General features: G+C 43.9%; 2 protein-coding genes across 3 annotated transcripts in view; one reads left to right on the top strand and one right to left on the bottom strand.

The window, feature by feature from the left end:
- LOC311224981 (calsyntenin-2-like) overlaps nt 1–15,490 on the top strand; it is a gene marked incomplete at both ends in the record, with an annotated part of 513,638 nt that extends 498,148 nt beyond the window's left edge. The window contains 2 exons of the mRNA XM_084310155.1: nt 3,915–4,099; nt 15,281–15,490. Of these exons, the coding sequence (XP_084166281.1) occupies nt 3,915–4,099; nt 15,281–15,490 (395 nt within the window). The remainder of the gene's footprint in view (nt 1–3,914; nt 4,100–15,280) is intronic.
- Nucleotides 15,491–44,610: 29,120 nt separating this feature from the next.
- LOC311240668 (protein FAM98A) lies at nt 44,611–69,501 on the bottom strand. 2 transcript variants are annotated; one of them, XM_084329240.1, is made up of 8 exons: nt 69,355–69,501; nt 65,861–65,967; nt 59,848–59,994; nt 58,640–58,890; nt 57,630–57,710; nt 49,418–49,534; nt 47,125–47,271; nt 44,611–45,585 (listed from the first exon to the last, which is right to left on the bottom strand). In XM_084329240.1, exons 1-8 carry the CDS (start codon nt 69,396–69,398, stop codon nt 45,382–45,384), a joined length of 1,098 nt encoding a protein of 365 aa, XP_084185366.1. In that variant the 5' UTR covers nt 69,399–69,501; the 3' UTR covers nt 44,611–45,381. The 2 variants fall into 2 exon arrangements, with proteins under 2 accessions (XP_084185366.1, XP_084185367.1); XM_084329241.1 differs by having other exon boundaries at nt 59,848–59,967.
- Between the last annotated feature and the right edge of the window lie 2,588 nt (nt 69,502–72,089).

Here is a 72,089-nt window from a genome sequence, read left to right as displayed (position 1 = left end):
CTAGTGCAAACTGAGGAGGAACGTGCCAGTGTCTAGCACAAACTGAAGTAGAACATGCCAGTGTCTCGTGCAAACTGAGGAGGAACGTGCCAGTGTCTAGCGCAAACTGAGATGGAACGTGCCAGTGTCTCGTGCAAACTGAGGAGGAACGTGCCAGTGTCTCGTGCAAACTGAGGTGGAACGTGCCAGTGTCTCGTGCAAACTGAGGAGGAACGTGCCAGTGTCTAGCGCAAACTGAGGAGGAACGTGCCAGTGTCTAGCGCAAACTGAAGTGGAACGTGCCAGTGTCTAGCGCAAACTGAGGTGGAACATGCCAGTGTCTAGTGCAAACTGAGGTGGAACGTGCCAGTGTCTAGTGCAAACTGAGGTGGAACGTGCCAGTGTCTAGCACAAATTGAGGTGGAACGTGCCAGTGTCTAGTGCAAACTGAGATGGAACGTGCCAGTGTCTAGGGCATACTGAGGTGGAACGTGCCAGTGTCTAGCGCAAACTGAGGTGGAACATGCCAGTGTCTAGTGCAAACTGAGGAGGAATGTGCCAGTGTCTCGTGCAAACTGAGGTGGAATGTGCCAGTGTCTCGTGCAAACTGAGGTGGAACATGCCAGTGTCTCGTGCAAACTGAGGTGGAACGTGCCAGTGTCTAGTGCAAACTGAGGAGGAATGTGCCAGTGTCTAGTGCAAACTGAGGTGGAACGTGCCAGTGTCTAGCGCAAACTGAGGTGGAACGTGCCAGTGTCTAGTGCAAACTGAGGTGGAACGTGCCAGTGTCTAGCACAAACTGAGGTGGAACGTGCCAGTGTCTAGTGCAAACTGAGATGGAACGTGCCAGTGTCTAGGGCATACTGAGGTGGAACGTGCCAGTGTCTAGTGCAAACTGAGGAGGAATGTGCCAGTGTCTCGTGCAAACTGAGGTGGAACATGCCAGTGTCTCGTGCAAACTGAGGTGGAACGTGCCAGTGTCTAGTGCAAACTGAGGAGGAATGTGCCAGTGTCTAGTGCAAACTGAGGTGGAACGTGCCAGTGTCTAGCGCAAACTGAGGTGGAACGTGCCAGTGTCTAGTGCAAACTGAGATGGAACGTGCCAGTGTCTAGGGCATACTGAGGTGGAACATGCCAGTGTCTCGTGCAAACTGAGGAGGAATGTGCCAGTGTCTAGCACAAACTGAGGAGGAATGTGCCAGTGTCTAGGGCATACTGAGGTGGAACATGCCAGTGTCTCGTGCAAACTGAGGAGGAATGTGCCAGTGTCTCGTGCAAACTGAGGTGGAACATGCCAGTGTCTCATGCAAACTGAGGTGGAACGTGCCAGTGTCTAGTGCAAACTGAGGAGGAATGTGCCAGTGTCTAGTGCAAACTGAGGTGGAACGTGCCAGTGTCTCGTGCAAACTGAGGTGGAACGTGCCAGTGTCTAGTGCAAACTGAGGTGGAACATGCCAGTGTCTAGCACAAACTGAGGAGGAATGTGCCAGTGTCTAGCGCAAACTGAGGAGGAATGTGCCAGTGTCTAGTGCATACTGAGGTGGAACGTGCCATTGTCTAGCACAAACTGAGGAGGAATGTGCCAGTGTCTAGCGCAAACTGAGGAGGAATGTGCCAGTGTCTAGTGCATACTGAGGTGGAACGTGCCAGTGTCTAGCACAAACTGAGGAGGAATGTGCCAGTGTCTAGTGCAAACTGAGGTGGAATGTGCCAGTGTCTAGTGCAAACTGAGGTGGAACGTGCCAATGTTTGGGCTTCTGTCCATTCTTCTGTGAGGTTTACTCTCTGGAAGTGGTGCAATCTACTGTAAATATGAACTTATGTCACAAAGATTGGAAGATGCCTCCTTTAATCAAAGGATTTTACAAGAACATGGGACTCTATTCACTTCCAGTTCAATCAATTTGACATTTTTTGCAGAAATTGTACCCGCTGATGATAGAACATTCCCGTTCTCATTCTCTTGCAAATAGATTGGAGAGTGCAGCCCTTTCAGGCCAGCAGTTTTTCAACATTTGGATTTGAAAGAAAATCCATTTCCCTAATTCACTGAATCCGGGATCCCCGATGCATATGTTTCCTCCGCCTCTCTGAAAGGGGAAAGAAACGCAGTGTACTGTGTATATGTAGACACATGGGGAAGGAGGGAAGGGGAGTGTGTGTGTGTGTGTGTGTTTCTACGAAATGCTCACCCAACTCACTCAGTAGGGCCTCAGGTAGCTTTGCCTCTGAAGTACATCAAAGGATCATGGATCTGATGTAAAAATCTGGGGAAACTAGAGTAAATCAAACGATCAATTAAAGAGTCCTCTCCAAGTACCACACTTGTTAAACACACATGCACACACACACACAGGTACGCCACTGGAGTAGAGAGAAGACGGGCACTGGTGCGCTGGCCTTATTTTAGAAAGGCTGAAGATCAGAGCTGCGAAAGATAAACATTGCACTCAACGTGTGTGCTCACAGTACTAAATAGAGATGCTGGTTGTTAGCCATGCCCTGACAAGCGCCTGCACATTTAGAGATTGAGATAATTGTGTGTACTATGTGAAATAGTGCACAAATTACAAACGTGGCGCGTGTAGCGAAGCAATCAAGCCTTGTCCGATCTAATCCGCTGGGTCTCAAATGTAATGAAAAAGAAACTCCTTTGAAACGCTTTGACCTCAGCGGGCGACTTGGGTTTCATCTGGAAACTGCAGGGGGGGGGGGGGGGGGGTATATAAACACTTGTTCGTGTGAGCCATCCAGCAGGGTTTCCTGGTGGTTCAGTTGGCTAGGGTCGCACGCCAGACACTCATTATGGGGTCAAATCCAAATTAATTCATTCATTTGTTGTATGGTAAAATGGTAAATGGACGGCATTTACAACTTTTGCCTCACATTCACCAGTTTACTCACACATTCATGGCAGAGGCAGCCATGCAAGGTGCCAACCTGCTCATCGGGAGCAGTTAGGGGTTAAGTGTCTTGCTCAAGGGCACTTCGACACGCTGCCGGGAGGAGCTCTAGTCGAACCGGGAACCTTTCAGATTACCAGACGACCGCTCTACCTCCTGAGCCACTGTCGTGCGTAAACCTCTCGTCTTCTCCATCTCTCTCCACTGTGTATAATGAGCTCATCAAGCAGAAAGGCCATAAAGGACCATCTACTCATCGGTACTCTCGATGATGTCGGAGGCCGGCTTACTTTAGTGCAGGTATATTTGTAGTTTCAAATCACTTCAAAGAATGTTTCCTACGAAATTCAAATCGCACATAGTCACCTAGATTGAGACTCAGTGCTACATGCAAACACACACACAATTGGCTCACTTTGTTGTCAATCAGGAATGAGTCCGAAGAGGTATTTGAAGGTTTGCCACAGAAATCTTGCGTCAACTGATGCATTAAAATCATAATTTAGGGACATTCTTTTTTATTATTACTCCAGGCTCCAGAGTTCCACATAGTGGTAAAACATGACACTAATTTCCATAATAATAATAATTTAAATAATAATTTCCAAACATTCAGTGGGGAGCGACAGGGAAGTAAAGGACACACAATTTACTTTTATTTTCAGTACAATTTGATTTGGGGACAAAATGTTGTAATGACTGGAATGCTGTGTTAAATTTGTCCGATAAACATTAAAGGTGTATAGATAACATTCAGCCACTAGATGTCACACTAGAGCACCAGCATGTCATTTATCCGATCAGGTGCATTCCACGTGGGGAAATGGGAGGTAGGGAGTGGATACATGCATGCAACATGTAAACAACATTAATTATGGACCCGCCAAAATGTTTTTAAATGTGGATGTATTATAAAAAATAAAAAAGGGATAACTCTACATAAACATGTTATCAATCACCTTTAAGTTAAAAAAAAAAAAAAAAGGATAATCATTTCCATCCAGCTCCTCTCTTCTTCTCTTTTACTCTCAGGCGTGCCCAGTGCGGCCACGGTGGTGATTGTGATGTGCATCGCAGCCCTGGTGATGGTGGTGGTCCTGGGGATCTACCGCATCCACCTGACCCACCAGCAGGAGGTCAAGCTGGCCGACGCGGGCAAGGAGGTGGACGTGGCCTGGGACAACTCAGCGCTCACCATCACTGTCAACCCCATGGAGGTCTGTGTAGGTTTAATAAACAACCGTTTATCATCCCAGAGGTAGATTCAGCCGTCACAGCAGCTATGTAGGAACCAGGGCTGATTTAGAGGCTGTGATTATCACTGTGATTATCAATTATCAATGACTATATTATATATTGTATATTATATATTATATATCTGCACAGATATCCAGAACATCACACTTTATTCTTCTTCCCAAAAATAGATGAATAGAGTTTTGGAATGAAAAGCTCTTGACTTGATAACCCTCATATCATGTTTGGGTCAAACACAAGCCATTTCAGAGTTTAACATAATTAAAAAAGAAAATGTCAGCTAAATACCTGATGGCATCCTCAACAGTGGAGACATTATGAACATGTGCAACTGAAGATGACCAATTTGATTTGACGCGAGATGACGCACAAATTAATGTTGAATGTTCCATCAGAGCGGGGGAGCTTGTGGTGGTAGTGTGAGTGGCTGCACTTAAATATAAACATTAGTCTACCTGGAGACTCAATGAGGTAATTGTAGATGTTGCCATAAGACGCGTCTGGCCATTTAGTGGGATAATTTTCATTCAAAATTCATTATCCTGTTCGGCTGAAAGGACACTGGCCACCGAAGCTCCCCCCTCTGATGGAACAGTCCACATTCATTCGTGCGTCATCTCGCGTCGTCCAGACTCCGTTGACAATCTGCGCATGTGTATGGGGAGTAGGTGCTGGAAAAGGGACTTGATCTCGGACGATTTAGTTCTGATCGATTAGGAATGGGTTGCGCCGTGTTCAGGAAACTCAGGCGCATAAAAGTCTATTCGATCATGTCTCTAGCACCCCCACAGCCGTAGCTGCAACCACTTACATTACGGCTCTCATCCACATTCATTCATTTGCTCCCCCCGCTATCTCCTCCCCGATTTCAATGTAACGCGGAAGTGCAGTGGTCTATTGAAAGAGTATAGGCAATGGAACAGAGTTCAGTGAGATGACAGCTTGACCTGGAAGGGAGATTCCTATAGCGCCTCCCAGAGGGAAGGAGGGCAAACAGTGTGTGGTTGGGGTGAGAGGTGTCATTGCCTTCCTCAGACACCTTTAGTCTCGATTGCAGGGAGTGATGTACCAGTGATGCATTGGGCGGTTTTCACCACCCTCTGCAGTGCTTTCCGGTCTGAAGCAGTGCAGTTGGTGATTATGCTTTCTATGGTGCACCGGTAGAGGTTCACCAGAATCTGAGGAAACACGTGGGCAGTCTCCTCAGGAAAATCAGATGCTTCTTGACCAGTATCAAGGTGTTGAGGGTCCAAGAGAGGTCCTCAGCACACAGCCCTGTGGGATGCCGGTGTTCAGGGTGAGGGTGGAGGAGGTGAGATTGTCTAATCTAACATACTGGTTCTGTTGGTTAAAAAGCCAAGTATCCAGTTGCAAATAGAGGGGCAGGGTTCCCACGGACCTGGAAAACATGGAAAACATGGGATTCATGGGATTCATTTTCCAGGTATGGAAAGGCATGGAAACTGAGCAAAAGTGACCAATTACATGGAAATAGAAACAGTTGTCCTGGAAAATTTTATTGGATGATGTGTAATAAAATGTAACTAGACAATTCCGCGCGGGGGAAATTGTGAAAGTGTGGGTGACGTCTGTGCACCGCCGGCCAACGGGGGAGAGGGTCTCTCGCGAGTCTCTATGACAAACGGTTCAAAGGATACAAAAAGGGGGCGCGGCCTAATGATCGGGGGAGTGGTCAACATAGACCAATCAAAGAGGATATCCCTACTGAGTGCAATGACACAACCCGCAACACTATTACACTATTACACTATTACACAATATTACACTATTACACACTATTACACACTATTACACACTATTACACACTATTACACTATTACACACTATTACACACTATTACACTATTACACACTATTACACACTATTACACTATTACACACTATTACACACTATTACACACTATTACACACTATTACACTATTACACACTATTACACACTATTACACACTATTACACTATTACACACTATTACACTATTACACACTATTACACTATTACACACTATTACACATTATTACACTATTACACTATTACACACTATTACACACTATTACACTATTACACACTATTACACTATTACACACTATTACACTATTACACACTATTACACACTATTACACTATTACACACTATTACACTATTACACACTATTACACTATTACACTATTACACACTATTACACACTATTACACTATTACACACTATTACACTATTACACTATTACACACTATTACACTATTACACTATTACACACTATTACACACTATTACACTATTACACACTATTACACTATTACACACTATTACACTATTACACTATTACACACTATTACACACTATTACACTATTACACTATTACACACTATTACACACTATTACACTATTACACTATTACACACTATTACACTATTACACTATTACACACTATTACACTATTACACACTATTACACTATTACACTATTACACACTATTACACTATTACACTATTACACACTATTACACTATTACACACTATTACACTATTACACACTATTACACTATTACACACTATTACACTATTACACTATTACACACTATTACACTATTACACACTATTACACTATTACACTATTACACACTATTACACTATTACACTATTACACACTATTACACTATTACACTATTACACACTATTACACTATTAGACACTATTACACTATTACACACTATTACACTATTACACTATTACACACTATTACACACTATTACACTATTACACACTATTACACTATTACACTATTACACACTATTACACTATTACACACTATTACACTATTACACTATTACACAATATTACACTATTACACACTATTACACTATTACACTATTACACACTATTACACTATTACACTATTACACACTATTACACTATTACACACTATTACACTATTACACACTATTACACTATTACACACTATTACACTATTACACTATTACACACTATTACACTATTAGACACTATTACACTATTACACACTATTACACTATTACACTATTACACACTATTACACACTATTACACTATTACACACTATTACACTATTACACTATTACACACTATTACACTATTACACACTATTACACTATTACACTATTACACAATATTACACTATTACACACTATTACACTATTACACTATTACACACTATTACACACTATTACACTATTACACACTATTACACTATTACACACTATTACACTATTACACTATTACACACTATTACACTATTACACACTATTACACTATTACACCGAGTACAATGGCACAATCCGCAAGTCTCTACGACAAACGGTTCAAGAGATACACTGAGGGGGTGTGGCCTAAGGGGGCGTGGTCTAAGGATCGGGGGAGTGGTCAACATCGACCAATGAAAGGTGGTCAACATCGACCAATGGCACAATCCCCAAGTCTCTACGACAAACGGTTCAAGAGTTACACTGAGGGGGTGTGGCCTAATGGGGCGTGGTCTAAGGATCGGGGGAGTGGTCAACATCGACCAATGAAAGGTGGTCAACAGGGGGAGTGGTCAACATCGACCAATGAAAGGTGGTCAACACTATTACACACTATTACACTATTACACTATTACACACTATTACACTATTACACTATTACACACTATTACACTATTAGACACTATTACACTATTACACACTATTACACTATTACACTATTACACACTATTACACACTATTACACTATTACACACTATTACACTATTACACTATTACACACTATTACACTATTACACACTATTACACTATTACACAATATTACACTATTACACACTATTACACTATTACACTATTACACACTATTACACACTATTACACTATTACACTATTACACACTATTACACTATTACACACTATTACACTATTACACTATTACACACTATTACACTATTACACACTATTACACTATTACACCGAGTACAATGGCACAATCCGCAAGTCTCTACGACAAACGGTTCAAGAGATACACTGAGGGGGTGTGGCCTAAGGGGGCGTGGTCTAAGGATCGGGGGAGTGGTCAACATCGACCAATGAAAGGTGGTCAACATCGACCAATGGCACAATCCCCAAGTCTCTACGACAAACGGTTCAAGAGTTACACTGAGGGGGTGTGGCCTAAGGGGGCGTGGTCTAAGGATCGGGGGAGTGGTCAACATCGACCAATGAAAGGTGGTCAACAGGGGGAGTGGTCAACATCGACCAATGAAAGGTGGTCAACATCGACCAATGGCACAATCCGCAAGTCTCTACGACAAACGGTTCAAGAGATACACTGAGGGGGTGTGGCCTAAGGGGGCGTGGTCTAAGGATCGGGGGAGTGGTCAACATCGACCAATGAAAGGTGGTCAACATGGACCAATGAAAAATGAAAGAGGATATCCCTACTGAGTACAATGACACAACCCACAAGACAGAGGGCGCTGTCCAGCAATTCAGTAGTGCAACACAGTGATGGCCAATGATGGGTTAAGTGGATGATGTCATTGGCAGGTCAGCTCGCGTGTAACTGTTCCGCAACAGTAAGTGACTTCCGGGGTAGGCCTGATTGGCCCCGACAGGCACGTGACGCGCAACTTTCTCTGCCGCGCGGCACGCTCCGCGGAGCCGAGCGGCAGAGCTTACGGAATTACGTAACCGTCCAAATACGCCATGACTCTCATTCAGCGCTATAGCTCACCTGGCAGAGCAGCGGTCCTGCGATCCTGCGGTCCGTTGTTGGTGAGTTCGAATCCCATCAAATCTTTTTTTTTTAACGTGATTTTTTTTTTAGCGTGTATTCTTTCGCCGGTTAAGGTTAGGCATGGTTAAGGTTAAGGTTAAGGTTAGGCATTGTTTCGGAGTTGGTTAAGGTTAGAACGGTTAAGTTTAGGCGCTGTTAAGGAGCTGGTTAAGGTTAGAGTTTGTCTTAGAGAATGGCAATATTCTTTCTATGGTTAAGGTTAGGCATGGTTAAGGTTAAGGTTAAGGTTAGGCATTGTTTCGGAGTTGGTTAAGGTTAGAACGGTTAAGTTTAGGCGCTGTTAAGGAGCTGGTTAAGGTTAGAGTTTGTGTTAGAGAATGGCAATAGACAGCCTATTTCCGCGCGACAGCTCTCAGCAGCCTCGTTGCGCGTCCTGAGTTTGCCGCGTCACGTGCCTGTCGGGGCCAATCAGGCCTACCCCGGAAGCGTGTAGCTTTATGCCAAGCAAGCAGTGCAAAAATTTACCGTAGTGGCGTGCAGTAATGCGCCTTTCATTTTCCGCCGCCCAGCGCCCAGGTCGCGCGGAAATAGGCTGTCTATTGCCATTCTCTTTGACAAACTCTAACCTTAACCAGCTCCTTAACAACGCCTAAACTTAACCGTTCTAACCTTAACCAACTCCGAAACAATGCCTAACCTTAACCTTAACCATGCCTAACCTTAACCATAGAAATTATATTGCCATTCTCTTTGACAAACTCTAACCTTAACCAGCTCCTTAACAGCGCCTAAACTTAACCGTTCTAACCTTAACCAACTCCGAAACAATGCCTAACCTTAACCTTAACCTTAACCATGCCTAACCTTAACCGGCGAAAGAATACACGTTAAAAAAAAATCACGTTAAAAAATATTTTCGATGGGATTCGAACTCGCCAGCAAACGAGCCATAGGATCCACAGCCATGTGGCCTTGCCAATTGAGCTATTGCTAGATACTGAATAAGGGGCGGTGACTTATATATATTGAGCTCCGCTCGTGTCGAACCAAGGCGGGATCTCATTCGCATGCGCGGGCACCTCGCGCGAGCACGCCGGCGCACGCACGCACCTGAGCGAGCACGCCGCCGCCGGTGCACGCACGGTAGCATTTGTCTGAAAAGAAGGGCGCTTTACCGCACTAGCGTGCGGTGACGAATGCGGAAGCATTTTTGCACTGCTTGCTTGGCATTAAGGAAAACGCACCCCGGAAGTCACTTACTGTTGCGGAACAGGTACACGCGGTCAGCTCAGCCATGAGCCCTGAGCCTCACAGCTGTTAAGCCTGAACCAATCAGCCATGAGCACAATGACTTGCATATTCTGAAATTTCTTTACATGACTGCATTGTCACGTTGATTAAAAGAAAACTATAAGAGATGAAGCGTTGTGACTCGCACAAGAGCACTACAACGAGTAGGCGAAGGGTTGTGCGCGAGATTGTGGCATTCGTGCGATATTGTGGCACTCCTTCGGCGATCGGAACAGAAGGCTAAAAGAAAATGGATTTCTAGAGTGCGATTGCATGGCGGTCAATGGGGAGGAGAACCTTCAAACAAATGGTCGTCAGTTGAGATAGAAATGTCCAATTCCATTTATTTTTCTTTTGTGAGCGGGTTGACAGCCGTGTCATCGTTTTGATGTGTTTGTTTTATTTCTACGTCCAAAATTGAGATCACACTCGCAATTCACCCAAGGTAGGGGGAAAAAGATTATTTCAGCTGCTACACTCTAAAATGCAATGCATTCCCAATGGGACCGAAATTAGTTCGGAGACCGCAGTTGCCATAGGCAAGCCGCTCGTTTTGATACCTTTCACGTGTATGGTGCGCGAACGCTTACGTGTTGCAAAGTGTTTGAAACTCTAAATTGCACTGTATTTCCGAAATTTTACCGTTTAAAGTCGATTCGTAGCCAGACGGTGCGGTGAAACTTTACGAGTTCGAATAGCACATCGAGTTGGAGCAAGCCGGTCGTTTTGATACCTTTCACGTGTATGGGGCGCGAACGCTCTGGCACGAGTGTGTTGGCAAAATCGGTGGAATAAAGAATAATAATAAAAAGAGTATGGATATGTATAGTGTGGGTTGCAACCTGGCTTCGCCAGGTCACCCACACTAACTATTGAGCACAGAATTAACATGAGTTTATAAAAACCCTTTACACGTGAACAGCTTTTACTGTAGATAGAAATGGATGATCCCATGTTGTAGAGCATGCTCTTGGCATCCTATATGGCAGGGGTAGGCAACCCTAGGCACGCGTGCCTGCATAGGCACGCGGGGACATTTGCATAGGCACAGGGGGCAGCATAAAAAAAAAAATGAAAATTATAATTTTTTTTTTTTTTGCTTTGAAATATTATAGTGAAATATTTTGCACTGTTGTTGCATTTATCTTATTGAAATCCTCCCACAGGTTCTTTTTACTACCACATATTTAATTGAGACCCTTTATTTGTTTATTATTTCAATTTAGCTGGAAATACATTGCTACATCATTCAGTAACATTTGCAGAGCCTTATAACAAAAACATTATTATGGTCACCATTGTGACCAGTGGGATTAATCAACAAATTTTATTATTTATTTTTCTATTTCATTGAACATTGCACATGTTAAAAGCCATTTTTTTTTACTCAAAATGTGAGTATTACCAAGTCAACTTGTGTTCTTAAAACAATGACAATAAACATAGTTTTATTAGGTTGAAATAATGTGGTTGTGTACTTATTTTTCTGTTAACTTATTATGGATTGAAAACTGAAAACCGTAATGCACAGTAACTGAACAAAATATTTTTAAGTTCTCGTAACTTATTATTATATTCTTTTTTACAGTGTAGTCTTGCAATCAATCAAAACTTATTTACACGATATACCTCACATTCACCCTCCATTCACATCCTGGTGTTCTCCATTAGGCCTGTAGGTGGAGCTATGACAGCACACGTACAGTACACTCACCGATGGTGTGTGATGTGTCCAAAAATGAATGGGCAAATGTGAGTGAAATGGTCGCACTGTATGCAGCTGTTTGTCTGCATTGCATCCCCCCCCCCCCCCCCCAACTCAGATTTAGGGTTGATACAACCATCATAATAATATTGTTAATAATAACAATAACAATAATGATGTAATAATGTAAAAATTATCATTAAAAAGACCTGATTATGAGAAAAAAAAATTACGATGCATGGAATATTGTTGAGGCACACTAGTTACAACTATATTTCAAACAGGCACTCCATGTCAAAAAGGTTGCTGACCCCTGCTATATGGTATATTGGATGTTGGAATTTGATGCAGGCAGCTTGGTGAGCCAATGGAGCCTTGGCATCTACAGTGAAACTTGAGTGAAACTTCTTATGCAAGTTTATCCTCAAATGTAAGTAGCTGTGTTTTAACTGTGTGGTAAACCTGGGTTTATCAACGTTAGTTAGTAAGCAGTGCAATCTTGCTAACTAGCTAGCCAACGTTAGCTCTCATAACGAGCCAGTTAGCCAGCGCCAGGTACAGTAGCTAGCCAACGTTAGCTCTCATAACGAGCCAGTTAGCCAGCGCCAGGTACAGTAGCTAGCCAACGTTAGCTCTCATAACGAGCCAGATAGCCAGCGCCAGGTACAGTAGCTAGCCAACGTTAGCTCTCATAACGAGCCAGTTAGCCAGCGCCAGGTACAGTAGCTACCAACGTTAGCTCTCATAACGAGGCAGTTAGCCAGCTCCAGGTACAGTAGCTAGCCAACGTTAGCTCTCATAACGAGCCAGTTAGCCAGCGCCAGGTACAGTAGCTAGCCAACGTTAGCTCTCATAACGAGCCAGTTAGCCAGCACCAGGTACAGTAGCTAGCCAACGTTAGCTCCAGGGGCGGGGCTAGGGGGTGGCTACTTGGGCTCAAGCCCCGAATGTTTTCTGAAAAGCCCTGAATCTATTTTAAAAAAAATAATTTTTTTTCTTTTTTCTGACAATTCATCATTGTTACATGAAAATATGTTTGCACCAGATTTAGCAGAAGCTAATTTCCATTTGTGGTCTATCCAGCTGCTAACTGTATTTGAGTGAGTTAAGTCTTGGTGTCATGGTAGACTCAGACCTAAGCTTTAAATCACAATCAACAAGTTGACAAAAACTTAATTCTTCCACCTTAGAAACATAGCTAAAGTACGGCCATTTATAAATCAAAAGGACGCTGAAAACCAGATCCATGCCTTTATTTCAAGCCAACTCGACTACTGTAATGCACTCCTTACCGGCCTCCCGAAAAAATACGATGATAACTATTTTATTGCAATGCACTATTGCATTATTTTATTCTATTTTACTAACTATTTTATTGCACTGCACTATTTTACTTTGTATCAGTGAATCATAGACGCCTGGCCATAAGAGCATTCGGAGCATCTCTGCTCTCCCACTATTGAACTTGGGGGAGCAAAGGTATGCTCTTGCTCCACCACTTTTTGATCATATGAAAAATATGATATACCCCCCCCCCAATATATAAATCTAACCATAACTACGTTATGGTTAACTGAGTTTTATAGTGAAAAGAGCAGCTTTATTGGTCAAGATTGAAGGCTCTATATTGCAGGAAATTGCACGTACAGGTTAATTAAATTCAAAAAAAATCTGCCGCTTGCCTGCAAAAAAAAAGAAAAAATTAGAAAATAAAAATAAAAGAAAATAAAAAGACGGGCACCTATCTGGGCTAAGCCCCGGATCTCCTATAATCCTAAATCCGCCCCTGGTTAGCTCTCATAACGATAACCAGTTTGATTTACAAAAGCTTTTACAAACGCTTTTACAGAGTAAGAGTAGTAGGGGTGAAACGATGCAACCTCACAACGATTAATTTCGATTATGATTACGAGGAGTTGAGAAGAGTAGGCAAAGAAGACAGGAGCGGACACGAGGGGAGGTGTGGAGAGGAGGACAGGATGAGATAGGAGAGGAGTGGAAGAGAGAACATATATCAATCCCAGTGCTCATGTGTTCCAGTTCAATAAATTGTTGTTCATCTACAGCTTGTTGCATTATTTCATGCATTGATATTATCAATAAGACATAATCTCTAAGCATTTACAAGGTAGACTTGACTGGTACATCTTTTAAATCAAGTAAGTAGTCAGGTGTCCTAGGGGGTTGTGTGTGTGAGGGGAGGGGGGGCGCGGATGGGGGCGGAAAACTTCAGGGGCCTATAGATCATCACTTAATATGGTACCTGGAAAATCAGGAGGTAGTATGGAAAAAAAATTCAAGGCAAGCGTGGGAACCCTGAGGGGTTGATGTCGAAGTCCTTGATTTCCACAAGGTCATCAAGTTTGGAGATGAGTTTGGAGGAGATAATGGTGTTGAAAGCTGAGCTGAAGTGGATGAACAACCTTCTCACATGGGTGTTGCTCTCATCCAGGTGGGAGAGGGCGGAGTGAAGCACTGAGGAGATGGCGTCCTCCATGCTCCTGTTATAACGGTAGGAAAATTGGTATTTATCCAGTGAGGGTGAAAGGCCAGATTTGCCATGAGCCAGAACCAGCCTCTCGAAGCACTTCATGATGATGGGGGTGAGTGAAACAGGCTGGAAGTCATTAAGGCTTGCTGCAGAGGAGTGTTTCGACACTGGCATGATGGAGGTTGTTTTGAAGCATGTGTGAACAACTGCCTGGGCTAGCGAAGATGTCAGTAAGGACCTCGGTCAGCTGCTCAGCGCAGTTCCTGAGCACACGACTGGGGATGCCATCAGGGTCAGCAGCCTTACTTAGAATAGTGTTGACCCGGTGGTTCAGAACGGTGCAGAGGCAGCAGAAAGCTGGACCAGTGTGCAGATCAAGTCTGTCTATCTGCAAGCCAGAAAACATCTTGTATCTGTTCGCAGTACAAACATCTATCATGGGGGAAATAATCAAGACGCTGCAATGTGTGTTTTTGTAATGATTGGTGTATCATTACAACAAGAGAGGTCTGTATGGACTATTAAGTACAAAACAAAACACTAGTTATTATCATTGTTGAAGTTGAGTGACTAGTTGGTAAGTAAGGTCAACTACAAGTTGGGGGTAAAATGTGTATTATGACAGCTGGGAGGTGGTTTAAAGTTTAAACACATAGGGTCAAAACTGACCTGGGAACTGTTTGATTTGCAAACATAACAGGATGGTTAATCATAGCCCTATCAGAGTGTGTTGTCTTTGATGGTTTGCTTTATGCTATTTCTACCATCATACAAATATAGGTTTAAACATAAAATCATGAAATCGTTTTTAAAACTACAAATTCCACAGTATTTTTGTGTGGTAATAATCACCAGAAGGTCCACGCAAAGTCAACGCCCTTCTCTCTCTATGCTACTCAGAACATTGAAGAGCCCCATGCCGCCGAGGAAGAAGAGGCCAGCGAGGAAGAGGAGGAGGACGAGGAGGAGGACGACGAAGATGAGGACGAGGATGACATTACAAGCGCCGAATCAGATGACAGCGAGGACGAAGTGGACGTCCAGTTACCCAGGATGCAACACACCAGCAAGAAGGGCCAGAATTGGGACAAAACAACGATATCCTACTAGACACACACACACGCACACACACATGTGAATACACACAAAAAAGGCAGACGCACGTCTATACAAACCCCTAAAATCAGATGGCTGAAACAAACGAAGACTCTCGAAAATGTTGTGGCTCTAAAATGAGGTTGTATCTCCCCCTGGTGGTGATAACTAGGAAGTGAAGACGGTAACATTAACCATCGCCCAATCCAAGATTTCATAAATACACACGTCAACACAAATATACATCTACATGCACATGAACATGCACACAGACATCAAACAGTTTTCCAGCCTGCAATCCCAATCGTAAGACTCCTTCCCTTTATTTGAAAGTGTTTTAGTCTTGAAAATAACAAACCCTACTGATCTCATCAGAAAAGGCCCCTCTCTACCTTGCGTTTCACATCCACTTGACGGTTACTTACTTTTTACAGTGCAATGATTTAAACCCTTGCCTTGTCAGAGCCTACTATTTTATATTGAGCCTGCAATAAATGAATAGAAATTTACCACTTTTGAGAGAAAATGTTACCCTAAGCTTATAGTACATATCGGTCCTTCATTCTTATATCAGTCTTAAAGGGGATAGTTCACCAAAATAAGCGGTCCCTTTTAGAAAGGTCTTTCCTCATGATTCCTTGAGAGTGGTCTCTCGCCCGTACAGTCTATGTCACAACCGGAGACTCTGGTAGGGGAAAGATGTGTGCAGAGCCCCCTTTATCAAATCAAATGTGTAACATACATTCTGCATCAAATACACAGATATCCACTTCAGTTTTCTTTATTTATTTATTTTTATAAAAAGAAATCTTACATGACACTGTTTTAACTGTGTCATTTAACAGTTTTCCTGCAATGGGAGTTTTATTTTATTATTTATGCTGTTTTTATTATCACTTCATTTGAGCCTCAGTAGCATATTAAGGTGATTTTACAGATTATAATTCTTCTGTTTATTTTATTATTTATTATAAAATGTTTTCACTCAAAAAAGAAGTAAAATCGAAAGAAGTACTTCACGTCATGACATGTCAAGGTGTTTTAGTTGTTTTATTTATTTTTCACACACTATGGGAAAATAGGAGGAGAATCCGTGTACATTTTTCTACGCTCCTCTTGTGTAATATAGAGTATAATAGGTGACCCCGCCCTCAAAACCCAGCAAGCCCCTTCCTTCTCTCCATCTGTACACATAGACCCTGACCCCCGCCCCCCCCCCCCCCACACAGGTTTAGATTGTGAGATTATAGACATTAAAGTAATAATCTCTGACATTTTCATATAAATAAATGTCTACCTATACCCAGTTCATGAATGCTCTTACAGCTGTCTGTTCTTAACACTAGCGTCTGGTGGGACATTCCTGCAGTGTAGAACATCATCCGGCACACAGGAAGTGACCTGTAGCAACAGTTTGTTTAGAATCAATCAATAGAAGACTGCATGAATTCTCAAGATCGAAAACAAGTCAATACAGCGAATAAAACAGCAATGACCGCTCATCACCAAAACTAACAAAAAGGAGGATCTTGCATAATGATTTTCTACAACCCTGGATGACAGTGGTTGTAGATGATGATGATGATAACATGATTCAAACTGCCGTCTGTAAATTGGAATGAACTATTCGTTTTAACTGCATGATTTATTGATTTTTAGACGCAAAGCGACCTGGTGGCAACCAAAAGGAATCACTTTGATTATTGTAGTAGATCACTGGGTTACATTTGTTTTTAAACGGTAATGTGTAACAGATCCCATATGGAAAGTAACCTCCCCCAACCCTGCTCACCTCAAGCAACCCCCCCCCCCCCAAAGGACCTCTGTGTATGTTTTCTGTTCCAGCCATTCCTGTTGAGTGTCGGTGCGGACGCACCACGGCCCCATCCTAGCGGCCAGGTCGACAAAGTGAATCAACGCACAGATTAAAAGTGAATACAGTCGGTACTGTTTTACAGTCGACATTATCACCAGAAGTCAATCAAAACAGTCAACGCCATACGTCAGAGAATCTAATTCATATTCAGTATTTTGACAGATGATGTGTCCACAGACAATGGAACTGTTGGTAATACTATAGTTAAAGGGGGAACGCCACTAAAATTTAAGAATTTCAATATGTTATGTCAGAGTTGTTGAATCAATATTTGTGAACATTTATCTACGCCCAAAGCCAGAAACCAGATAAGTAACTTGTGATGTCAGGTATAAAGTCTGAAGCTTCTTCATTGACAATGAATGGGAAAACTGCATTTCACAGAAATATTTTATGTTTTGTTAATGTTCCAAATTGCTATCCCTAAATGACTGGATGTTGCACTATTGCACTGACGCTGGTGATGTCACGTGACCTGATCTGCAATGCTAAGCTCATTTTGGCTAGTGATTTATCCTTGCCGCTTCCAATTCAAAATCCCCTGCCTTATCAGAGAGAGACATGTATATTTGAAGGCTTTGTTCACGGGACCACAGCTGCATGAAGCACAGATGAAGCTAGGAGGATCTAGTAATAGTCTGTTCATTTTCCTAGAGCTGCAGCAAAGACTGGAGACTTGGGAGCAGCCAGAAAATACCTGTGAGAGGTCTATGGAGCAGCTCCAGACAGCACTCTGGTTTATGGATTTGGGAGAGTTGTTCATGTTGACTAATATTTGTCTTAGATCAGAGAATAACACATTTATTCTAACACGTAGTTCCCCTTTAAGGCATACAGCTGGAATTAACTATATGTGTTTTAATAGTGTGTACGAGCCGTTAGAAGCTCTTAGAACAGGTTTGTAACTTAAAATGTCTCCTTTATGAAGGTAGTTTCCAGAATTGTAGCAGTAATTCACTTTGGCTATTGAAATGGGGCAATATGAGTAAAACATCACTGACTAAATGCAGCGAACGTACAGGACTCTTGGTCTTGGTAGAAATTGGTGCAAAAAACACATCAACAAGCTCCACAGTATGACAGACACATGACACGATAACAACAGGGTGAGATAATGTGTCCGTATCACTCAAGAGACTTATGCCTTTAGCAAAAGTTTTTACCAAACTTTTCTTAAACACAGGAACATTTTAAGGTTGACGCCGATTATGTAAAATGACCGGTAGCAAAGTCTGCTGCTGATCAGGCAAAGGGGTTCAGTGAAGTATAAATAGACCCCCCCCCCCCCCCCCCAAGCCTGTTTGTAGCCTATTGTAACCTTTGGGGAGCTTGTCCTAGTATGAGCCTAGCTGGGAGGAACCTATATGTGTAAAGCTCTATGTTCGTGTAAAGATCTCATATGTTGTTTAGGAGTTTTTCCCCTTCTGTGACATTGTTCTTGTGACATCGCCCCGCCCCCACCACCACCTCTTTGCCGCTTGGAACCTGTGGTGGACTTTGCATCGACCCCGATCCCCGATGTTGTTGCGACGTTTGTTTTTAAAAAGGAGGATGAAGGTGAATACAAAAAAAAAAAAAAAACATGAAACCTGTAAAATGTGTAAAAGCTGTTTTTTGTTTTCTTCCTCTGGACTCTTTGATCTGTTTTTTTCCTTTGGAATGGTCACTACAGCACTTTCTGTAAATTGGCCAATAAAGACTTGTTTTAGATTCTAACGTGTGGGTCTCATCCTGTGTGTGTGTGTGTGGCCCTGACTGGAGCCCTCAGAATGCTAATATCTCTCTTGGCCAGTTCCACTTTGGCCTACCAGTAGATAGCTAGTAGCTTCCCAGGGTGGGTTTACAGTGCTGCCATGACCTGCGTGGGGCTACGATCTGGCCTAAAAGAGGGAGTGGCTGGTGATGCGGTGCCTGTTGTTCACTGAATAAACCTCAAGACAACTTCCAGGTTCTGGCAATGGAACCCAGCGTGGGAATGTGTTCACCGGTTTGTCGCACACTTGACTTTCAGTTTCTGGGACCTGGAAGCTGCAAGGCTGAAGTTACCAAATGATGAATGAATGAATGAATGAAAACTTTATTTAACAGATTGCAGAATGGGTACAATACAGTACGGCTCAATACATACAATTGTTAAGGGGATGCAGACCTGAGAAAGACGTTTGTCTTGTTTCCATCAGGGTCCCCCATTTTCAATTCATATAGACATTTATGACATACACAACATACATGACATTTATGGCATAGGGACATATAGGTATTTAGTACTGATACATTTGTGACAAACGGTATTCAAATATACAGTACTGTTACCCCTAGATCCTGACAGAGTATATATGATGGGGAGGGGACTGTACATTAGGAGGGGGTGGGTGGGTCCTATATGCCATGGTATATTGGATGTTGGAATTTGATGCAGGCAGCTTGGTGAGCCAATGGAGCCTTGGCATCTACAGTGAAACTTGAGTGAAACTTCTTATGCAAGTTTATCCTCAAATGTAAGTAGCTGTGTTTTAACTGTGTGGTAAACCTGGGTTTATCAACGTTAGTTAGTAAGCAGTGCAATCTTGCTAACTAGCTAGCCAACGTTAGCTCTCATAACGAGCCAGTTAGCCAGCGCCAGGTACAGAAGCTAGCCAACGTTAGCTCTCATAACGAGCCAGTTAGCCAGCGCCAGGTACAGTAGCTAGCCAACGTTAGCTCTCATAACGAGCCAGTTAGCCAGCGCCAGGTACAGTAGCTAGCCAACGTTAGCTCTCATAACGAGCCAGTTAGCCAGCGCCAGGTACAGTAGCTACCAACGTTAGCTCTCATAACGAGGCAGTTAGCCAGCTCCAGGTACAGTAGCTAGCCAACGTTAGCTCTCATAACGAGCCAGTTAGCCAGCGCCAGGTACAGTAGCTAGCCAACGTTAGCTCTCATAACGAGCCAGTTAGCCAGCACCAGGTACAGTAGCTAGCCAACGTTAGCTCCAGGGGCGGGGCTAGGGGGTGGCTACTTGGGCTCAAGCCCCGAATCTATTTTAAAAAAAATAATTTTTTTTCTTTTTTCTGACAATTCATCATTGTTACATGAAAATATGTTTGCACCAGATTTAGCAGAAGCTAATTTCCATTTGTGGTCTATCCAGCTGCTAACTGTATTTGAGTGAGTTAAGTCTTGGTGTCATGGTAGACTCAGACCTAAGCTTTAAATCACAATCAACAAGTTGACAAAAACTTAATTCTTCCACCTTAGAAACATAGCTAAAGTACGGCCATTTATAAATCAAAAGGACGCTGAAAACCAGATCCATGCCTTTATTTCAAGCCAACTCGACTACTGTAATGCACTCCTTACCGGCCTCCCGAAAAAATACGATGATAACTATTTTATTGCAATGCACTATTGCATTATTTTATTCTATTTTACTAACTATTTTATTGCACTGCACTATTTTACTTTGTATCAGTGAATCATAGACGCCTGGCCATAAGAGCATTCGGAGCATCTCTGCTCTCCCACTATTGAACTTGGGGGAGCAAAGGTATGCTCTTGCTCCACCACTTTTTGATCATATGAAAAATATGATATACCCCCCCCCCAATATATAAATCTAACTGAGTTTTATAGTGAAAAGAGCAGCTTTATTGGTCAAGATTGAAGGCTCTATATTGCAGGAAATTGCACGTACAGGTTAATTAAATTCAAAAAAAATCTGCCGCTTGCCTGCAAAAAAAAAGAAAAAATTAGAAAATAAAAATAAAAAAAAATAAAAAGACGGGCACCTATCTGGGCTAAGCCCCGGATCTCCTATAATCCTAAATCCGCCCCTGGTTAGCTCTCATAACGATAACCAGTTTGATTTACAAAAGCTTTTACAAACGCTTTTACAGAGTAAGAGTAGTAGGGGTGAAACGATGCAACCTCACAACGATTAATTTCGATTATGATTACGAGGAGTTGAGAAGAGTAGGCAAAGAAGACAGGAGCGGACACGAGGGGAGGTGTGGAGAGGAGGACAGGATGAGATAGGAGAGGAGTGGAAGAGAGAACATATATCAATCCCAGTGCTCATGTGTTCCAGTTCAATAAATTGTTGTTCATCTACAGCTTGTTGCATTATTTCATGCATTGATATTATCAATAAGACATAATCTCTAAGCATTTACAAGGTAGACTTGACTGGTACATCTTTTAAATCAAGTAAGTAGTCAGGTGTCCTAGGGGGTTGTGTGTGTGAGGGGAGGGGGGGCGCGGATGGGGGCGGAAAACTTCAGGGGCCTATAGATCATCACTTAATATGGTACCTGGAAAATCAGGAGGTAGTATGGAAAAAAAATTCAAGGCAAGCGTGGGAACCCTGAGGGGTTGATGTCGAAGTCCTTGATTTCCACAAGGTCATCAAGTTTGGAGATGAGTTTGGAGGAGATAATGGTGTTGAAAGCTGAGCTGAAGTGGATGAACAACCTTCTCACATGGGTGTTGCTCTCATCCAGGTGGGAGAGGGCGGAGTGAAGCACTGAGGAGATGGCGTCCTCCATGCTCCTGTTATAACGGTAGGAAAATTGGTATTTATCCAGTGAGGGTGAAAGGCCAGATTTGCCATGAGCCAGAACCAGCCTCTCGAAGCACTTCATGATGATGGGGGTGAGTGAAACAGGCTGGAAGTCATTAAGGCTTGCTGCAGAGGAGTGTTTCGACACTGGCATGATGGAGGTTGTTTTGAAGCATGTGTGAACAACTGCCTGGGCTAGCGAAGATGTCAGTAAGGACCTCGGTCAGCTGCTCAGCGCAGTTCCTGAGCACACGACTGGGGATGCCATCAGGGTCAGCAGCCTTACTTAGAATAGTGTTGACCCGGTGGTTCAGAACGGTGCAGAGGCAGCAGAAAGCTGGACCAGTGTGCAGATCAAGTCTGTCTATCTGCAAGCCAGAAAACATCTTGTATCTGTTCGCAGTACAAACATCTATCATGGGGGAAATAATCAAGACGCTGCAATGTGTGTTTTTGTAATGATTGGTGTATCATTACAACAAGAGAGGTCTGTATGGACTATTAAGTACAAAACAAAACACTAGTTATTATCATTGTTGAAGTTGAGTGACTAGTTGGTAAGTAAGGTCAACTACAAGTTGGGGGTAAAATGTGTATTATGACAGCTGGGAGGTGGTTTAAAGTTTAAACACATAGGTAAGTAAGTAAGTAAGTAAGTAAGTATTTATAAAGCACCTTTCATACATGTCATGTAGCTCAAAGTGCTGTACACAATTATAGGCATATATAACGATAAAAGCAATAAAGTCATAGTGATCAGTTAAGATCAATGTTAAAAAAATAATAATAATAATAATAATAATAATAGTAACGTAAAAATGAAAATAACGTAAAAACAGTCATTTGCTTACCAGTTTGGGAGAACAGGTCCGCACAAACATTTCCGCTCAGTGGCAACCAGAAGTGCACTAAACCAATGCACTTGTATGGTAGGTAGCAATGTTTAGGTCTTATAATGCTAGTGTAGTTACGTTTTTATCAGTGGTCATAGTTGGGTCCATAGTGCTTTACCAAGTCCCATGGATCCATCAGTGGCCGTGTATTGTGTGCGTATGTACCCGTTCGCTCATGTGGTCAGTGGCCAGAGTTGGGTCCACAGGACTTATCCAAGTCCCATGGACCCATCAGTGGCCGCGTCTTGTGGTAGAAAGAAAGAAAAAGAAAAACGTATAAAGAAAACAGTCTAAAGTTTGAAAGTTTGGGAGGTCCGCAAAAACACGCCTTCAGCTCAGAAGCTGAGGCGTGTCAAAAACTTTTGAAAAACTGGAGGCGTGTCTCCTATTGTACCCATTCCTTCATCTAAGAAGTTTGAAAGTTTGGGAGGTCCGCAAAAACACGCCTTCAGCTCAGAAGCTGAGGCGTGTCAAAAACTTTTGAAAAACTGGAGGCGTGTCTCCTATTGTACCCATTCCTTCATCTAAAAAGTTTGAAAGTTTGGGAGGTCCGCAAAAACACGCCTTCAGCTCAGAAGCTGAGGCGTGTCAAAAACGTTTGAAAAACTGGAGGCGTGTCTCCTATTGTATCCATTCCTTCATCTAAAAAGTTTGAAAGTTTGGGAGGTCCGCAAAAACACGCCTTCAGCTCAGAAGCTGAGGCGTGTCAAAAACGTTTGAAAAACTGGAGGCGTGTCTCCTATGTACCCGTTCCTTCATCTAAAAAGTTGGGTCCACAAGGCTTATCCTAGCCTCATGGATCCATCAGGTTTTTCCAAGCCATAACTATTTGTAAGCTAGACTGTATAGGTACGTTTTTAATTTTCCTTTAAAAATGTGTATAGAGCTGGCGTTTCTGATGTGTGTTGGTAGTGTGTTCCATAGTTTTGGGGCATAGTTGGCAAATGCCATACTTCCTATCCTTTTTTGGTTTCTGGGCGTGTCTAGTAAACCTGTAGTGGATGACCGTAGCGTTCTTGAGGGCAGATAACTAACTAGGGAATTTGCTATGTATTTTGGGCCTTGCTCATTAAGAGCTTTATATGTTAGGAAAAGGACCTTAAAATCAATTCTATGAGTTATTGGAAGCCAGTGCAGAGTGGCCAGGACTGGAGTGATATGTTCTCTTCTCCTTGTATGAGTTAGTAATCGAGCTGCAGAGTTTTGGATAAGCTGAAGCTTCCCAATGGTTGCTTTGGGAAGACCAGTGAACAGTGCATTACAATAGTCAAGCCGACTTGATACAAAAGCATGAATAAGTTTCTCTGCATCCTTTTTATTTACGAAAGGTCTTACTTTCGCTATGTTTCTTAGGTGGAAGAATGACGTTTTCATGGCCTTATTTATATGAGACTTAAAGGTCAGGTCTGAGTCCAAGATGACACCTAGGCTTGTAACCTCAGTCTTTACATAGGATGACAGACTCCCCAGGTTTTTACAAAGCACTTCCCTTTTCGCTTTTGGGCCGATCAATAGGATTTCGGTCTTGCTTTCGTTTAATTTTAGGAAGTTATTGTTCATCCACTTGTTTATTGCTAACAGACAATTTGTAATGGACTGTATGGCTGTAGTGTTATTTGGTTCTGCGGAGATATATAGTTGTGTATCATCAGCATAACTATGGAAGCATACATTGTGGTCTCGAATGATGTCCCCGAGGGGCAGCATATATAGTGAGAAGAGTAATGGACCAAGGCAGCTTCCTTGTGCGACTCCAAAATTGCTGTTATGTTCCTCGGATACATTGTCTCCAAGCTTAACATAGAACCTTCTCCCCTTAATGTATGTTATGAGTGTAACCCGATGGTTTAGCTTGCGTTGTGTTCTGGTGTACTGTCAAGAATCAGGCCGGACTGGATCTCAGGTTGTTTATTCACCCTCTGTGAAAACCCAAATACACACAGGCATCAATGTCTGGTCTTATCCTTTTTGGCCACAAGATGGCGCCTTGGTTCTCTTAACAACCAGAGAGAAACTCTCATTTTAATTCACATTGAAATAGCAAATGGAGTTTATAATACACTAACTCAATACCAAAAATAATACAATATGGGTCACTCATTCATCTGTTAAAACAGATACAAAATAATACAATATGGGTCACTCATTCATCTGTTAAACCAGATACAAAATAATACAATATGCCAATAATAAGATTGACTCATTACCTATTAAACAAATACATTAAAATAATAAACAAAACCATTAGTAAGATGGACCCATTACCTGTTAACCAGATACATTATAATAATAAACAAAACCACTGATAAGATTCAATCTTTACCTGTGAAAACCCAAATACACACAGGCATCAATGTCTGGTCTTATCCTTTTTGGCCACAAGATGGCGCCTTGGTTCTTAGATTGTAATGGGAAGACATAATAACGTCAGGGTTTGAAGCCTACTCAATGTGTTACACAGAAAAGATCGTCACTTCTAAATAACTCGACAGAAAGTGCACAAAAGTTACTCTTCACCATAGATAGTTAATGTATATAATCTGGTTCATTGACCAGCAACTTATCCATACATTTACACCACAATAATGCTCTTTTAACCCAAAGATATGTCTAGCACCACAGAGCAGTCCTTACCTCTTAACAACCAGAGAGAAACTGGCGCCAGAGGGAAGCACGCTCAGAAATGAAAGACGCAAGGCGAAATACGTCACTTCGGCAGGAAGTGACGATGTTTCAAAACAAAAGACTTTTGATAATAAATTAATAATAATAAACAAAACAATGAAAAAAGGGTGTTTTGGCGAAATTCACAAGAGGGACATATTAACCTGTTACATTCACCCCCCCCGAATTTCCCCAAAATCACCTAGCACCAAAGCTGCACTTCAACACTAAGGACGCGCATAAGACACCGCTCAATTCTACCCCCTGGATCAGTCAACACAAAGATCTAATCTCTGAGTTCAGTTGAAAAAAACTATCCGTAAAACAGATTAAAAGGCGTTACAGGTTGATCAAACCCCCAACCCTTCAAGAACATAGAGGTGCAGTCTACACCCCATTACACCCGATCCCCAGGCACTCATATGCGACAGCGTCCTATCGGTCCCATTTATAGATATGTGTATGAAGTGACTCTAAAGCTTTATGCCACACCATGCCTTGCGAGGCGGCAACAGACCCCAATTAACAGGTTTCTGAACCATGGTCTCTATGAGCCTATTGACTGGCTTGACCATCCTCCCCGCCCTTGTGACTACCCCACCCGCAATCGGAACTCGGACAGAATCATGCTCGGGCAACCCTGAGAGTGGTCTGTCATGTCGGCTGCTAAAGGTTTGAGATAGGTCGGGCTGAGGGCTGTCATGTCTGTGTTCAGAGGTCTGTGGCATGTCCGAGTCGACAACAGGAACAGTCCGTGTCTCTTCAGAGTCAAGTGGACAACTGGCCAGAGTGGAGGCTGTGTCAGTCAGTGCGTCATCCACATGATCAGAGGGAGGCGAGTCAATGACATCTGCCACTGTGCTTCCATCCTCATTTCGGTCTGAGTCAGACAGGACCCACGATGATGTCCGCTCCCTAGAAGACTCGTCGTCCAAGCCACCGAAACCACCAGCATCGGATGAGATGTCTGAATACTGATCCTCCAGTCGATCACGAACAGGGAGGAAACTGACATCCAACAGCAGGTTCCTGTGGACGACCTTCTGCCGGCCTGAAACATCACAGATTTCGTAGATATGGAGCTTGGGGTTTTTCTCGACAACAGTGTACACCACAGGCTCCCACTTATCAGCTAGCTTCCTCTTGCCCCGTTCTCCCTTGTTGGCCAGCAGCACACGATCCCCAACTTGTAGACTGACGCCCTTGACCTTCTTATTGTACTGACCAGCCTGGTGCGCTTGCTCTTTGGCGGTGTGCTGTTGAGCGATTCTGGCAGCCTCAGACAGGTAAGTCTGGAGGGTCTTAGAGTAGCTGCTAAAATCCACCACAACGGGATCATGCAGGGCAGACCTGAATACAACGTCCACCGGAAGCCTCGGCACACGCCCAAACATCAGGTGGAACGGCGCATAGCCAGTGGTCTCATGGACGGTCGCGTTGTAGGCAAAGGTCAGCGTCTGGATCTGTTGAGGCCATTCTTGCTTGGCTCTGAGAGGGAGTGCTCGCAACATATTTCCCAGGGTGCGATTGAACCGCTCTGTGCCCCCGTTGCCCATGGGGTGATAGGCGGTGGTATGAGACTTGGCCACACCAGACAACTGCAGCAGCTCGGACACCAGTTCACTCTCAAAGTTGGCACCCTGATCTGAGTGAATGCGCTCAGGGAACCCGTAGGTACAGAAAACACCGTCCCACAGCTTCCTGGCAATCTGTTTGGCCGTCTGGTTTCTGCATGGGAAGGCATGTGCCATTTTCGTGAAGTGATCAGTTATCACAAGCACGTCAACAGAGTTCTTGTTCTTGTCTTCCGCTGACCAGAAGTCGATGCAGACGAGTTCCATGGGAGCTGAGGTCTTTATGCTCTCCAACGGGGCTCGCGCTGCAGGTTCTGGAGTCTTAGCAAGCACACACCTCTCACAGCACCGAACGTACTCCTTCACATCCCTCTCCATGTTAGGCCAGAAGAAACGTTGCCTTGCCAGATGGAGGGTTCTGGCCCGACCTTGGTGTCCTGCCAAATCATGCACTCCCTCCAACGCCTTGTCCATCAGACTTGCCGGCAGCACCAACTGAAGCCTCTTTATCTTGCTTACTGGGTCTCTTGTCTCCCTGTACAAGACACTGTCTCGGACCTTGAGCTTCTCCCAATGTTTCAGCACAGCCAGTGACCTTGCATCTATACCACTTCTCTCCCGCCTGGAAGGACGTCGCTTGCGGACAACGAATGGCAGCACACCGGCGATGGCAGAATCTTGAAGCTGGTGATCCTCCAGCTCACGTAAGGTGAATGAAGGCAAGGTGTCTTGACCAGCAGGTTGCAGCTGCTGTACCTGGTGAACGAGGCAAGTAGCCCTGTTCTCTGCAGTAGCCGTCCAGTCACTGTGATGCAGCAGGGCAGCCCTTACTTCAGAGGAGCCGCAGGAACCAGCCATGTCCGGTGCGGACTCAGATCCCTGGACCACCTGAACATGCTGGATGCTAAGCCTGAAAGCATCCTGCACTCTGCCAGCTTCTTCACCCTCTGCTTCATGCACCAAGCTACTGTAGGGTTCCTGAATGAGACGCCTGCTGATGGGAGAAGTGAAGGGGTCACGGCTGAGTGCGTCTGCAACAACATTCTTTGGACCTGGGATGTATTTCAAGTCGAAGTTGTAGGCCGACAACTTGTCCACCCATCGCTGTTCATAGGCGTCAAGCTTGGGCTTCGTCAGTATGTGGGTGAGTGGGTTGTTGTCAGTCCACACCGTGAAGCCGTGCCCTTTCAGCCAGTGACTGAACTTCTCCGTAACGCTCCACTTCAAAGCCAAGAATTCAAGACGATAGGCGGGATATCTCTGTTGCGACTTGCTGAGGCTTTTGCTGGCAAAGGCGATGGGGCGTGCCTTATCCTCTCCAGCGGGTAGCTGTGACAAGACTGCCCCTAGTCCGTCCAGAGATGCATCGACAGACAAGATGAAGGGCCTCGAAAAGTCTGGATGAGCCAGCACAGCACAGCTGAGGAGCTCCCTCTTGAGCCTATGAAAGGCTTCCTCACATGCAGGACTCCAGTCTGCTGCGGTCAACTTCCTGAACATGCCGGCACTCCTTCCACCACGGCCCTTCCTCTTCTGGCCCCCTGTCAGGGCAAACAGAGGCTTGGCGATGGCGGAGCATCCAGGGATGAAGCTCTGGTAGAAAAATACCATGCCCAAGAAGGACCTAAGCCTCTTCACGGAGGGAGTGCAGCCATCCTCCTCCATTACGGCCTCCCTTGGCATGTTAGAAATCACATCCACCTTTGTTGGGTCCACAGCAACACCACTCCGGTCGATTACGTGACCAAGGAACTTGACTGACTCCTGCAGAAGATGACATTTCTTCGGACTCAGCTTGAGATTACTGCCCCTCAGCTTCTGGAAGACCACTCGCAGCCTGCTAAGGGCTTCCTCTTCGGTGGGGCCAAATACAAGGAGGTCATCCAGGTAGCAGAGCAAACTGGTGAAGTTGAGACTGCCAAAGATATCCAACATCATCCGCATAAAGGAAGCTGGACTGTTGCAGAGTCCCTGTGGCATTCTGTTGTATTCGTACAGGCCAATCGGTGTCGTGAAGGCAGTGTACTTTTTGTCTTCCTCGCACATGGGGACGTTGTAAAACCCGGAGGTTAGGTCCATTGTGCTGAAGAAGGCATTGCCTCCGAGAGCTGCCAGACAGTCGGCTTGGTGAGGAAGCGGATGGGCATCCTTCAGAGTCCGAGCATTCAGCCATCTGAAGTCTGTACAAATCCTCAGCCCACCATCCTTCTTCCAGACCATGACGAGGGGAGATGCATATTCGCTGATGGATTTGCGGATGATGTCCATCTCCTCCATCCCTGTGAGCACCTGCCGGAGATGTTCATAGTGGGCAGGGGGCACTCTCCTGTATGGCATGCGGAACGGCCGGTCATCTGTCAGGCGGATGCGATGCACAAACCCCTCTGCTTTGCCGCAGTCAAGTGAGTGCCTGGAGAATATATCCTGGTACTCTTCGACAAGCTCAACAAGCTCCTTCTTAGAATGGAAGCTGGCGTGGCACGAGTCGATGTCGAGGGCACTCAATCCGAGGGTGGAGAGCCTGTCCCTGAGGTCGGTATCTGTGGCAGACGGTCTGATACCCTGTCCTGGCCTTCCTGCCTCCGTCGTGCAGGAGCCCTGCTGGATGTCTAGGTCTTCCACCGCAAGGCAAGGTGAGACATCTGCGACCTTGGAGTTGCGTTTCAGGGTGATTGGTCTGGGTGAGAGGTTGGTCATCTTCACAGGCACCCACCGATCTCCCCACATTGGCGTGATAACCCGCCCAACAAGCACGTCTCTCGGTCTGGCCTTAGAGGTGCAAGGCTCCACGATGACCGTGCTTCCTGGAGACACTGGCACATTGCTGGGCAGCCTGCCCCACACCAGGTATTCGCGTTGAGGGAGCAGCGTGATGGCATGGGGTAACTTCACAGTGCCGATCCTGTCGGGGGCCTCGTCTCCCCTCCATCTGGTGGTACATGACATCATATCCAAGAACTGCTCATGATCAGGCGGCGAATGCTTGCCTGCCGCAGATATGAGTTTCCAGTAGGTGTCACTACCTTTCATGACACTCATCAGGTGCTTGAGAACGTTTGATCCGATGATGAGGTCATCGCGCTGACCTGGGACCACTAGAACAGGGACGAAGCATTTCACTCCGTAGATGGTCAGTGTTAAGTCATATATGTATTTGGGGTGAGTCTGTTTTCCTCCACAGCCAACCAGCATAATCCTTCCTGCTGACTGAGGTTCTCCCACTAGGGCCCCAGCTTCTCTGAGCTTACATTCTGCCTCCTCATTCAGGGTGCAAGCCATGGATCCTGAATCAATCATGCCCTTCAGTCCAACTCTGTCATTCACTGTGACCTGAGTGTAGAACAATTCACTGAAAGCTGGCACCTCTGCTGATCTTTGAACCACGACTTCGCATTCTGGCATGGCTGAACAGGTGTTAACATAGAGAAGCTCGAGACTTGACTCATCTTCACTGAGGGTCTGCTGTCCACCCCCCACACTGCCCCTCTCTGAGTGTGGGTGTTCTAGTTTCCCGAAGGCTGATCCCGACTGGGGTCGCCCTGACCCGACTGCCTCTGTCCACGCCTGTTGCAGTCTCTCTTCCAATGACCTGGAGTGAAGCATGAGAGGCACAGATTCTCTCTCCTGCAGTGCATGAGCGTGGAGTGGCCGGTATCACCGCAGACCCGGCAGTTCCTCGTCTGAAAAGGACCCGGAGCAAACTGTCTTGGCGGGGGCGGTGCCGGTGCATGGGCTGCCACCTGCACATTCTGCTGTGTCATCATGCGACCCAAGAGGCTGAATAGAGCACGCATGCCATCCACGTCGGCCTCTGCAGTGAGGCCCGGAGCCGGCTGGCGATGACCTGGCTCAAAACCAGGTTGAGCAGTGGCCACTGGTACCGGGTGAGGGGCGATTAGCACCTGGGGAAGTTGTGGAGTGAGAGCGGCTGTTGGAGCCGGAATGAACTGGGCTGCTGTGGGCGAAAGCTGTGGGGTTAGTGCTGAGACCGATGGCACATTGTATGCTGCCGCAGTTGAGACAGCTGAGAGATGTGAAGCTGTGCTGACATGCACTGGCGGTGGTCTCTCCATGTGCTGTGGTATGGCCGTCTGGGTGTGGCTCAGTACATGTATCTGCGGGGCTTGAGAACGGCCTTGCGATGACCTGAGCTCACGCTGGTGGCTGTCGATGCGCTCCTGAACCTCGCTGGTCGACCATTCTTCAGCCGCTCTGATGCTGAGCCTGTTAAAAAGGACCGGGTCTGGACAGTACTTGATGAACATCATCGACACTTCACGTCCTGGATCCTCCACACTACGCCCCTGCCTCTTTAGACACTCGTCTGCAATATCAATGGCATTGTTCAGTCTCACCCAGTACTCCATCACTCCCTCCCGCTGCAGTGGCTTGATATTATAAAAGTCAGCCATGGGCATGGATGAGTAGGATAGCTCACCGAAGTGCTGCTTCAGAATGTCAAAGATCAGGTCGGGAGTCTTAATGGGGTCGAGTGTGGGGTTGTGTCGTAGCGTAATTCTCACTACATCTTTCGCCCCCCCCATTAGCTTAGACAGTATCTCTTGTGACTGTTGGTGTTTCGGTGTGTTTTTCTTTATAAGATATACCCCCATTACTTCCACCCACTCACGAACGGAGTATTTATCACTGCCATCGCCCCTGAAAATTGGTGGCTCCTTAACATCGGACTGCATGACAAGCTTTACACCTGACAAATTCAACTCAGGGGCTCTCTGCTCCGATTTAGGGCTCTCTGCTGACATGGACCTATTAACACCCCTGTCACCCTGTAACTGGGTCGCAATCGACTGACCAATCTGACTGGCCAACTCTGAGATGAGAGCACTCAACTCTACGTGAGAAGCTGTTTGTGGGCTTGGTAATTCATACCGGGGGACCTGGCCACCAGTGGAACAAAACCGTGGGGTTTGCAACCCACCCGCCCTAGGCGTTTGGCCTTCATCTACATGAGAAGCTGTTTGTGGGCTTGGCAATTCATACCGGGGGACCTGGTCACCAGTGGAACAAAACTGTGGGGTTTGCAACCCACCCACCCTAGGCGTTTGGCCTTCATCACCCAAAAACCAACCTCTCCCAAAGCCCACCCCAGATAAACTCTCTCCTTCAGAGACCCCAGCCCCTTCTGAGTCAGCTGCTGGTTCCATGCCAATTGAGAAATTCAAAGAACTATACAAAAATAAAAATCATACGTACATAAGTACATATATATATAGTCACACAATATCCAATAATCCAATGTTCCTATTTGACACTTTAAAGTAATTATTCTCCTTTTTTTTTTCCAGCCTTTTCTCCTTTTTTTTGTATAAAACCTTATCTAACAAAGTATTTGCTTTATTCTATTCGACACTTTGAAGTAATTATTCCCCTTTCTTCAGTTGTCAATCTTTTCTCCTTTTCTCCTTTTTTTTTTCTTTTAAACCTTATTCAAAATGCCCCACACGGCCAAGAGTGACCAACTTGAAACGAAGGCGATCTTCAGCTTCCCTCGGCGATCGAGACGACATCGATGGCAGAGAATCCGAAGGTCGACGGCACCAATGTAACCCGATGGTTTAGCTTGCGTTGTGTTCTGGTGTACTGTCAAGAATCAGGCCGGACTGGATCTCAGGTTGTTTATTCACCCTCTGTGAAAACCCAAATACACACAGGCATCAATGTCTGGTCTTATCCTTTTTGGCCACAAGATGGCGCCTTGGTTCTCTTAACAACCAGAGAGAAACTCTCATTTTAATTCACATTGAAATAGCAAATGGAGTTTATAATACACTAACTCAATACCAAAAATAATACAATATGGGTCACTCATTCATCTGTTAAAACAGATACAAAATAATACAATATGGGTCACTCATTCATCTGTTAAACCAGATACAAAATAATACAATATGCCAATAATAAGATTGACTCATTACCTATTAAACAAATACATTAAAATAATAAACAAAACCATTAGTAAGATGGACCCATTACCTGTTAACCAGATACATTATAATAATAAACAAAACCACTGATAAGATTCAATCTTTACCTGTGAAAACCCAAATACACACAGGCATCAATGTCTGGTCTTATCCTTTTTGGCCACAAGATGGCGCCTTGGTTCTTAGATTGTAATGGGAAGACATAATAACGTCAGGGTTTGAAGCCTACTCAATGTGTTACACAGAAAAGATCGTCACTTCTAAATAACTCGACAGAAAGTGCACAAAAGTTACTCTTCACCATAGATAGTTAATGTATATAATCTGGTTCATTGACCAGCAACTTATCCATACATTTACACCACAATAATGCTCTTTTAACCCAAAGATATGTCTAGCACCACAGAGCAGTCCTTACCTCTTAACAACCAGAGAGAAACTGGCGCCAGAGGGAAGCACGCTCAGAAATGAAAGACGCAAGGGGAAATACGTCACTTCGGCAGGAAGTGACGATGTTTCAAAACAAAAGACTTTTGATAATAAATTAATAATAATAAACAAAACAATGAAAAAAGGGTGTTTTGGCGAAATTCACAAGAGGGACATATTAACCTGTTACATGAGCCAATTTAGTACATGATCGGAAAAGCCAACCAGTCTTTCTAGACGACTGATCAAGATATTATGGTCAATCGTATCGAACGCTGCACTAAGGTCCAATAGGACAAGAATTGAGACTTTGCCAGCATCGGAGTTTAGCCTGAGGTCGCTAACTATTTTGGTAAGGGCAGTTTCAGTGCTGTGATTTGTTCTGAAACCTGATTGTAGTTCATCCATGATGTTATTATCTTTGAGAAAGGAGTTTATTTGTACTGAGACTATCTTTTCTAATATCTTGCTGATAAATGGAAGGTTCGATATTGGCCTATAGCTTTTTAGTTCGTAGGGTCAAAACTGACCTGGGAACTGTTTGATTTGCAAACATAACAGGATGGTTAATCATAGCCCTATCAGAGTGTGTTGTCTTTGATGGTTTGCTTTATGCTATTTCTACCATCATACAAATATAGGTTTAAACATAAAATCATGAAATCGTTTTTAAAACTACAAATTCCACAGTATTTTTGTGTGGTAATAATCACCAGAAGGTCCACGCAAAGTCAACGCCCTTCTCTCTCTATGCTACTCAGAACATTGAAGAGCCCCATGCCGCCGAGGAAGAAGAGGCCAGCGAGGAAGAGGAGGAGGACGAGGAGGAGGACGACGAAGATGAGGACGAGGATGACATTACAAGCGCCGAATCAGATGACAGCGAGGACGAAGTGGACGTCCAGTTACCCAGGATGCAACACACCAGCAAGAAGGGCCAGAATTGGGACAAAACAACGATATCCTACTAGACACACACACGCACACACACATGTGAATACACAAAAACGTCTATACAAACCCCTAAAATCAGATGGCTGAAACAAACGAAGACTCTCGAAAATGTTGTGGCTCTAAAATGAGGTTGTATCTCCCCCTGGTGGTGATAACTAGGAAGTGAAGACGGTAACATTAACCATCGCCCAATCCAAGATTTCATAAATACACACGTCAACACAAATATACATCTACATGCACATGAACATGCACACAGACATCAAACAGTTTTCCAGCCTGCAATCCCAATCGTAAGACTCCTTCCCTTTATTTGAAAGTGTTTTAGTCTTGAAAATAACAAACCCTACTGATCTCATCAGAAAAGGCCCCTCTCTACCTTGCGTTTCACATCCACTTGACGGTTACTTACTTTTTACAGTGCAATGATTTAAACCCTTGCCTTGTCAGAGCCTACTATTTTATATTGAGCCTGCAATAAATGAATAGAAATTTACCACTTTTGAGAGAAAATGTTACCCTAAGCTTATAGTACATATCGGTCCTTCATTCTTATATCAGTCTTAAAGGGGATAGTTCACCAAAATAAGCGGTCCCTTTTAGAAAGGTCTTTCCTCATGATTCCTTGAGAGTGGTCTCTCGCCCGTACAGTCTATGTCACAACCGGAGACTCTGGTAGGGGAAAGATGTGTGCAGAGCCCCCTTTATCAAATCAAATGTGTAACATACATTCTGCATCAAATACACAGATATCCACTTCAGTTTTCTTTATTTATTTATTTTTATAAAAATAAATCTTACATGACACTGTTTTAACTGTGTCATTTAACAGTTTTCCTGCAATGGGAGTTTTATTTTATTATTTATGCTGTTTTTATTATCACTTCATTTGAGCCTCAGTAGCATATTAAGGTGATTTTACAGATTATAATTCTTCTGTTTATTTTATTATTTATTATAAAATGTTTTCACTCAAAAAAGAAGTAAAATCGAAAGAAGTACTTCACGTCATGACATGTCAAGGTGTTTTAGTTGTTTTATTTATTTTTCACACACTATGGGAAAATAGGAGGAGAATCCGTGTACATTTTTCTACGCTCCTCTTGTGTAATATAGAGTATAATAGGTGACCCCGCCCTCAAAACCCAGCAAGCCCCTTCCTTCTCTCCATCTGTACACATAGACCCTGACCCCCCCCCGCCCCCCCCCCCCACACAGGTTTAGATTGTGAGATTATAGACATTAAAGTAATAATCTCTGACATTTTCATATAAATAAATGTCTACCTATACCCAGTTCATGAATGCTCTTACAGCTGTCTGTTCTTAACACTAGCGTCTGGTGGGACATTCCTGCAGTGTAGAACATCATCCGGCACACAGGAAGTGACCTGTAGCAACAGTTTGTTTAGAATCAATCAATAGAAGACTGCATGAATTCTCAAGATCGAAAACAAGTCAATACAGCGAATAAAACAGCAATGACCGCTCATCACCAAAACTAACAAAAAGGAGGATCTTGCATAATGATTTTCTACAACCCTGGATGACAGTGGTTGTAGATGATGATGATGATAACATGATTCAAACTGCCGTCTGTAAATTGGAATGAACTATTCGTTTTAACTGCATGATTTATTGATTTTTAGACGCAAAGCGACCTGGTGGCAACCAAAAGGAATCACTTTGATTATTGTAGTAGATCACTGGGTTACATTTGTTTTTAAACGGTAATGTGTAACAGATCCCATATGGAAAGTAACCTCCCCCAACCCTGCTCACCTCAAGCAACCCCCCCCCCCCCCCCCAAAGGACCTCTGTGTATGTTTTCTGTTCCAGCCATTCCTGTTGAGTGTCGGTGCGGACGCACCACGGCCCCATCCTAGCGGCCAGGTCGACAAAGTGAATCAACGCACAGATTAAAAGTGAATACAGTCGGTACTGTTTTACAGTCGACATTATCACCAGAAGTCAATCAAAACAGTCAACGCCATACGTCAGAGAATCCAATTCATATTCAGTATTTTGACAGATGATGTGTCCACAGACAATGGAACTGTTGGTAATACTATAGTTAAAGGGGGAACGCCACTAAAATTTAAGAATTTCAATATGTTATGTCAGAGTTGTTGAATCAATATTTGTGAACATTTATCTACGCCCAAAGCCAGAAACCAGATAAGTAACTTGTGATGTCAGGTATAAAGTCTGAAGCTTCTTCATTGACAATGAATGGGAAAACTGCATTTCACAGAAATATTTTATGTTTTGTTAATGTTCCAAATTGCTATCCCTAAATGACTGGATGTTGCACTATTGCACTGACGCTGGTGATGTCACGTGACCTGATCTGCAATGCTAAGCTCATTTTGGCTAGTGATTTATCCTTGCCGCTTCCAATTCAAAATCCCCTGCCTTATCAGAGAGAGACATGTATATTTGAAGGCTTTGTTCACGGGACCACAGCTGCATGAAGCACAGATGAAGCTAGGAGGATCTAGTAATAGTCTGTTCATTTTCCTAGAGCTGCAGCAAAGACTGGAGACTTGGGAGCAGCCAGAAAATACCTGTGAGAGGTCTATGGAGCAGCTCCAGACAGCACTCTGGTTTATGGATTTGGGAGAGTTGTTCATGTTGACTAATATTTGTCTTAGATCAGAGAATAACACATTTATTCTAACACGTAGTTCCCCTTTAAGGCATACAGCTGGAATTAACTATATGTGTTTTAATAGTGTGTACGAGCCGTTAGAAGCTCTTAGAACAGGTTTGTAACTTAAAATGTCTCCTTTATGAAGGTAGTTTCCAGAATTGTAGCAGTAATTCACTTTGGCTATTGAAATGGGGCAATATGAGTAAAACATCACTGACTAAATGCAGCGAACGTACAGGACTCTTGGTCTTGGTAGAAATTGGTGCAAAAAACACATCAACAAGCTCCACAGTATGACAGACACATGACACGATAACAACAGGGTGAGATAATGTGTCCGTATCACTCAAGAGACTTATGCCTTTAGCAAAAGTTTTTAACCAAACTTTTCTTAAACACAGGAACATTTTAAGGTTGACGCCGATTATGTAAAATGACCGGTAGCAAAGTCTGCTGCTGATCAGGCAAAGGGGTTCAGTGAAGTATAAATAGACCCCCCCCCCCCCCCCCCCAAGCCTGTTTGTAGCCTATTGTAACCTTTGGGGAGCTTGTCCTAGTATGAGCCTAGCTGGGAGGAACCTATATGTGTAAAGCTCTATGTTCGTGTAAAGATCTCATATGTTGTTTAGGAGTTTTTCCCCTTCTGTGACATTGTTCTTGTGACATCGCCCCGCCCCCACCACCACCTCTTTGCCGCTTGGAACCTGTGGTGGACTTTGCATCGACCCCGATCCCCGATGTTGTTGCGACGTTTGTTTTTAAAAAGGAGGATGAAGGTGAATACAAAAAAAAAAAAAAACATGAAACCTGTAAAATGTGTAAAAGCTGTTTTTTGTTTTCTTCCTCTGGACTCTTTGATCTGTTTTTTTCCTTTGGAATGGTCACTACAGCACTTTCTGTAAATTGGCCAATAAAGACTTGTTTTAGATTCTAACGTGTGGGTCTCATCCTGTGTGTGTGTGTGTGGCCCTGACTGGAGCCCTCAGAATGCTAATATCTCTCTTGGCCAGTTCCACTTTGGCCTACCAGTAGATAGCTAGTAGCTTCCCAGGGTGGGTTTACAGTGCTGCCATGACCTGCGTGGGGCTACGATCTGGCCTAAAAGAGGGAGTGGCTGGTGATGCGGTGCCTGTTGTTCACTGAATAAACCTCAAGACAACTTCCAGGTTCTGGCAATGGAACCCAGCGTGGGAATGTGTTCACCGGTTTGTCGCACACTTGACTTTCAGTTTCTGGGACCTGGAAGCTGCAAGGCTGAAGTTACCAAATGATGAATGAATGAATGAAAACTTTATTTAACAGATTGCAGAATGGGTACAATACAGTACGGCTCAATACATACAATTGTTAAGGGGATGCAGACCTGAGAAAGACGTTTGTCTTGTTTCCATCAGGGTCCCCCATTTTCAATTCATATAGACATTTATGACATACACAACATACATGACATTTATGGCATAGGGACATATAGGTATTTAGTACTGATACATTTGTGACAAACGGTATTCAAATATACAGTACTGTTACCCCTAGATCCTGACAGAGTATATATGATGGGGAGGGGACTGTACATTAGGAGGGGGTGGGTGGGAGAGAAATATACATACGGCGGGGAGGGAATATATACATGCGGTGGGGAGGAGACTGTCTATTAGGAGGTGGTGGGGGTTTTGGGCATTTACGGTGGCCAGTTTCGAATTGCAGCCTCCCGTAGGTGCTCTTTAAGAGCGGTTTTGAATGTGGGTAGTGATTCACATTCCTTTACAGCTTTGGGTAGGGCGTTCCACATTGTTGTGGCATAATTGCAAAACGTGTTTAGTCCCTTGTTTGAGCCGAATCTGGGTTTTACATGATTTGTTGAGCTTCCTCTGGTGTAGTGGTTGTGGTATTCACTGACCTTTGGGAAGTATTTTGACATGTACATGGGTACCCCGGTCGTATAGTGTATCTTGTAGACCAGGCCCATTGCAAGTTGCTGATTGATTGATTGATTGAAAACTTTATTAACAGATTGCAGAATGGGTACAGTACAGCTCAATACATACAATTGTTAAGGGGATGCAGACCAGAGAAAGACTTTCGTCTTGTTTACATCAGGGTCCCCCATTTTCAATTCATCGTAACATATATGACATACAGATAGACAGTACTGCTACATCTATACATTTATGACATACCAGATTTGCAATTACAGTACTGTTTGTGATACAAAAAGAGCCCAGAAAAAAAAAAAGAGTATATACATTTGACGTAGAAACTGTACATTGGATTGGGTAGGTGGGGGTGGGGGGGGGACTGTACATTGGAGGTGGTTGGGTGGGTGGGGGGGGGGGGTTGGGTAGGAGTGCGGGGGGTGGGGGACACTGTACAACTGTACAAACAAAACTGTACATTGGATTATTGACAAGACCATACTTGGTAATTTACTGTACATTGGAGGGGGTTGTGTTCGGACATTTACAGGGGCCAGTTTCGAGTTGCAGTCTCCCTTAGGTGTTTTTTGAGAGTGTTTTTGAAAGTGGGTAGTGATTCACATTCCTTTACAGCTTTGGGTAGGGCGTTCCACATCGATGTGGCATAATTGCGAAACGTGTTTAGTCCCTTGTTTGAGCCGAATCTGGGTTTAACATGATTTGTGGAGCTCCCTCTGGTGTTGTGATCGTGGTATTCACTGACCTTTGGGAAGTATTTTGTCATGTACATGGGTACCTTGGTCGTGTAGTGTATCTTGTAGACCAGGCCCATTGCAAGTTGCTGTACTCTGTCGTCTACTCTAAGCCATCCTAGGTTGTCAAAGTGGGCAGGGGTGAGGTGGGTTCTAGGAGTAAGGTCAAGCAGTAGTCTGACCAGTTTGTTTTGAGATGTTTGTAATTTTGTTTTTAGCGCCTTTGAGGTGCTTTGGTACCATGAGGTGCAAGCATAGTCGTAGTACCCTTGAATGAGTGCTCCTGCTAGAGTCTTCAGGGTATTCTTGTTTACCAGTGAGGAGATCCGGTACAAGAATCGAGTTCGTTGGTTGACTTTTTTTATTACATTGGATGCCATTTTGTCACAGGAAAGATTTGCCTCTAGGATGGAACCCAGGTAGGTAATATCTTCTTTCCTTGTGACAATATTGTCACCCACTGTAACTGAGAAGCCGTCGGTCTTGCTGAGTTTGTTATTTGAACCGAAGAGAATGGACTCTGTTTTGCCCATGTGTAATGATAGTTTGTTATCAGCGAGCCATATGCAGATTTTGCCTAGTTCTGAGCTGAGGGTTTTTTCAACCTGTAACTTGTTCTTGTCAGAGACCAGCAGGGCTGAGTCGTCCGCAAACAGGAACAAGTTGCAGTCACAGGCTGACGACATGTCATTTGCATAATTTAGGAAGCGTAGCGGTCCTAGTATGCTTCCTTGTGGAACACCACAGCTCACTGTGAGGGGGGGGGGATAGAGTACCGTTTACCTCTACCATCTGTTCTCTCCCCTCCAGGTAGGATTGCATCCAGCTCACTGATAAGCTATCAAAACCAATTGCTTTTAGCTTGTCCATCAGAATGGAGTGATTGACAGTGTCGAAGGCCTTTTGTAGGTCCAGCATGACCATGCCGCAGTATGATCACTGGCCCAAGGGCCCTAAAGAGGCCCCTAAAATCAGACCAAGCAAGACTCCACTGCTCCAAGGTTGCTAGGTGACCAAGGAAGGCTTCCAGCAAAGGGGGTAAAGGGGCTCATGGGCTACGTTGGTCCAACCTGGAGATTACTGGGGTCTAGTGACTAATTTGATCCCTTTAATGGGCTATGTTGGTCCAACCTGGAGATTACTGGGGTCTAGTGACTAATCTGATCCCTTTAATTGGCTACGTTGGTCCAACCTGGAGATTACTGGGGTCTAGTGACTAATCTGATCACGTTCAGTCCTTACAGCCTTGCACCAAATTGTACCATAAAGGTCTACTGTGTTGTGTAGTGTTGCCAGTGATTTATGTAGGACAGAGGGGCCCTAGAGGTGCTTGTGTCTAGGGGCCCTGAGCAGATCCGTCCCTGGGAAGCAGGCTTCAAAGTGATGTTCAGTTCAACTCAATGTGCACGGGATGCAGCAAAACAGCACTGCATAGTTTATGGATCTTTACGCCCTAGAACCTATAGCAGCTTTAGCACCTATAGCTCACAGAGCGCCCGATACATAGGCCTCCTATAAGAAACGATGCTAGTAATCTTATTGTGCGACTTGAACTGAGGCGGGTTCTCCTTTGGCTGACCAGTGGGTGATTGGCTTCCTATGGGAGGCTCCGATAAATTACACCATGAAGACTTCAGGTACAAATAGAAAGCTTAGGATACTATACTATAATAGGGGCGGCTGGGTGGCGTAGCGGAGATTGCGCTCGTCACCAATGCAAGAGGGTGCGGTCTCGACTCCCGGAGTCAGCATTGCCTGCGGCTTGGGCCAGTCATCATGCTATCTCAATTGGCAGGTAGCGGGTGGAAAGCCGATGGGTGGGGATTGGACGTTGTGGACAGCGACTCCTACAGGTCGGTTGGGTGACGCCTGTACAGCAGAGTCAGGAAGTATCGGGGGCAGTGTGAACCTCCCACGCATTACCCCTCGCCACTGAGAGACCGCGCTGTCTGGTGAAAAGATGCGACAGGCTTGTGTACCAGAGGGGACACATGATGCAAGGCTTCTATCCTCACTACAGCCGACCAGTGGAAGGCATAGTCTAGCAACGTTCAAGACAGGGGAGGGGAGAATTGAAGGGGAGAATTGGCAATACGAAATTGGGATGGGAGAAAAAGTGGATAAAAAAAAGGATACTATACTATAATATGTTCATACATGTATGCAGGGCTTGACATTAACTTTTTGGCTCACCAGCCACTGTGGCTAGTGGTTTTCCAAAGTCACTAGGGCTGACCCATATTAGTAGATTAGTCGACTAATCGGTCGAAAGGAGCCGTAGTCGACTGCCAACCTCTTAGTCGAATACAAAAAATATATATATATATTATATATATATATTCTTTTTTTAGATTTATTTTTTGGCGTTTTATCGCTTTATTTCTACTGGGCAGTCCAGTAGGGAGAGACAGATGAGGAATGGGAGACAGAGTGGGGGGAAGACATTCGGCAAATAACGACTTGGAAATGGAATGATACAAAAAATATATATATACTTTTTTTCTTTTTTTAAGTCGACTAATAGTCGACTAACGGCAAATGTTGGCCAATCATAGTCGACTATCCAAATCCATAGTCGGGGACAGCCCTACTAGCCACTCAGCATTTTCACCAGCCAAAAATCACACATACACACTATCCAAATATCCAGCTTGTTTTTAGTGTAAGATTTGGCTACTTGAGACGGAGAGAGACTCTCATTACACGCGCCGCAAGTAAGCGCACACTGCATTCCGAGAAAGACTCATTATGCGCACTGCGTTCTGAGAGAGAGAGAGAGAGAGAGAGAGAAAGAAACTCTTCACTACGACTCTAAACCGGTGACGCTGCACGGTCTACCCGCCAAAGTGGCGGGTAGGAGTGACACGCCACTGCCAAATTCTACCCACATTTGGAGGGTGTTAATGTCAAGCCCTGCATGTATGTAGTACTAAGCATGTATAAACTAAGAGGTTTTGACCTTGACGTTTCATCTCTGAAATCGACCTCCTTCATCAGAATCACCACAGGTGTGATTGTGATGCGTGCCGACAGCTTGGTCATAATAGCAACAGTTAATAGTATGTTAAAGTGTGGATTTCTGGAAGGGGACAATATTGACTCCGACCTCCCTAATGAAAGTAAGAATACTTTTATTGGAGCATAGCCACAGACAGCTATGCCACTGAGTACTTTCTTCAAACAGGCCTGTATCTGCATTAGCTGAGCACTTTAAAGTAAATAACCAATGCATTTGGATTGATTTGTGTGCAGGACAATCCTCACAAGTCTATCACAGTCTCCCAAATACAGTCCAGATTATAAGGGACGCTGCACATAATGTCACACACATCCAAAGACTAACAGTTTTGCACACATTCATTTAGTTTGACAATTATTGAGAGTAAATTAGTTTGAATATGACCACCAGTCATGTCATTGGAGACACTGAATCCTTGTGTTGTGTTAATTACAGCTCAATGAAACAATAAGGTAGCAGCAGTCCCTATAAGACAAGGTATTGCTATTTTTTTATCTAAATCATTTCATGGTGCTGTAATTAAGACAATGCAAGGACTCAGTGACCCGGATGACATCACTGGTGGCCATATTCAAACTAATTTACTCTCTCCATCTGTCAAACTAAAGGAATGTGTGCAGAGTTTTTGGATGTGTGTGAGATTATGCAAAAAATAAATCAGCATTGGCCTATTTGACTCAAATAAGGGTCACACTTGAGTAACAGACCCGACGGTCAACAGGTTTGATGCAGGGTTTTTTTGTACAGTGTGCTCATGAATACATAGTAATGTGGAGGGCTCCATCTAGTGGACATTTAGCTGCACAGATGGCTGTAACATAGAAGTCACATAACTTTATAGAAGTCAGTTCACTCCACCGCATACTGATAACTGGGACTAACAAAACAAACATGACCCGAGACCCCCATCTCTTTGAATTAGGAGTTATCCGTGTCGTACATATCACTGTTTTTTTTTTTTTTTTTTTACTTTCTTTTTTAGCGTTCATCGCTTTTCTGGTCAAGCATGACCGACAGAAACAGGTTGAAATGGGATGTAGAGCAGGGGAAGACATTCTGAGAAATGACGGCGCGTCCGGGAATCGAACTCGTGTCCCCCAGATCCGTGACGAGCACGGTTTTCCCCGACGCAGAAATAGCGCCGAGATATGCGGTGAGCTACGGGAGCTCCCCCACTGTTTTTCTTTCATATATGAAGTCACTTATAATTGGCTGACAACACAGAATTGAGGTAATTTGGTCAAAAAGGACAATTGTGCGACAGTCAGAAAGATGTTTTTCCCCCTTCTATGTCCAGCTTCTAGACCAGCTTCTATGCATGTGCCCATCCAGCCAGTGGTTTCCACCATAAAGTCCTTAGTTCCCAAGGCAACCACTCGCTGTACAATTCCCAGCCTTGTGGCAGGAGGTTGTAATTCATTTAAATCATCTTTGAAACTCACATTTCACCTCAAAATGCCGTAAATTATAATGTTACTCAATATAAAGGTGGTAATTACCCAGCAATGGCCTTAAAGATAAACAGATACCAATGTTTATTTTACCTCTCTACCAGAGAAGACCAACCCACTGTATCATACAGGGTGCAGTGATGAGTCACATCCATCACCAGTAATAAATCTGAGCGCAGAATGATAGATTAACCGAGGTGCTTGTAGACTCACTTCAATCACTCTAGCCCGCCTCATATTTGATACATTGCATGCATTCCATATAATACAGTACCAGCAATAGATTATAGAATAAAGGTGTTAGGGCAACGTTTCCAAAGTATATGACAAGAACTGACTGACTGATGTGAATTCCTCCAAGGAATGCTATCAATATATTGGCCATTCTAATGCTAGAATCATTTGAGACTACATAGCATTTCACATATACCTACCCACAGTCATAATATTAGATTATAAAAGATTTCTTCCAAAAATAAAAGAAAAAATTCTTTATTTTTCCCAAGGTTTATCTCATGTTCTCATGTCAACAGATGTCAAATGTGCCACTGATTGCCCAATCCACTTATACAATGTGTACACTCAAATCATAAACATATGTATCCATTGTGTTTGTATTCATTTTCTCAAACACTGAGCAAAATAAGGAATCAAAGAGGAATACTACTTAATTTAAGCATTTACATGTTATTTCTAGGTCTAGGACAATCCAAAGAAATATGTGTTATATTTGTTGAGTCTACATGGTTATCATGCAATCTGGCCCTCAAGAAGGTTCATGTAGACTGGACCACTAGATTATGTATATGCTTAATGAAGGCCATGTAGACTGGACTACTAAATGAGTTACGTGCTTAATCCATGTACTTGTGTGTGGTTGAGTCTACACACAGACCTCATTTCAAATTATCAAAAATCTTACCAGGTGCATCTTTAAAATAATTCTTCCCCAAAGCCAGAATCCATACAACTAAGACTCAAACCCATAATGTCATGAAGGATTTTTTCAAATCTGAATTAGCTCCATAGACCATGAATGGGAGAATTATTTTGTGAATTTGTATTTTCCAGTTCAGCTTTATACTGCTTATAAAGTCAGGCATGAACAAAAAAACGCTCTCACTGTCCCCTTGATTGACTGGACTCCCCTGGAACACAGAAATAAAGAACATTTTGAATTTCTTCTTTAACAGAACTATCAGTTAATTTCCAGTCATGTAATGAAGTCGGGCAGAGAAGACACAATATTACTCATCCTTCTCTCTCTTGTTTTTGTCGGAAAATTTCTGTCGTTGCTGATTATGCCGTCCGCCACCTCCTCGACCTCCTCGACCTCCTCGACCTCCTCGGCCTCCGCGGCCTCCTTTCTCACTGCGGGCCTCCCAGCAGGGCATGGGGGCCTCGATCTCCCCCGGACGCCCCCCTCTGTCTGGTACGCTGCCCATCAGCACCTAAAGAGAAACAAGAAGTGAGTTATCATACCGGCTTTAATTGTACAACTGGTAGCTAATATATCCCGGTTAAAGCACCACTCGGCTGTTTAGGAAAAAACGCCAACTCAATGCCATTTGAGAAGAGCTGCACAGTGGACAGCCAGGAATACCAATAACAGCAGTCGGGCTAATGGCAAAAAAACGCAATAACTGCAGCAAGAGTATTTCATGCAAACAAGGAAGCACCTCCAATGTGACAAAGCATCGTTTTCAACGTGTCTCCCGCAGTTTGCAACGTCACAACAATGTTAATGTTACACTTGGGTTATAATATCTCTTGTGCTGCACAAGCACTAACTAGCGTGGACGTAGAGATGTATTTTATTAATATTTATTATTATATTGTAAAAGATGTATGCATTGAAATGTCTAAGTCTCGACGACATTGAAAATGAGGGTGACCTCAATTGTCCTTTCGGGAATAAATAAAGGTTTGAATTTAATTTAATTGAATATAGTACTTTTCAGTCCAGAGTGCCCCACAGCAATTAGTATAAAATTAACATAGGTATAAAATCAGCATACAGTAGGGCGGCTGGGTGGCGCAGCGGAGATTGCGCTCGTCACCAATGCGAGAGACTCCGGGTGTCAGCATGGCCTCCGGCTTGGGCCAGCCGTCATACTAACTCGTTTGGCTGAGTTAGCGGGAGGGAAGTCGATGGGGTGGTAATCTGGCGTTGTGGACAGCGATTCCTACAGGTCAGGTCAGGGCGCCTGCACAGCAAAAGACAGGAAGTGGTGAAGGCAGTGTGACCTCCCACGCGTTACACTTCACCAATGAGAGTCTGCGCTGTCAGGTGAAAAGAGAGCCGCTGGTTGTCTCCGCATGTGTCGGAGGAAGCATGTGGTAGACCTCAGGGCTCCCTTGACCGACCAGTAGGGGGCACATGCGCACACGACCAGGTAGGGGAGGGGGAATTGGCATAACGACTAAATTGAGATGGGAGGAAAAGCACAGAAAATCAGGCGGAGAAAAAGAGGATTAATAAAATAAAATCAGCATACAGTTGACAGAATAAAAACAATGCATGAATTGCAGACATAAGAATAGGTGTAAAAGACAATCAAAGTAGTGCAACGTAAACATACAGACTTAAGAACAGGCATAAAATAAGTACAATAAATACAATGTTGCTCGAAGGCATGTGAACCCCCCGGAACAGCCAGTCCCCCAAACATCCCACACATCAAGTCCCCCCCCCCCCCCCCCCGATAAAGCATGCCATGACCGAGGGAAAACAAAAACAGCCTGCGTGCCACTCACACTGCCATGCACAGCGACAGGAATGCCACACCATATCCCCCGGTCCCGGTGAACTCGCCACCACGAGGAAACCAGCGAAACCCACGCCCCAACCCCCAAACTCTGAATGTATATAACTGTGAATGTGTGCAACTGTGAATGTGTATAACTGTGAATGTGTGCAATTAATATTTGTCAATAAACGGTTGTTCATGAATTCATGAACATAGTTTGACATTATGTATTGCCTATACCTTGTAGACTGCAGTGCTTGGTCCAGCCTTAACTGGCAGAATGCAAGACTGGTCCTCTCTTGCAGCCAGCAGGAGCGACAAGGAGACTCGGGAGGAGAGGGACAAGGAGGCGAGAGGAGGCACAGAGGCAAGCAAGTCACTGTGCGCCTGTGAAGGACATGACATTGAAAACACCTAGATTATTTATATAATACTACATTATATTCATATACAGATCTATATATTATATAGGGCAGTGGTTCTCAAACTGTGGTACTTAAAAAATATATATATATATTATAATATATATATATATATATATATTATAATAATGTGTGCAGTCAGGCCACTGAACTTAGAAGCAGGCCAGTGTTTCTAGTTGCGGCGGCGCGATAGTTAGATAACCTAAGTGGGGAGATCACTGTGACAGAGAGTAATGCAGTCTAAACAGTCATAAATCTTTTATTCAACTTCAGCCCTGATCATAACCATTTTTATTTTTAGATTTTTTTGTAATGTCAGATAAAAGAAATTAAATAGTCCCACTTTCTGAAGAGTTGTTGTTAAATCTGACATTACAAAAAACAAAAAATCCATCAAAATCTGTGTTGTTGCTAATCATTGACACACGCCTAGCCTGTAATAATCCCCCCAGAAAAATATACTTTGCATTTGATATATTGAAAATATTTTACTTTTTGTGTGTTTTTTTAACAATAATTTGTGATGCCATCACACAAACTGGCATTTAAAGGGTACAATTTCAAAGATTCCTGCACCAGAATGCAGGAAATTAAGTAACAAAATAATTCCTGGTGGGGGACCCCCACTTAGAAAGTGGCCTGACTGGGGCTATATTTCACACTATATTTCCCAGCCTGAATTATTTCCCCAGTCCGGCCCTGCTTATAAGAGTTGTCAATGGACAACAACATGCTGTGAGTGTGTGTGTGTGTGTCACATTTTAGAGGGCCGCACCAGATCAGTTTGGCAATATATATATAATCACATTTTCTCCATTAGAGAGATCTAATATGTGTTAAGAATTTAGCAAATACAATTAGATTTCTAGCATGCACGTTTCTTGGTATCAAACTTTAGTATTGGGGAAATTCTCAGATACCCTATTTTAGTCTGGTATTGGTATCGGACCAATATCCAATACCAGTATTGGCCTCATTGTAACCTTAATATCATACAGACCTGATGGTGTCTAGCGTCAAAACCTCTTATGACCACCTGCTATAGAAAGTCTCGTTGAGACTAGTGATGCACCGATGTGAAAATTGTGGCCGATACCGATAACCGATATTAATATTGCTGTTCTGGCCGATACCGATATTTACCGATGTCGATATCTCTGTATAGAAAACACTTTTTTATGATAATCAAATAAAGAGCTATTTTCCAAAACGCATATTTTTTTTACTTTTGTAACTTATTTTCAGAAATGACTGATATTTTGAAACTATTTAAGGCCAAAACATGTAAAAAGAAAAAAAAAGATTAAAAAAAAAAAAAAAAAAAAAAAAAAAAAAAAAGTTTTTTTTTTTTTTTTTTTTTTTATATCGGATATCGGCCCCATCTTGATATCGGACCGATACCGATGTGTAAAAAAACGGCCATATCGGCCGATATTATATCGGCGGCCGATATATCGTGCATCACTAGTTGAGACCTTAATATCATATAGACCCGACAGTGGCCTCAAGCCTTATAACCACCTGCTACGGAAGCAAGGTCTCATTGAGACCTCCAACAATCCATGCTGCCAGCAGCCATTATTTTCCTGCCTTGTTTAACAACCAGGAAAACGCCCAAGAGAAAGTTGTATTTATTGTAGTTGAAATCTTGTAATCCATGCACAAAAACAATGATTCTTTTCAGCAAATATCTTATGACAGGATCAGACACAATATCTTTGTCCTTCACAATGGTCACAATGTCAGATTAAGTTATCACAGCATCATAAATCTTGGCCAGGATTGGTCAAGGTTTGGTTTGGACTTCTCATTTTTGTCTAAAGTCAAAGAACATGTTTCAGGAATTGTCACACAGAAGAAGAAAAAGCAAGGAATTCTAACATGCTAGACTTTTCGCCAGGGTGTCACAGGGCATCCCATACACCACATACACTACAAGGGGTTAAGACATGCATTCGCAAGATCTGTCTGCATTTGTGTCCTCTGATCCTGGCATTAGTTACAACAAAATGGTGAACATGAAGAGGCTTTCGGAACATGTTTATAGTTGCGAGTCGCGACTTGCAGCCCATTAGTGGTCAGGAAATTGCTAAAAATAAATAAATACCTACCTTTTCTTTCTCTCCCCATGCGAAGGACTGAAGTGTGACTTGAAAGCGTTTGATCATCATTTGTCGTCGACAGTCATAGTCCTTTAATAAAGCTTGGTTTATCTTCTCAATTTGCCTCTGAGGAACAGATGAGAAACAGATGAAAGATAAACATGTTGGGGTGTACGGGACATGGAACTACAGGAAGTAGCCTACCCCTTCCTAGTCTGGGAAAGTTATCCAGGAACATATTACTACTTGCAAAACTAGTTTAAAATTGTAATGAACACAATCCTTTGAAATACATAATCTGAAAAAAGTCGAAGGAACAATTTATTGTAATTTACAGATCGAAGTGTGAATAGTGTTATCAGTATCGGCTACTATTTCAAGGTGTTAGTCTATAACCTTGCAAACTAAATGACCTTTTCCTGACACCTTCTATTAGTCCAACACATACTATAGTGTATAATAATAATAATAATAATAATAATAATAATAATAATTGTTACAAAGGGTCAGATTAAACCGAATATATGTATTTATTGATTGATATATATTGCATAATATTTGTATATCGTTTGATATCCCTTGTGTATTCTTTGTACATATACACGGAATATCCCTTTAACCTACTACAGACCATAATATTTCGTTCTCTTATTGGATGGCGTGCCACCAGCGCCAGTGTCTTACCCCCAGAGTCGAGTTCAAAGCTACCGTCAAGGCTTGTCTCAACATGCCCGGTTCTGCCCAGGACTACGAGACAGGAATAAGGCTGGTACTAGTTTGTTCCCCCAACATATAAATATGGCGCAGGTGAATACAGAAGTAGTTCAGTCCGCAGTCCGTTCAGTTCAGTCTTAGTAACAAGTGAAGCCTCACCCACTATGCAACGTGCGGTGAAGTAGGGCTCGTATTGCCCCAAGATAGAGTCTTGTTTATCCTAATACGTTTGTTCAACGTATCGTTCGCTCCTTACTAGTAAAAGCCTTCATCACGAGTCAAAGACCAAGTGAAGTGAGCAATTGTGTGTCTAAATAGAGCACTTATAGCCGCGTGCGAATAGGATAGTGGAGTATCAGAGCTTGGTTGAGTAACGTCAAGTTCAACTTGGTTGGTGTGGAGTACCGCGCACCGGAGGATCTGCACCGGTGAATGCGGAGCCCCTTTCCGACTGGAGTATTATTATTATTGCTTTGTACCAGGCTGGTGGAGAGGATAAGGGTCGTCTACACCCACTGCTGTGGGACCTGCCCGTGAGGACATCATTCGAGCCCGTCTCTATTGGAGAGGCTGACCGGCTTCCACCTGTGCTGCACGCATACTGGGATTACAGTCGCTGCCTTTCGTCTGCCGAGCAGGGAGTAATATACCGCCTGCAGGAGCCTATTGAGTCCCCGTGGCACCAGACTTTGCATTAGAGCATTGCCTCCCCCTGCTGGCTTACAACCGGTGGAACCCCTCTACCAGTATCCCCTGCTACCTTACCAGAGTACAATAGATATAATTCCTAATATTCAGGTTGTATTCTTATTTCATGCGTAACCAGAGAATGGACATTCATTATTGATTTGCCTACGCACATTCCTTTGCCTTACAAGTGTATTCGATCAAAGTATATTATGTATTCTTGCTGCTAATAAATACTTAAAGACAACTTTGTGTAGAACCGATTCATTGTGGGGAAGTGTTCTCATCATATACTAGTGTACGGTATGGCCAGTATAATGTACATAAGACGGTAGTGGTTTAATGATACCATACTTGATTAATACAGTCAGGGAATTGTACCCCTCAGTTACAATTGGTCCTTCGAGCCGGAGAAGAATTAGCGTAATATTAATATAATATTAATATTGACATGGCCGATGATGAACACTCCACAAACGGTTCTCCTAAGCTAGATCGCCCAGAGCGCAGACGGCAGCCACCTCTTCACCTAGAGGACTACGTTGTCAGTCCAATACCTAGCTTTAAAAGGAAGTTAAATACGGATAGTAAAATTATGTCCAACCCTACCGACCAGGCTACCCCGCCAGTAGAGACCCTAGTGGGTTCTAACGTAACTGACCAAGCTCACGGGGGGGACCAGGAGGGACATGACATGACTTTACCCCCAGACAACGCCAACGGGACAGTCCCCGGAGAGCTCCAGGATAAAGAAAGCCCTCCCGGGACGGAACCCAACCCACCACAAGAAGAGACGCGCACCCAGGAGATGGATCTCCTCGGTACGCGACAGGAGAACGGATCTCCAACGAGTACTGCCGGGAGCCGATCGCCTCGACCGGCGTCTTCCCCCAGCGAGGCGGACAAGATGCTGGCACAGGCACTCATCGCCACCCTGGCAGCCTCTACCGAACGCGATCGACTTCAGGGTGAACGCGATCGACTCCAAGCGCAACAGACGAGCGAGCGCGAACAAGCTGCAGACGAACGAGAGCGCCTTCACGCGCAACTCCAAGCGCAAGCCCTCCGTGAACGCGAACATTCTGCAACCGAGCGAGAGCGCTTCCAGGCGCAACAAAGGAGTGAAGACGACCGCATAAGACTGGAGACCAGACGCCTTCAGACGGAAGAGAACATTGAGAGAAGCCGCGCCGATGCACAGTGCGCCGCCGCCAATGCACAGCGCGACGCCGCCCATGCCAGCGCCAATGCGCAGCGCGACGCCGCCAATGCCCAGCGCGAAGCAGTGCGCGAAGCCGCCCATGCCCAGCGCGAGGCAGAGCGCGACCGGCTGCAGGCGCAGCTGATGGACAAATTGATCACCATGGCGACACCCCCTCTCTCCGCACGGAGCTCCCGGAGATCGTCACGACAAGGGTCTAGGACACATTCCCCTACCCGACCAAGCGACCCGGGACCCCGCCAACAGGAGGATCCTGTCCACGTCTCCGAACCCCCTCCCCGGCCGGTCCATACGAGACCCAGCAACCGGGAAGAACCGGACCACGCCGAGAGACTGAACAGAAGACTCCAGGTCCTAGCAGAGGAAGAGGAGGAGGAAGAGGAGGAATGTCAAGCCGACCAGCAGCAACGTACTCTGGACCAGGAGGCCCAGTACAGCCCCGACCAGCAGCAACGTACTCTGGACCAGAAAGCCCAGTACAGCCCAGAAGTCAGCCCCGAGGCCCTGCGCTACAAACCCCCGACTCAACTCACGGGTGAGTTTGACGCACCGCCAGCCCCGAGGAACAGCACCTGGGTACCCGGCCCTTGGTACCCACCAAGTACCAGCCCAAGACAACACGTAAGAGGAGACTCGCCTAGGAGGCCTCTCCCCCAACGCTCACCGATGTGCCAGTCATCCATGGCATCGTACCTTGGCACACCGACGTTCCCGGACTTCACACACGAGAACAGAGCACAGTACACAGAGCTACGAATGTGCCTAGAGACTATGCTGTCCGACGTACCAGATGAACCGTACAAGTATGCTATCCTACTCAAGCACCTGAAGGTGCCCAGAGCGCACAATATAGCGCTGGCATATTCCAGCTCTACTACCCCATACATCGCGGCTCTAGTAGCCCTCGACCAACGTTATGGACGCATATGGGACTATGTGATACAGGAGATAAGAGACATTGACCGTCTCCCCCCAGCCAGAGACAACAGAGCATTAGATGACCTCGCTATCAAGGTACAGTCCCTGGTAGGGATGCTGGGGTCCCAAAAGGAAAAAGGGATCTATGAACTGTACGCTAACTCTAATGTAGAGAGGATACTAGAGAAGCTCCCTCCCGCCCGACAAGAGCGCTTTCGGCGGCAGAGAGACCACCGCGACCCCAACGGTCCAGAGGCATCCCTCCTAGACCTATCTGAATTCCTCGCCAGGGAGGTCAGTAGCCTACGACTCGACACGTTCGTATGGAGTGGACCAAGCCCAAGACTCGGACCTCGGGGATCAACAGATAACCGCCGGTTGGTGACCGTTATGCACCAAGCCGAATCAGTACCGCAGCACAAGAACCACCACACCCCCTCGACGAAAGAGGACCAGTGGAAGATTGAGTGCCAGTACTGTGAGGGAGAACATCGGCTGTACCAATGCGACACCTTCGGGAAGCTGACCACGGACGAGGTGAGTCAGTGGATCAAGGACCACCGCCGCTGCTTCCGCTGCGCGCGCAGCCACCTAGCAGCTGAGTGCCGCTTGAAGAAGAAGTGCAGCAGGTGCGGTGGCACCCACTTGGAGGTCCTGCATGACATCAACAGGCGTCACGGTAATGTACCATGCCGAGGCGGTGGCACCAGCACCAAAGTTCCACCAGACCGCTCCCTGGTGTCCCGACTGCTACAGCAGACACTGGGAGTCACGGTGCGACTCGCACCATATAGATTCTGTGTCACCACAGACAGGTGACAACCCCCCCGAGACAGGAGTGCTCCACATAGACCCCAAGCAGAGCGGGACCCCCCGAGTGCTCCTCAAAGTGGTCAGAGTGCTCCTGAGCTACGAGGACAAGGTCCTGGACACTTACGCCGTCCTGGACGATGGGTCTGAAAAGACTCTCCTCCTCGCTTCCGCAGCAGCCCAGTTGGGCCTGCGGGGTGTCAAAGATACCATGACCATACGCACCATCAGAAGGGACCAGAAGACCATAAAAGGTGAAAGGGTCTCCTTCAAGATAGCAGCGGTGGACCAGCCCGAGAAGCAGTATAGTATAACCAACGTCTTCACCAGCCACGACATAGGCCTGTCACAGTACACCTACCCCATCCCACAGTTGATGGCTAAATATGTGCACCTACGTCAACTACCTATACCGCTTATCGACGGCGCCACACCGACCCTGCTCATCGGCTCCGACCACGCGGACCTCATTCTCCCAATTGAGGTGGCCCACATCGGACCCAAAGGATGCCCAGTCGCGGTTCGGACCCGACTGGGATGGACGCTCCAGGGCCCCCTCTACGGACTTGACAGTCAACCCACGTCTACACGCTGCCTACACACAAAGGCGAGCGACACCGGCCACTCCCTCGTACAGCAGAGGCTATTGACATTAAGCGAGAGGCCCGTGAGAGAACCGTGGGCACCAGAGGGAGTTCGGAACTACACCCCCCTCAGCTGCGCTTCAGACGTAGCTGACCTCGAACCCAGCACCCCAAGCTAGGGCTGGGCGATATGGCCTAAATATGATATCACGATATTTTCTGACCTTTCGGCGATACACGATACGCATCACGATGTTTTTCTTTTTTTCCCCCAAACAATTCATTATGAGGCTTACCAAGACAGTATTTGAGTTTGCAAGCTAATATTAAAGACAAAATAAAATACCCATGCATTTAGCATTTTTATATTATATATTAGATTTAGATTATTGGATTATTAGATTATATATTGCATATATTTAGCAATGAGATATTATATGATTTAGATACGAAATATGATGAATTGAAAATGGGGGACCCTGATGTAAACAAGACGAAAGTCTTTCTCTGGTCTGCATCCTCCAGTCCACTGTTGACTGTTGTTGTATTGAGCTGTACTGTATTGTACCTATGCTGCAATCTGTTAATAACGTTTATATTCATTCAGTCGGCAAACAGAATCAGTTTGATTGACAGTCGCGTCTGCCAATTACGTCACATCGCTTGCACCCGCCCTGCTGTTCTTAGCACCAATCGGCAAGCGCGTATTAATTTTTTACTTCCGCTATTGGAGAGCTCAATGAAAACAACAATGGCAGCGGTAGCTCGCCGCGCCAACTTTTACCTTTTAGCTCTGCAGAATGACTAAACGACTGGAGGCATAATGATTTTACTGTAACGGATGTTATAATAAAAGCATTTCCATACACCTGTCTGATTGAAAACGTTATTAACAGACCGCAGAATGGGCACAACGGAGTCAGCACGGGCTGAGATATGAACGGCTAATGCTTGCTATATCTAGGTCGACCTCGGTCGTTGCTATGTAAATACGCTGATGTTATTGAAAGTGTAACTATATAACGTCAATGCCACAAAACGAATGCCTTTGTTATCATAAGTAGTAACTTTTGATGCAGTAGTGTGTGTGGGGCGGCGCTGTTCAAAAGTGTCAACGTGTGGACCAGATTGACGCAACACAAGCCTCTTGGGCAAAACATCACGATATCCACGATACGTTTAAAAAGTGTATCGTTAATGAACTGTACCCGATATTTATATAATATCGTCATATCGCCCAGCCCTACCCCAAGCGACTCCTTGACGGGGCGGCCGGGACCGGCCCCTCCTCAGACGGGGTACAGAGCAAACAAGAGAAACAGAAGGAGGAGGAGGAGGCACAGCCAAGCACAGATCAAAGCAGTCTCAGGCCCGCTTCCTCCTAAGCCCCCCTTCATCCCGTCCAGTCGTCATGACCATAGACCAGTCACTACCCCGAGCTGGCCGGCCGCGTAAGCAAAGTGACCACTGGTGCCGACGGAAAGGTCAGAGTGGTAGAATTGCTCGTCCAAGGGCGGACATACAACCGACCCGTGGCGAGGCTGATAGTCGCCAAGGCTCCCCGACTCGCTAAATGACGACCATGACCACTGACTTTGTGAACTGCCTACCCTCACAACGGACATTGAGTAGTGGACAGTGCGGTTAATCTGTCTCTGCTTAGCTAATTAGGTGGGACTAATTAGGAGGCGGCTGTTACAAAGGGTCAGATTAAACCGAATATATGTATTTATTGATTGATATATATTGCATAATATTTGTATATCGTTTGATATCCCTTGTGTATTCTTTGTACATATACACGGAATATCCCTTTAACCTACTACAGACCATAATATTTCGTTCTCTTATTGGATGGCGTGCCACCAGCGCCAGTGTCTTACCCCCAGAGTCGAGTTCAAAGCTACCGTCAAGGCTTGTCTCAACATGCCCGGTTCTGCCCAGGACTACGAGACAGGAATAAGGCTGGTACTAGTTTGTTCCCCCAACATATAAATATGGCGCAGGTGAATACAGAAGTAGTTCAGTCCGCAGTCCGTTCAGTTCAGTCTTAGTAACAAGTGAAGCCTCACCCACTATGCAACGTGCGGTGAAGTAGGGCTCGTATTGCCCCAAGATAGAGTCTTGTTTATCCTAATACGTTTGTTCAACGTATCGTTCGCTCCTTACTAGTAAAAGCCTTCATCACGAGTCAAAGACCAAGTGAAGTGAGCAATTGTGTGTCTAAATAGAGCACTTATAGCCGCGTGCGAATAGGATAGTGGAGTATCAGAGCTTGGTTGAGTAACGTCAAGTTCAACTTGGTTGGTGTGGAGTACCGCGCACCGGAGGATCTGCACCGGTGAATGCGGAGCCCCTTTCCGGCTGGAGTATTATTATTATTGCTTTGTACCAGGCTGGTGGAGAGGATAAGGGTCGTCTACACCCACTGCTGTGGGACCTGCCCGTGAGGACATCATTCGAGCCCGTCTCTATTGGAGAGGCTGACCGGCTTCCACCTGTGCTGCACGCATACTGGGATTACAGTCGCTGCCTTTCGTCTGCCGAGCAGGGAGTAATATACCGCCTGCAGGAGCCTATTGAGTCCCCGTGGCACCAGACTTTGCATTAGAGCATTGCCTCCCCCTGCTGGCTTACAACCGGTGGAACCCCTCTACCAGTATCCCCTGCTACCTTACCAGAGTACAATAGATATAATTCCTAATATTCAGGTTGTATTCTTATTTCATGCGTAACCAGAGAATGGACATTCATTATTGATTTGCCTACGCACATTCCTTTGCCTTACAAGTGTATTCGATCAAAGTATATTATGTATTCTTGCTGCTAATAAATACTTAAAGACAACTTTGTGTAGAACCGATTCATTGTGGGGAAGTGTTCTCATCATATACTAGTGTACGGTATGGCCAGTATAATGTACATAAGACGGTAGTGGTTTAATGATACCATACTTGATTAATACAGTCAGGGAATTGTACCCCTCAGTTACAATAATACACTTAATTTGTATGGCACCTTTTGTATGGTACCATTCATACAAATGGACATGGGCAAATCATTTGCATAGCATTTGCATAATTATGTAAAAATAAGCTGAGAATTGACATTGAAACCTCCCAGAAAATGTCATTAAAATCTATGAAAAAGATATATTTATGTGTTAAAATGTCCAACCCCTAGAGGGGTTCCTGCACAGGTCCCACCCACACCGTCACCTCCAGGGTCTGAGGCCCCACTTGTATCCAATGTAATGCAATACTCCCCAGCACTGCTGCCCACGTACCCACTGCTGTGAGTTGAGAGTGGTGTTGAGAAGAGGTTCCACCATGTCCCCACATGGCAAGAGAGCGAGTCTCAACTCCACCTGAATAAAAAGGATATGCAGTCATAAGAGTTTCTCAATTTCTCAAGGCTGCACAGATTCTTAGCTGACTAACAATTGTAGGGTTTTCATCAACTAATGGAATAATCCACTGAATCGACATATCTGTACTATGTGACGTCTAGTCTGTCCGAAAAGCAAAGGAGACACTCCCTAGTCTAAGTTAGTAACGTTGACCTACTGTAGTTATGTAGCAGTTAAGTAGTATATACTATATACTGTAGTGGCCAAGCTGAACTGAGAGCAATCAAGTTTAATGTTGGGTTTTTAATCCTCATTTTGAGGTATGCCGTTTGAAGAGAGAAAAGTGTTGGTTTGTTGTTTTTTTTGCCTTGCACTAACGTGGATTATGCTCCTTCAAAGTGCTGGGATGGCTAATGGGTTCTGCAAAACCTACAGAAACGATTTCCCAGCCTTGTGTCTGCAAATACTGAGCGAGTTAAACAATTATTCCCCCATCTGTAAGCTTTGTGATAGGACTTACTCGGGTTGTGTGTATTTTCTGGTTTGGTGTAAGCTGCTCTATGCTGTGTGTGTGCGTGTGTGTGTGTGTGTGTGTGTGTGTGTGTGTGTGTGTGTGTGTGTGTGTGTGTGTGTGTGTGTACAGATTGTTCCGCCAACATTCGTTTAATTATCAATTCATCATTAAATATTTTTGGGGGTGGAAAGCAATACTTTTATTCCGCACATTTCTAAAAGCGCTGTGGATGTACTACTATTATTATTATTATTATTATTATTATTATTATTATTATTATTATTATTATTATTATTATTATTATTATTATTATTATCTTCTTATTCTTTTATGATTACTCTTCATTTAATTTAATTTTTTTTATCTATAACACCTTTAACCCTAAAACACTTTTGAAGTGGAGAAGATTATAAGTGTCCTTCATATGTCCCACCTCATTGAACATATGTGTGAACTGAGAAGAGGGATCCATGTGAAGAGCTTCCAGTAATAAGGTTAGTTCCTCCTGTGTCTCCGCCCTCTTGGAGCTGTCGGCCACCTCGTCGTCTCTAAACTCTGTGTCCTCCATGTTGTGGTCCTCCACACGCTGTTCTCTATCAGACTCCCCTCCTGCCGTCTCCTCCTCGGGATGCAGTTCCTTGTACCGGAGTACGTGCGCCGCTTGTAACTCAGACACGAGGAACTCTGAGAAAGATAATAAAACATTATTGTCATCATCCCTGTGGCTGCGCTGTCAACAGCATTAACATGGTAATGTCCGGAAGAGAATAAACTAAGGTAAATAAGAACATAAAAAAATTAAAGAAAATACGCCCCCGGCCGCAAATAATGGAATGGATGAACAGAGACTGGAAGTAGCGTAAACACAAAGGTTTGGGGATCCTTTACATAATGTTGTCAGACACATAATAATGACAATGTGAGCCTGTCAGTGGCAAAGAAAAGGTATTTTAGTGGATGTAATTTGACATGCATGATTGCACATGCATGTATGACACATGACATGTGATTACATTGCAGCAGATCTCTCCCTCAATACTGGACCAATTTGGATAGCTATTTTTTAAGGTTACAAATGTGAATAATTCTTATTTTGTTATTCTTTTTCTTTGGCTTAATTTGATAAGAATATAGGACAGGCATATATAAACATTATCCTTCAGCCTGTACCTTTTCAGCCACTGCCAATGTAAATGTATTGTGTGTGATGACTGAATACTACTACTACTACTACTACAACAACTACAACTTGGCCAAGGGAGATATTAGGCTTACTATGCTTTAGACAGGGCTACTCTGCTACACTCATCCCCCTTTGAGCTCCCACCAAGGGGGGGTGAATGGAAGCAGATATGGACCACTAGCCTAGCTGTTGGCCAAAAACACCTCCGAGTTGTAAAATGAGGCTGGTAGTCTGTTTCTGCTTCCATTCATGTATGCTAAGCTAGGCTAGCTTGCAGCTGTTTCGCTTTCTACTGAACGCACAGAGAGGAAATTGGTGTCCATCTTCTTGCCTGACTCTAGAGAAGACGGTAAGCTCATTACCCTAAAATGTCGGTGTGTTCCTTTAACGCATGACTATAACAGGAGATGTAACCTGCCTTTCCCACCTGCCTCCTCTGATTGATTTTTATTCCTTACCCGTGATTGTGTACAGCAGAGCAGGCTCCAGCAGGTCTGAGGTCAGTAGACAGAGAGGACATACCAAGTCAGCAAGTAAGTCTCTCAGCTCTCCCACCAGCACCACCTCAGCCTTCATGTCTGAAAGAAACAAGAGAACCTCAGAAACTGAGATGAACATTTTATTTTATTTTAAATAGGGACACTACATATTAATAAAAATGTTCATGTAAATATGCCAGATTATAGCCAGAGGCTCAAATCAATCTGTAGTCCCTTTGCAAGTTGGTGTTAACAGAGCAGATAATTACAAATGTACATAACATAACACAACAGTACATGTACAAGTTACTAAATTACATACACTTCACAACCATGAAAAATAGACAATAGATTAAACAGACAATGATAACACAATATGTGTGATGTGGCAACAAACTGGGAAATAGGAAGACTATAAGTTTAAAGTGCTTTAGGTAACAAGTGTTAAAGTGACTGGTGCTTGTGCAGAGTGCTAATGTGCCAATTGTATTGCATTTTAATTGTAAAGTGCTGTAATAGATTGCACTTAACACTTTCACTGCCACTCACGCGATATCTCGGGTTTCCGATAGTTATGTTGAAAGCCACTCACGAGATTTCTCTGAATTTTTTTTAGCGATCTGAAATCATATTGCATCACGCGAGCCTACCCTAGTATACCCGAGCGCCGCCGGCGATCAGATGTGGAAAAAAGCGCCCCCTATCGTCTCCCAGATGACATAAGGGATTTTGGAATGGACTCAATGAAAATGGATGGGGGAAAAAATCCTGTACTCCACATTTTCCAGTCCACTGATGCAGCCGGGGTTATCACAGTTCATTCTGGAGCCTCTGAGACCCGCGGAATCATGTACTGCACTGTACACACGTTGGATCCATACACTTATCGATTTTTTCGAATGGTGATCAGGAATTGGAATATACCAGTTGGATACCATCTGATGTCAGGTAAGGAATCTATGTTATCAGTGTTAGGATAATCAGACTAATTTTGATGAAGATATAAGCTGTTTTGTGAAATGGGCTCTTTCGGTTTCACTGTAAAAGTCCAAGAGGAAATGAACACGGCGATTATCCGTGCGCGGCTCGAATGTGCTTGCGTGCACGTATAATATTGATCGTCTAGCGTTTATTTGAAAACGATTCATAAATAGGCCGACAAATATCAACGTTCTGGAATATTCCAGTAAAAGACGATTATCATAGAATGGTCTAGAATGAACTGTTTTTTACCTCAAAACGGGTGCTTTTCAAAATGCTCTCAAACGGAAATGAAGCGATAAAAAACCAATCTGCCTTGACAGCACTGACTGGAAAAGGATTCTTTGATAAGCGACGGGCAGATTAGACACATAGCCATAATTTAAAACATAGATTAGGCGATATTAAGCGCAACATTGGCGCCGATGGAGGCATTGAAGCGCTAACTCTGGCGCCACCTCGTGGCACTCAAAGTGTTAATAGTAAATTGCACAAAAACACCCAGCATTTCCAAGGGCCAACTTTTATTTTTCATCGTCTGTTTTACTTGAAGGGATACTTCACCAAAAAACACTGATTTATTTTGCACATATCCCAATGCTCTAAATTGTTTTGCAGACATTCATTTAGTTTGACAGTTATTGAGAGTTAATGAGTCTGAATATCTCCTATGATGTCATCAGAGGACACTAAATCCTTGTGTTGTGTTAATTATAGTGCAATGAAATTATGTAGATGGGAATAATACCAATCCCTATTGCATTATCTCTTTTGCATCTACATAATTTCATTGAGCCTTGGGATCAGGGTTTCCGTTAGAATTTTTTTTTGCAGGTCTGAGTGTCCGGTAGATTTCAATCTACCGGACAAATGGGATAAATTCCGGTCAGAGTTTATTGAGCTTAAAAACAATTGATAGGCCTATATAAAGAATGACGTCATCAAGGCATTTATAATATTTTAACTTAAAACTAGGCTACTTTTGCGTATATAGTCATTAATATATTCCAAATAAAATAAGTCCCTCGAGACTTCGTGCTGCTGCCGACTTGAGGTGTCGGTGGGCAGTCTGCCCGACATTAATAAACAGCAGTCTGTTATAATCAAATTTCTATGAGCTAACGAATTCCGTTATATTGGACATTTGTATTAATTATATCAAGCGAAGAACTGAGAAATTTGGCAGAGAGAGACGGCAACATTATCGTGGGTTTGCGTGATGACTCCACCTCCCAACGACTTGGTGCTGGTCATAATGTCCTGTGAAAATAATTCCCTCCAAGCACAATTTGATTATTTGAATTGTATTAAAATAGGCTCAAATTAAATAGCCCTATGCGATGAACGAAACAATCATTACATTTGTTTCATCGTTGCTTCACCAAGCAGCCGGTCTAATAATGACATCGCTGTTGTCAGCGCGAGCTGGCTGCTGCTAGATTTACGTGAAGCATGGAGCTGCAGACCCACAGAGCAGCGGTGTTTTTAGGTCCGGTCTGGGGACCACTCAGCAGCGCCCCCCACCCAACAGCTGAATTGCCAATGGCTGAATTGGAGTACTGCACCTTGCCGGCAAAGCTGGCGGGTTCTGTTGGTCTGCAGATGGATGCTTCTCTCAAATCTAGCAGCAGCCAGCTCGCGCTGACAACAGCGATGTCATTATTAGACCGGCTGCTTGGTGAAGCAACGATGAAACAAGTGTAATGATTGTTTCGTTCATCGCACAGGCTATTTAATTTTAGCCTATTTTAATACAATTCAAATAATCTAATTGTGCTTAGAGGGAATTATTTTCACCGGACATTATGACCGGAGAGATTAAATATGTCGGACTTCAACAGATTTTGCCGGTCAAGTACCGGTAATTACCGGCTAACGGAAACGCTGCTTGGGATGCGAGAGATTATGTGCAAAATTTTTATTTTTTTTTTAAGTTGGTGAAGTGCCCCTTTAAGTAAAACAGAGTGATTTACAATGTGCCAAGAGAGTTCCAAAAATCTTCTTGTCCATCTACAAATCAAACTCTTCAAGACTGTTAAATTAATATATACCTCACATTAGGGATGGGTACCGAATTGGGTACTTTTGAGGTACCGAACCGAAACACGTCGTCGGTACTACCGAGTATCGAATCAAGTGAGATACCGATTTTTTTTTTTTTTTTTTTTTTTTTAATACTTTTTTTCTTTTCATGTCAACGTTCACACGCACAATATATGCTTACCTAGGATTTGACTTGATTCAACAACAAAGCAGTCGGAGCAATGACAAGCCGAAAACTGTCGAAATTGTAGTTATTTGAAGTTTGGTTTTTTTTTTACGACTGAGGTAGGTCAATAAGATTTATTGAGACTAAAGTACCGAAAAAAGGTACCGTTGGGTACCGGTATCGATTCACAGGTACCGGTACCGGTATCGGTTCAAATGTGAAAGGTACCCATCCCTACCTCACATGAGGAACACGCTATGTGAGGGGGGGTGTCTCGCAGATAATACAATAGTATAATTATATAATTTTTTTTTCTTCTGTAGGTAACGTTACATTTGGTTGACAATTTACTGACTGACTTTCAAGACACTCCATATTAACATAGCTATCTAACCAGCAGTGTAAACCGGACCCAGCCCAAACCATCACCGTGACGTCACCATCCAGCTCAATCTAAAATGGCGGCCCCCATGGCAAAAACGGGGAAATTACATTTGAGTTTTCAGACAAATAAGCAGGATTTCACATTTGATTATAGGACCATGTCTTACTCAAGGTACACAACAAACAAACTAGGCTCATATTGTTTAACCCTTCATCTCCCCTTTAACACTTTCAGTGCCCATCACGTCATATCACGTTTTATCAGCCCAATGCCTGAATGCCCACGACGTTTATTAGCGTTTAATTTTTTTATTAGCGATCTGAATTCATATTTCATCAACGAGTCTCCCGTTGGTATGCAGCCCCTGCAGGAGCTCAGATGTGGAAAAAAAACGCCCCCTATCATCTCCCAGATGGCAATGCACCCTTTTGGAATGGACTCAATGAAAATGGATGAGAAAAGAAAAATCCAGAATCCACATTTTACTTCTCAGGCATGTAACCCGAGCCGATCGGATTCATTGTGGACACTCAGAACAGCGTGGAATACATATGTACAGTATGTAGCGTTGGATCAATAAAAGCGATCGATATTTGGAATGGCGATCAGGAATTGGAATAATCTTTTTGGATAACATCTGATCTCAGGTAAGGAATCTATTTTACCAGTCTTAGGATAATCAGACCTGTTTTCACGGAGATATAAGCTTTTCCCCTATGTGTGTGTGTGGCTGTGTGCACGATCGCTGATGAGGCCCCAGCGTGCATACGTACACATATACTATCGATAATCTAGCGTTTATTTGAAAACGATTCATAAATAGGTCGAAAAACGACAATGTTGTTGTGTATTCTAGAACATTCCAGTAAACGTCTTTTATCATGGAATCTTTTTATTTTCCTTGAAAACGAGGGCTTTTCAAAATGCTATAAAACGAAAATGAACCGATAAAAAAACAATCCGCTTCGACAATGTTGACTGGAAAACGAGTCATTGATAAGCGACGGGCAGATTAGACACACAGATTAGGCGTTAACACCGGCGCCCCCCAAGGAACTGTGCTGTCACCCTTCCTCTTCACCCTCTATACCTCAGACTTCTGCCGCAACTCAAGCGGGTGCAACCTGCAGAAGTTCTCAGACGACTCCTCCATCGTAAGCTACATCACCAACGATGATGAGGAGGAGTACAGAGCCCTGGTGGAGAGCTTTGTGGGGTGGAGCGACAGCAACCACCTCCAACTCAACACCAGTAAGATCAAGGAGCTGGTGGTGGACTTCCGGAGGGGCAAGAAGAGGCCCCCCCCGATTCCCATCACCATCCGAGGGGTGGAGGTGGAGGAGGTGGAGGTGGTGGACTCATATAAGTTCCTTGGGGTACACCTGAACAATAAACTGGACTGGTCGGATAACACAGAGGCCCTCTACAGGAAGGGACAGAGCAGGCTGTTCTTCCTGAGGAGAGTCAGGTCCGTCAACGTGTGCAATAGACTGCTGCAGTCATTTTACCAGTCTGTAGTGGCCAGCGTCCTCTTCTATGCTGTGGCATGCTGGGGAGGCTACATCAACTCAAGGGACACCAACAAGCTCAACAAGCTGGTGAGGAAGGCTAGCTCCGTGGTGGGAGTCGAGCTACCTAGACTAGAGGTGATGGCAGAGAGGGGGATGAGAAGGAAGCTGGCTGCCATCATGGAGAACCCCTACCACCCCCTCTACGACGAGCTAGTCAAGATAAGAAGCTCGTTCAGCCACAGACCCCCCCCCCCCCGACACTCAACTAACCGCCTCGGACAGTCCTTCATACCAGCGGCCATCAGGCTCCACAACAGTGGGCAGCAATTAGCAGCCTCCAGGCTCCACAACAGGGGGCAGCGACTGCTGCCAGACATTGACCTAGGACTAATAGGAACCCAAGGAGGACAATAACACTACCTTAGGCATACTGCACCTTATGTGGATACTGTGATACTGTGAATAATGTATATTTCAGTGGATACTGTGATACTGTGAATAATGTATATTTCAGTAGATAGTAAATTATAACACTACCTTATGCATACTGCACCTTATGTGACACTGTGAATATATTTTTCAGTTAGTTAGATAGTAAATTATATTGACCTATTTGTTTACACTGCTTGTGTTGTTTTTACTACTCTACCCCCCCCCCCCCCCCCTTCCCCCATGCTGCTATGATGCCTGAATTTCCCCAAGGGGATCAATAAAGGAATATCTTATCTTATCTTTTAACATTGAAGTGGATGGTGGGCATTCAAGCACTAAATCGTGCGCCCCCTGCTGGCACTGAAAGTGTTAAGAATTCAACTTCCATATTTGAGAGTCATCTATGGAGTTCTAGAATCAATGAATTCACTATATGGGCAAATCTCAAATATAGTCTTAATTTAGTTGCCATACCTTTCAACTCTGGACAGATGGCTCTCAGCTCTTTCACCAACCAGGTGACCAGGGGACAAGGAAGCTCATCACATCTACATTCTCTGACACACACACGGTCTGGGTACCTGGAGAACAAGCACGAGAGTTAACATTTATGAGAAATGTTATCTCAAGCCTTCAAAGTAACATTTTCATCTAAATAAATGTGAATTTTTCCACTCTCTATCGGCAATTGCTATAAGACAATAGTGATTCTACCTATAACCAGTTCATGAATGTTTTTACATTTGCTGTTCTTGGCTGTTCTAAGGGGGCTTTCTCATTAGGAGCGGGTGCTCCACTCCGTCCTCGCTCAGTCCTTGGGTGCGAACTTCCCCCCTCCCTCTCCCCCCTCTAGTTCTCATCAGGGACGATCACACCCTATTTTGGTGCAATCGTGCTCTGATTCGACCCCGAATGGCTAGTGTGAAAGCCCCCTAAACACTGGTGTCTGGTAGGACATTCTCTGGAAAATCTTCCGGTACACAGGAACTGATACCTTTTTTACATCACCAGTTAGCAACAGCAGTTTGTTTGGAATGAATAGAAGACTAACTCAGTAGGGCTGACCTTCGAGTTTTTTTTTTGGAATTCGAAGCTTCGGGGCCGAGATTAGATTTTAATTCGAAGCTTCTAAATTTAAAAAAAAAATATTAATTTTTTTTTCTCAAATTCTTATTTATTTTATTTTTATTTATTTTTTATGTTGTGGGACTTGTACAGCACTTTGTTCAACGTTGTCAGTGCTGTAAAGTTTAAACCTTTTTAAATCTTAGACAAACTAAACACTGTGCTTTCATGAAATATTGTAAGCCGTCATTTGAGGCTTTATAAAAGCAGCACAATGAACACAAATCTGTCAGTGCCGAGTCCGACCTCATCTTAAATAACAAACAGCATTGCTTGTTGTAGTTAACAAAGAGAGGCAGAGTTGATTTTGCAAAAAAAAATTATATATATATTTTTTTATAATAATCTATTTTTATTTTCATATTCGAATCCCATGCCCATCGAACGAAGCTTCGAAGCTTCAAAGTATTTAAGACAGCCCTACTGGTTTGAAAGCTAAAGTAAACCGGCTTCTCTGCTGGCTGTGGCTCCAGGGGAGTTGAACAGTTCTGGCTCTGCTAGTTTCTTTTCTATATTTTGGCGCTTTTTTGGTGGACAAACCACCGTGACTCGTGTCTAGCTCTGCTAGCACACATAGCCTACTGTGTACAAACGGTTTCAAACTGTATTTTAAATTAGAAAGCAAACAAAATAAATGGACAAGAGAAAAATGTATCTCAATTTTGTCAGTATTGTCATTTGGACAAGCAAAGCCATTACTTTAAGTTGCAAGCAAGAAAGACAAGTCTGTCCACTGTCTCTGGTTTTAAAACTGCCCTGTTGCAGGTCCAAAAAAAATGTGATTAATTTTTTTCCGATATCGATTATTAAAATAGATTGCAATAATTATCGTTATATCGCCCAGCCCTAGGTTGCACATGATTTGTGGAACTCCCTCTGGTGTTGTGGGCGTGGTATTCACTGACCTTTGGGAAGTATTTCGACATGTACATGGGTACCCGAGTGGTGTAGTGTATCTTGTAGACGAGGCCCATTGCAAGTTGCTGTACTCTGTCGTCTACTCTAAGCCATTCTAGGTAGTCAAATTGCTTCCATTCATGTGTGCTAAACTAGTCTAGCTTGCAGCCAGATAGCTTTCTACTGAACGCACAGAAAGAAAATTGGTATCTATCTTCTTGTCTGACTCTGGAGAAAATGGTAAGCACATTTATCATAATGTTGGCATGTTCCTTTAAGCCACACTAGAGCAGCTTTTCAAATAAATTATATTTTACTATTTTAAAATTCAGGAATGGAAATGTATCTCAGATGTTGAGTTCTATGATTAACCCTTTGAGATGCAAGTCCTCTTAACACCCTCTGATGTTGTGGTTGTGGGCTTCACTGACCTTTAGGAAGTATTTCGACAGGTACATGGGTAGTGGTGTAGTAGTGTATCTTGTAGACCAGGCCCATTGCAAGTTGCTGTACACTGTCGTCTACTCTAATCCATTCTAGATTGTCAAAATGGGCAGGGGTAAGGTGTGTTTTTAGGAGTAAGGCCAAGCAGTAGTCTGACCAGTTTGTTTTGTGATGTTTGGAGCCTTGTTTTTAGGGCCTTTGAGGTGCTTTGGTATCATTTGAATGAGTGCTCCGGTCTTCAAGGTATTATTATTTACCAGAGAGGAGATCCTGTACAAATATCTTGTTCGTTGGTTGACTTTTTTTATTACATTGGTTGCCACTTGCCATGTTGTCAAAGATTTGCCTCTAGGATGGAACCCAGGTAGGTAATTTCATCTTTCCTTAAAATATTGTCACCCACTGTAACAGAGAAGCCGTTGGCCTTGCTGAGTTTGTTATTTGATCCAAAGAGAATGGACTCTGTTTTACCCAGGTGTAATGATAGTTTTTTATCAGCGAGCCAGGTGCAGAATCGACCGAGTTCAGAGCTGAGGGCTTTTTCAACCTGCATCCTGCAACTTGTCCCTGTCAGAGACCAGCAGGGCTGAGTCGTCAGCGAACAGGAACAATTTGCAGTAAAATCAGGAACAGTAAAGGTCCTAATATTTGGTTGCCTTTAATATTCACGCGTACCGTTCACCTCTCTCAAGGGACACCTACGGGAGACTGCAATTCAACACTGGCCCCTGTAAATATCCTAACCCAACCCCCTCCAATGTACAGTAATTTACCTAGTATGGTTGTCAATAGTCCAATGTACAATTTTGTTTGTTTGTACAGTGTGTCCCCCCCCCCCCCTCAATGTACAGTTTTGCTTGTATATACAGTGTGCCCCCCCCCCAACCACCTCCAATGTAGATTACCCAGTATGGTTGTCAATATCCCAGTGTACCCAACCCCCCCCCACCCAACCTCCTCCAATGTACAGTTTCTACGTCAAATGTATATACTCCCTTTTCCTGACTCCTTCTGTATCACAAACAGTACTGTATTTGCAAATCTGGTATGTCATAAATGTATAGATGTAGCAGTACTGACTATCTGTATGTCATGTATGTCATATATGTCCTGATGAATTGAAAATGGGGGACCCTGATGTAAACAAGACGAAAGTCTTTCTCTGGTCTGCATCCCCTTAACAATTGTGTGTATTGAGCTGTACTGTATTGTACCCATTCTGCAATCTGTTAATAAAGTTTTCAATCAATCAATCAAACCTCCACCATCTGTTCTCTCCCCTCCAGGTAGGATTGCATCCAGCTCACTCAGTGGTCATTCTGATGTTTTTTTTCCACAAACTGAAACTATTACTCATAATTCAACTTGAAATTCGTCTATGTTCAATCATAATTACCGGTGTAATCATATTTGAAGTTGTTCAAACTTGAGCAAAAGCCATATTCGTTTTGTCAGGTTTATTTATGGCTGTTTGCTAGCAATGCGAAGTAAAATGTACCTACCCTAGAGTCTTTATCGCGGAAATGGTTCCTGTGCTCCTCTCCATTGCAGCTGCGACGGTAAAAGCACTGTCACTGTGGTTATATTCAACGTAAAATAACAACGTTTCATGTAACCTGTGTCTTCCGCCTGCAGAGCAGCATGTTGTTTACAAGTTGAACACGGAAGTGCGCTTCCCTTCTACGTCACCGAAAAGTGCGTTCGGTTCGGGAAGCCTGTACCGGTTCCGCAACTGTAAGTTACTTCCGGGGTAGGCCTGATTGGCCCCGACAGGCACGTGACGCGGCAAACTCAGGACGCGCAACGAGGCTGCTGAGAGCTGTCGCGCGGAAATAGGCTGTCTATTGCCATTCTCTAACACAAACTCTAACCTTAACCAGCTCCTTAACAGCGCCTAAACTTAACCGTTCTAACCTTAACCAACTCCGAAACAATGCCTAACCTTAACCTTAACCATGCCTAACCTTAACCATAGAAAGAATATTGCCATTCTCTAAGACAAACTCTAACCTTAACCAGCTCCTTAACAGCGCCTAAACTTAACCGTTCTAACCTTAACCAACTCCGAAACAATGCCTAACCTTAACCTTAACCTTAACCATGCCTAACCTTAACCGGCGAAAGAATACACGTTAAAAAAAAATCACGTTAAAAAAAAAAAAGCCTTACAGTGCCTTACAGTGTATTGCAAGGTCTGACATTGACCAAACTTGATATGCATGACCTTGGTGGGCTCTAGGTCAACTCCTGAAAAGGGGGTCAATGTCAGACCTTGCAATCAAAAGTTAGGGGCGCACTGAAATTATGGCAAGGGTTATTAGCCCCCTAACTTTTGATTGCAAAGTCTGACATTGACCCCCTTTTCAGGAGTTGACCTAGAGCCCACCAAGGTCAGGCATATCAAGTTTGGTCAATGTCAGACCTTGCAATACACTGTAAGGCACTGTAAGGCTACTGTCCTGCCTCACTTCCAGTGATGAAGCTAAGCTATGCTAACGGAGCATCTATTCCCAAAGCTAAAATGCACGCACAGAGACAAAAAAGGTATGCATCTTCTTGTCTAACTCCAGGGAAGATGTTAAATAAGCTAATTTCCCAAAATAGTGGAGTTATCCTTTAACTCCAGAGAGAGAGGCTGAACGCAATTTATACGCATGGAAGTATTGATTACGCCATAACGAATCATTAAAAAAATATACCGTTAACTGGAATATGTTGTGTGTGCCTTTACACATGTTGGATAGGATTATGTAATTGGTTTGTATAGCTTCGCGTATAACGTTATTTCGCGTGACTTCACGGTTTATTCACATTTCACAACACAGCCAGCGTTCAACTTGTTTACACTCCCCACTTACTGTACAATGTAACATTTAGATTAACCCAGTTGTCTATCTGTATGTCATATGTTACGATGAATTGAAAATGGGGGACCCTGATGTAAACAAGACGAAAGTCTTTCTCTGGGGTCTGCATTCCCTTAACAATTGTATGTATTGAGCTGTACTGTGTACTGTACCCATTCTGCAATCTGTTAATAAAGTTTTCAATCAATTCAATCAATCAATAACTAGACAGTTACAATATAACATTTAGATTAATTAACCCAGTTAATGCCTTAAGAGAGAGAGGCTGGTGGTCAAGTCAAGTCAAGAGTTATTTGTCACAAGTTGCAAATAAACAACTTGTGACAAATAACTCTTGACTTGACCACCAGCCAATCAATACTTCCATGCGTATAAATTGCGTTCAGCCTCTCTCTCTGGAGTTAACGGAGTTTCGACTCCTGGCTAGTGGCTAGAGGAGCTTGTCTCGGCTCATGCGGGGGGCCAATCAGAGAGGGGCTTCGCTCAACCAATCAGAGAGGGGTCTGCAGAAATGGGAGGGGTCTGCAAAAATGGAGTTCAACCAATCAGAGAGGGGTCTGCAGAAATGCGGCTACGAATTGTAGAGACGCATCTCGAACAAGCCTAAGTATTGGCACTACTGCGGGGGGGGGGGGGGGGGGGGGGGGGGGGGGGGGCTCTCTCGCTTGCTTCCTCTCTCGTTTACGACACATACACAACTTAACTTTCGTCTCGTTTACATCAGGGTCCCCCATTTTCAACTTCACTTTCGTCTCGTTTACATAGATCCCCCATTTTCAACTTAACTTTCGTCTCGTTTACATAGGTACATGTAGACAGTAATGTTACATGTAGACAGTAATGTTACATCTAGACATTTATGACATACCAGATCTAGTAATAATAGAGTATATACATTTTAGCTGGAATACATTTACATTTAGTCATTTAGCTGACGCTTTTATCCAAAGCGACTTATAGGTACATAGACAGTAATGTTACATCTAGACATTTATGACATACCAGATCTAGTAATAATAGAGTATACATTTGAGGGGGAATACATTTACATTTAGTCATTTAGCTGACGCTTTTACACTTCAACAACAACAAAAACAAGAAGCGAATGGACAGCATCAAAAAAATTATTTGGGACAGCGGTGGCAATAAACAGCTACCACCAGGCTGTATTGGGTACATTTTCTATTTGCACTTGCATTAAAGATATTTAATGCATTAATCCTGTTTTTAATTGATCTATGAAATAATGTATACATGTCTTCATTCATCAAGTTCACTGTTCCTTACTAAGCTGTGTTTGTCATCTGCTTACAGATGATGAGCCCCCCCCCCCCCCCCCAAATACTTGTCTACGCCACGAAGCCCCGCCT

Source organism: Notolepis coatsorum (assembly GCF_963971535.1).
Source record: "Notolepis coatsorum genome assembly, chromosome: 1".
Classification (NCBI taxonomy): domain Eukaryota; kingdom Metazoa; phylum Chordata; class Actinopteri; order Aulopiformes; family Paralepididae; genus Notolepis; species Notolepis coatsorum.
Note: the sequence above shows the minus strand (reverse complement) of the source record. Positions and strands in the feature narration are given on the sequence as shown.

Excerpts from the sequence above, each read along its gene's own strand:
- LOC311240668 (XM_084329240.1), bottom strand. The coding sequence starts at position 69,398 with ATGGAGAGGAGCACAGGAACCATTTCCGCGATAAAGACTCTAGG. Across the intron at positions 65,968-69,354 it reads TCCGCGATAAAGACTCTAGG|GTACCCAGACCGTGTGTGTG; the intron begins GTAGGTACATTT and ends CTTGTTCTCCAG. Across the intron at positions 47,272-49,417 it reads CATGGGGAGAGAAAGAAAAG|GCGCACAGTGACTTGCTTGC; the intron begins GTAGGTATTTAT and ends TGTCCTTCACAG.